We start from the raw sequence: 66,069 nt of genomic DNA, 5'->3' as shown, positions 1-66,069 counted from the left end.
ATAGGGCTCATCCGTCCTGGATTCCCTGTATTTTCAGTTCCTATCTGTACCAGTGTACCTCCTCTGGTCTAGCCAGTCTTGCAAGATAGAATTTTATGCAGAAAGTGACCAGATTATCTGTCTCCAAGTCTTTGGATAATTAAAAGAGGCATTATGTGTTGAATTATTTGTACATAGATTAGTTTGTCTTATTCTCTATTTTAAACTCAGACATTAAAATACCAAACTTAATATGGTGGAGAGGTTTAAAACATGCATCTAAGACTTTCACTAACTGGAAGTTTCCAGAAACATGCTGTTTTGTATAGCTGAGTTTTCCTGATGGTTGGGAGTTCAGCCCACATATTCACAAATGTCCAAAATTCCGACCCAACTTGGTGGAACTATTTCTAGAGCGTTGATCATGCTGCCTTGTCATCTTAGGGTACATTGAGCATAACTAAGCCTTTCTTCAGGATTCAGGATTCTCTATGTTGTCAGCAATGGTTTTCCTCTGCTGTGATATTAGAACAGCCTTAAGGCGATTATGATGTGTCCAACTCTTTGATCCAATATGAAATATTCCAAGGGTAGTGATTTTGAATTCCTTCTCTGGATTGCTCGGTTTGCTTTATCCATTTTTAAAAAAAATCATTTTATTGGGAGCTCGTACAACTCTTATCACAATCCACCGGTCCATCCATTGTGTCAAGCACATTTGTACATTTGTTGTCATCATTCTTCTTGAAACATTTTCTTTCTACTTGAGCCCTTGGTATCAGCTCCTCATTTTTCCCCTGCCTCCACACCCTCCCTTCCTCCCTCCCTCCCAAACCCTTGATAATTTATAAATTTTTTTCTTTAAAATTTTATTTTTAATTATTTTTTCATGTCTTACACTGTCTCATGTCTCCCTTCACCAACTTTTCTGTTGTCTGTCCCCAGGGAGGGGGTGATATGTAGATAATTGTGATCGGTTTTGCCTTTCTCCCCCACCTTCCCCTACCCTCCTCGTATCTCTACTCTCATTATTGGTCCTGAGGGGTTCTAACACTCTGTCTGATGTTCTTGTTTTCACCCCAACCTCTTGCAGTCCCATTTTGCTTTCCATTCTTCCTCACAGTCTCCCTACCTCATATTAACTTACTTCTGATGATCTGTGGGTTGTTAAGAAGATCACTACAATTGCTCGAGCTCTTTTTAAAACTGGGAAAGTCTAGGGTTTTGTGAGAGAAAATGGACAGACTGGAGTTGCTTAGAGGCCTCTGGGTTTTATTTACTTTGAAAAATGTGCTCCAGATAGATATTAGCCAGAGGTGAGTTAGTAAAAATAAATTTAATTAATGTATTCAAACCATAACCCTAATTCAGTTCCCCTTTGGTCTCTGGATTTTTAACTAAAAAGGCACAACATCTTTCTTCTTCTTTTTTTAAAATCATTTTATTGGGGGCTCGTACAACTCATCACAATCCATATATCCATCCATTGTGTCAAGCACATTTGTTCATTTACTGCCATCATTATTCTCAATAAATCTTTGAAAACTAGCATTGCCCTGATAATACAATGTCATTTCTAGAGCAATTAGTGGTGATAGAATTAATTGATAAGTCTACTCTCTACCGCTTGTCTGTCAGGTTGCTGCACTGTGGTGACTTGACTGTTGCTCGGATGCTGGAAGCCGTGCCACTGGTATTTAAAATACCAGCAGGGTCACCCCAGGTGAAAAGGTTTCAGCGATTCCAGACTAAGAACAGATCAGGAACAAAGACTGGCTTTCACTTCACTTCAGAGGGATTGAACCTCAGGAACAGCATCAGAACGTTTGTCAGAGCCAGAGCCAGCAGCTGAGACCCTCGGGTGGGAAGTACAATGCAACTGGGATAGGATTGTATCTGTCCCCCTTCAAAGAAATCCAATCAGTACAACTACTACTCAAATTTGTGCGCCAATCTCAAAAGCTAATGATGGAGAAATTGAAGGATTCCATAAGTGTCTTCAGTTGGAAAATGATCAAACACGCAATCAAGATGAATTGATAATTATTGGTGAATAGAATGCAAAAGTTAGAAACAAAGAGGAAGGAATAGAAGTTGGAAACTATGGTCTTGGTAGTGATAGAAATGAAGCTGGAGATCACATGATAGAATTTTGCAAGATCAATGATTTGTCCATGGCATATACCTTCTTTCAACAACACAAAAGGTGACTATACACATGGACTTCCTGAGATGGAATACACAGAAATAAAATGGACTACATTTGTAGAAAGAGACAATGAAGAAGCTCAATGTCAACAGCTAAAACCAGACCAGGGGATGACTGTGGAAGAGACCATAAATTGCCCATATGTAAATTCAGGTTAAAGCCGAAGAAAATTAAAATAAGTCCAGGAGAGCCAAAATACAACCTTGAGCCCATCCCACCTGAATTTTGTGAACATTTCAAGAACAGATTAGATGGGTTGAACACTAAAGACAGAGACCTGAGGAGCTATGAGGACATCAAGAACATAATTCGTGAAGAAAGCAAAAGGTCATTTAAAAGACAATAGAAAGAAAAGGCCAACACAGACGTCAGAAGAGACTGAAACTTGCTCTAAGTAGTAGAGTCGCTAAGGCACATGGAAGAAATGATGAGGTCAAAGAACTGAACAGAAAATTGCAAAGGGCAGCTTGTGAAAGACAAAGTCAAATATTATAATGAAATATGTAAAGACCCAGGGTTATATAACAAAAAAGAAATAGCATGCTCAGCACATCTTAAACTGAAAGAACTCAAGAAAAAATTCAAGTCTTGAGTAGTAATATTTTGATTCTATGAGCAATATATTGAATGATACAGGAAGCATCAAAAGAAGATGGAAAGGATACAAAGAGTCACTACACCTAAAAGAATTAGTCAACATTCTACCATTTATGGAGGTAGCATTTAACAGGAACCCATGGTACTGAAGGAAGAAGCCCAAGCTGCACTGAAAGAAAGAGATAAAAAGAAGGCTCCAGGAATTGATGGAAGACCAATTGAAAGGTTTCAACAAGCTGATGAAGCACTGGATGCACTTACTCAGTATGATAGGGAATTTGGAAGTCAACTACTTGCCAACAGACTAGAAGAGATCTGTGTTTGTACTCATGCCAAAGAAATGTGGCCCAATTAATGCTCAAATTAAAGAACAATACCACTGATATTATACACAAGTAAACTTTTGCTGAAGATCATCCAACAATGATTACACTACCACAGGTTCAGGCCAGAGTCAGAAGAAGACATGGAACAAGGGATAGCATTGCTGATGTCAGATGGATTGGAGAAGGTCAGAAAGATGTTTACTTGTGTCTTATTGGCTATACCAAGGCATTTGACTGTGTGGATCATAACAAATTATTGGGTAACTCTGAGAAGAATAGGAATTCCAGAACACTTCATTGTGTACCTGTGAAACTTGTACATGTAACAAGAGGCAGTTGTACAAACAGCACAAGGGGATAATGCATGGTTTTAAAATCAGAAAAGGTGTGTGTCAGGGCTGGATCCTCTCACCATACTTATTCAGTCTGTATGCTGGCAAATCATCAGAGAAGCTGGATTTGAGGAATTTGTCATCAGAATTGGAGGAAGGTTTATTAACAACCTGCAGTATGCCGATGACAAACCTTGCTTGCTGAAAATGAGGAGGACTTGAAGCACTTGCTGATAAAGATCAAAGATTGTCCTTTTAGATAGATTACAACTCAATGTAAAGAAGACCAAAATCCTCACAACTGGGCCAAAAGGTAACATCAAGTTGTTAAAGATTTTGTCTTATTTGGATCCACAATCAATGTTCATGGAAACAGCAGTCAAGAGATCAAAAGACACTGACCCATAGCCCTACATGGGACAACACTGGAGACACTGTGAGAGAACTGCGCCCAAACTGACCCCACCACAGCGAGGCAAAACACTAAGGGCGTGCAACAGAACAGCAAGGGTGAACAGAGCAATGAAATTCCCAGGGAACACCAAAAATGGGCTTTGGGGCCAGGGTGTGACAATTCATCAGACTCAGCCAGAAAACACTCCTAAAGGCCAACAAATAGTCCTTGAATTATCTACAGGCTTTTTTTTTTTTTGTCATTGGTTTTTGTTGTTGTTGTTTGTTTTCTTTTGTTGCTTTGCTTTGCTCTGTCTTGTTTTTGTGTATATTATTATCTCTGCAGGTCTGTCTAAATAAGATAGGCTGGATGAACAATCTGGAGGAGAAAACAACATGACCGATGGTTCTGGGGGACAAGGGAGATGGGGCGGTGGGGGGAAAGGAAGTGGTGTTAACAAACCCAGGGACAAGAGAACAACAAGTGATCCAAAATTGGGGGTGAGGAGGATGTAGGAGACCTGGTAGGGCTTGATCAAGGGTCATGTAACCAAGAGGAATTACTAAAACCCCAGTGAAGGCTGAGCATAATAGTGGGACAAGAGAAAAGTAAAAGGAAATAGAGGAAAGAACTAGGAGGCACAGGGCATTTATAAAGGTCTAAATAAAAGCATGTACATATGGAAATATATTTATATATGAGGATGGGGAAATAGATCTATGGGCATATATTTATAGGTTTATTTAGTATTAAGGTAACAGATGGACATTGGACCTCCACTCAAGTACTCCCTCAATGCAAGAATACTTTGTTCTATTAAACTAGCATTCCATGATGTTCACCTTCCCGACATTATCGCTGAAGACAAAGCGGGTCATAAGCAAAAGTGGTAAAGAAAGCTGATGGTGCCTGGCTATCAAAAGATATAGCATCTGGGGTCTTAAAGGCTTGAAGATAAATAAGCAACCATCTAGCTCAGAAGCAACAAAGCCCACATGGAAGAAGCACACCAGCCTGTGTGATCATGAGGTGTCAAAGGGATCAGGGATCAGAGATCAGGTATCAAGGAGCAAAAAAAATCAAATCATTGTGAATGAGGAGGAGTGCAGAGTAGAGACCCAAGACCCATCTGTAGCAACTGGACGTCCCCTTACATAAGGGCCTCAGGGAGGGGACGAGCCAGTCAAGGTGCAGTGTGGCAACAATGAAACATACAACTTTCCTCTTGCTCTTAAATGCTTCCTCCCCCCGACTATCATGATCCCAATTTTAACTTAAAAATCTGGCTATACACTGGTATACACTGGTATAGATAGGAACTGGAAACACAGGGAATGCAGGACAGATGATCCCTTCAGGACCAGTGGTGAGAGTGGCGATACCAGGAGGGTGAAGGGAGGGTGGGGTGGTAAGGGGGAACCGATTACAAGGATCTACATAGAACCTCCTCCCTGGGGGATGGACAACAGAAAAGTGGGTGAAGGGAGACATCGGACAGTGTAAGACATGTAAAAATGATAATGTATAAATTATCGAGGGTTCATGGGGAAGGGGGGAGCGGTAAGGGAGGGGAAAAATGAGGGCTCAAGTGGAAAGCAAATGTTTTGAGAATGATGATGGCAACAAATGTACAAATGTGCTTGACACAATGGATGCATGTATGGATTGTGATAAGAGTTGTATGAGCCCCCTATAAAATGATTTTAAAAAGAGAGAGAGAGATCAAAAGACAAGTTGCATTGGGTAGATCTGCACAAGACCTTAAGAGTGTTGAAAATCATGGATGTTACTTTGAGGACTGCGACGTGCCTGACCCAAGCCATGGTGTGTTCAATGGCCTCATATGCATGTGAAAATTGGACATTGAAAAAAGAACACTGAAGAAGAATCGTGTTTGAATTGTGGGATTGAAGAATACTGAACATACCATGGATTGCCAATAGGGCAAACAAGGCTGTCTTGGAAGAAGTATAGCCAGAGTGCTCCTTAGAGCAGTGGTTCTCAACCTTCCTAATGCCTCGACCTTTTAATACTCATGTTGTGGTGACCCCCAACCATAAAATTATTTTTGTTACTACTTCTTAACTGTAATTTTACTATTGTTATGAATCGAGCAACCCCTATGAAAGGGTCGTTCGACCCCCAAAGGGGTCACGACCCACACCTTGAGAACTGCTGTCTTGGATGCAAGAATGACAGGACTTTGTCTTACGTACTTTGGACATGTTGTCAGGAGAGACCAGTCCCTGGAGAAGGACCTCATCTTTGGTAAAGTAGAGGGGCAGCAACATGAGGAAGGCCCTTGACACGGTGGCTGCATCACAGTAGCTCAAACGCAGGAACAATTGTGAGGTCGGCACAGGACCAGGCGGTGTTTCATTCTGCTGTGCATAGGGTCGATCTGGGTCGGAAACAACATGATGGCACCTAACAACGACAACACCACCAGAGGAACAAACAACTCTGGCTTGGGAAAAGAGCAGTCCGAATGTCCTTTAGAAGCGAGACAAGAATGTTCGTTAGAAGCAACGACAAGACTTTTTCTCATGTACTTTGAACATATTATCAGGAGAGGCCAGTTCATGAAGCAGGGCATCATGCTTAGTAAAGCAGAGGGGCAGAGAAACAGAGGAAGCCCTTTGATAAGATGGATTGACCCAGTGGCTACCGCAGTGGGCTCAAACACAGCAAGTATAAGGATGGCACAGGACTGGGCAGTGTTTCGTTCTCGTACCGTATGTGCTGTGAGTCAGCACTGATATGAAGATACCTAACAATGAAAACAACAACAAACCCACCTTGACTGAAAATCCCGTCTTCTTGTTGTTGCTATAAAGAAGTGGTTTTTGATATTCCACACTGCCTAGCTCTCAGATGTTTTCTCTGTTCTGCACCCCCACTCCAGTGTCGTCAGCTTACTCATGTTCTTTCTCGGCAACCCTACTAATCAGAGACCTTTCTACTTCTTGACTCCAGCTCTCCTTGGTGTGTTCTGCTTCTTTCGAGCCAACAAAGAAAAGAAGGTGGAGCTTTAGCTTCCCTGCCAGCCAAACATCTTGGGTCCTCACTTCAGCCTCCACGTCGCTCTTTCCTGCCTTCATTGTTCCTGGGGCTGGAGCATCTATAAGGCATCGCTCACCAGTGTGGAACTCTCCCGCAGTCTTGTGTTTGTGGCACAGGAGGAGACCGCTCGACCATGGTCTTTTGTCATAAAGTCTGTGTTTAGCAATCCTCTTTCCTCTCCTGTGAGCACAAGCATGGTAAAATCTAAAGTGCTTGTAAGTACGAGTTAGCCACATCAAGCACATGGGTTCAGGAGTCTTACTGTTGTTTATGGAAATTGCCGGGGTGTAAAGCTCTGCTTCCTGTCCTTGCGTGGCAGTATGACATTTCTGGCTCACAGTGAGCACCTCTCATGGGCTGCCACACAAACATTGTCTGTCTGATGCTATGATTCCTGGCAGCGAGCAGTTATTCCACATTCCTTCAATATGCCCTCAAAGTGTTATTTGCTCTGGTGGCTGAGTGGGAAAATGGCATGGGGGCCACAGCTGACATCCTTGGGCTACACAGAGGAAGAGGAGAATCCAACTCCACATCTGCTTAAGCATGATTCCTCTGATGCAAAATCAGACATGCCTCCACCCTCCACGTTCCTTTACGTTATTCTAACACCAGCTACCCGTCCTGCAACACTCGACTGCTCTGCTGAGTTTAGTAATCTGCTGAAAGCGTCCTACAGAACTCATGATCGTGGAGATTTCTTGGGGAAGTTCACAGGTTACACCATGGTAGGGTCAGAAAACACTGAGGATACAGTCCTTCTGGCTGCAGAGCGTCTTCTCAACCATGCTGGCACGCACAGCTCTCTCGGGTTCTCAGCCTCTCAGCCATACTCAAGTAATCTCTGCCCTGTTCAGGCGTTACAAAGTTCATCTCGCCATGATCAACAGCCTCAGAGCTACTCTGTAGGCCAACCTGTCAGAAGGTAGCAATTTTACTCATTCTGCAGGCCAGGAAGCCGCCCACTCTGTCTCATGGTCTCTGTTGCTGCCATGGTTTCTTCGTGATGGTCTCCGCAGTTGCCACTTCTCCACACAGGGGTCCCAGGTGAACCTGGCTCCTCCTTTTGCTGTCTTGGAATTCTCTCTTCTGGCTTCTAGGATGGCTCGTTTATACCCAGAGGAATGGTGAAGCTGATCAATTCCCTCCTGAGCGTCTTCTATACTTAATTTGCATGCTCCCACACAGTCATTTGATAGGAGTTACAGAGCCGATGGATAGAAAGCTATGCCAAGTAATGTCACTTCACTGCACTGAGACATTCCTCAAAAAGCCAAGGAGATCTGGAGTCAAGGAGAAAGGTTATATGGATAACTGTAAAGAACACCAAGTCCAGTCCTCGGAACATAACTACGTGGTTTTGTCAGTGGAGGAACTGGATCCCTCACACTTCCGATTGCTGTTCGGTGCCATCTAGGTGGTTCTGAACCACAGGGACCCTGTGCATAACAGAAGGACACACTGCCCAGGCCTGTGCCAGCCTCACAATTGTTCCGGTGCCTGAGCCATTGTTACAGCCTTGGTGTCGACACAGCTCACTGAGGGCCCTCCGCCTTTGTGCTGCCCCTCTGTTTTACGAAACATCATGTCCTTCTCCAGGACTGGTCTCTCTGGACAACCTGTCTGCAGTATGTAAGATGAAGTCCCGCCATCTTTGTCTCTAAGGCGCACTACGGCCGCACTTCTGCCGAGACAGACTGGTTTGTTCTCTCAGCAGTCCGTGGTCTTTTTCCACGGTCTTCTCCAGCACCACAATTCACACGCACCAGTTTTGCCTTGCTCTTCTTGAAAACCTTACTCCTCATTCGGCTGTCGCCTCCGGTCCTTTCACTACCTGGCGCCATGGGAAGAGGAGATAGGAACAGTTGGCTCTTTTCTATTACCGCTGACCTCTCTAACCACACATGGGACACTATCACACAGTTTCAGCAACCCAGATACGCAGCTGTATTTCTAGATTTTTTCCCCCAGTGATGTGCATTTTATTAGATGTGGAAGTTCCCAAATGGAGGCACTTGACTTTTACCAGAGTCATCTGAGCCCTAGTTCCATGTTAGCTTTCACTTATTTCCCTTGGAACTGCCAAACCCTTACAGATTTATATGTATATACCTAACAAAGGAAATTTCCCCTCTGTGGTTAAACTAAACCTATGAAAAGAATGTTCCTAAGGGAGAGTCTTGACATAGATGCTTGTCAGAATTTCCCTCAGCAGTCCTCTGGAAATGTTTGAAAATAAAGCAGCTTCTGACCACCCTGTCAAGCCTCTGGTAATCACATATTTAAGCTAACCAACCCAAATAGCCCACATTCCTGTTTCCAACCTGTAGCGTCCTCGACTTCGAGTTGTCCTGCTTCTGACTTCCTCGGTTTTGCAACTTCCAATCCAAATGTTGTACCTCCATTTCTTGATTTTACTTCATAAAGATACCTCTGTTAATCCAACAGTTTAGAGCATCTGATTTTATTTTGTGAGATCAGACATGATCTCAGATCAAATTGTTTTGAACTTTTAATAAATCTCTTTGCCTTTTTTTTTTAATAGAATACACACAGTCTTGTTGATGTTTTCTGAGGTCAGAAGTGGGATCCAAAGGCTCCAGCAGTCCTTGGGACATGGAGAACCTGGAGCTTGGTACCAAACAGAAGTCTTTTGAAGTGCATCCATCTCCACAAATTTCCAGGGACTGTCCCAGGTGAAAGACCTTGTGAACTGAACTCTGCTTCCTTGTATTGAGTTTCTTTTTTTTTCTTTTCTTTCTTTCTTTTTCAGATTTAGTGCTTGCTTTCTCTTCTGCTTTCATTTCCAGCCTTGCTGTAATCCTATTAATGCTTTATTGACAAATTAAGTTTGGTGTGGCTGTTAGCCTGAGATTCCAAAATCTAGTGAGGGAGGATCAAACTTTCCGCCCATAAAGTGGGAAGTCATCTGTTTTTCTCTCGTCCGTAAGCCAGGTTTTCTAACATGTAACTCAGTGTTGTGGTAAGCTGGAGAATACCAGTCCTGGGGACTCAGCAGAGCAGCCTTTGTGTACCACAGCACTCACATGAACAAACGTCTTGTCCCCATCTCTGCCTGTTGCTGGGTTGCTGGTATAACTTTGCTAAGAACAGTTTATAACATCAATGCCCCTTGGGTGTTCTTTTTTGACCCTAGACAAAGCTAGTTTTTCTGTGTAGTCCATTAGAAAAGAAAGGGCCCTAGATTTGGCAAACATAACTATGCTAATCTTGACTGGTCCATGAAGGCTTCTAAAAGACACCCAAGAAGCAAGTTAGCGTCATGCAGGGTCCTGCTTCTAAATTGATAAAAAGGCAACAAGAGTCAGAACACGAGGTGCTTTACCCTTGTTCCCCTTTTCCTCCAGATCTTCCTTATATCCATTCTTACCTTCTTACTCCTCTGCTAACACCTCACAGGATTTTCTTTATTCCCTGGGGAATCTGTGCAGGGAGACCTCTCTCTGAAACGTCTTTTAAAACCCAACCTCCACATCCTGTAGTTGCTATTAGGAAACACTCAGAAAGCATGGCTTTGTTCCTTGGACCCATACTCCATTACACAGCATTGTTAAAGATTTTCCAGCTATTCCAAAAGGCCCTATACATTTGCAAAATAATTCAAATTCCTTATTGAAATTTTCAAAATAATTCAAATTCCTTATTGAAGCTTACCAACCTGGGTGACCTGATTTACATCAATGGGATCGTATATTAATGAATGCCCTGTAGAACTACAATTATAGTAGGAGTATGCTGATTAGAAAGCTTCTCAACTTAGTCTAGCCTAGGATACAAGTAACACAGCTGGTGATTTGCTTGGAGAGTCCTGGAAAATGAGGGATTTACCTGACAACTTTAATAAAGCCTTTCCCCAGTAACAGACTAAAGGGGGAAAAAAAAATCCATTCCTGCATACAGAAAAAAAAGATGAGAGCGTTGATGACTATGAAAATCAGCTCCTTCAGAGATTTACTGAGCACTTCTCCCAAGCTTATTGAAACATTTTGGCCTTGACCCATTTACCCAAGGGGCATTAGGAATTTTAATGCCACCTTTGTGTCTAGCCTTAACTTTGAGCTTTCAGCTTTAGTAAAAAAATGGGATTGGCTGTATCAGAAAGTTGCCTAGTGGCTAATCTTACTGATTTAGCTCACAATTTTTAAAAACTTACAAAAGAAACACACTGCCAAGAATAATAAATTGGTGATTTTACAGTCACAGCAATTATAGTCTCCTAATCAAAATACGAGCCCTGTTTGTCATAAGTAGCGAGAAACAGGGACAGGGGGGTTGTCCCACTCCATACCTGAAGGCCCCCTAAAGGAGGTTGGAAGAGAATCAGGTGAGCCTTAACCAGCCATAAAGACTCCTGGGCATGCGCCAGTTCAAGTTAAGTGGGCGGTACACCTGGGCAGCCCAAACTAGGTCCAAGTGGGCTTAATTCAGCTAATGGGGTCAACCAAGCCTCCCAGCCAGAGGCCTTAAATACCTTGACTGTGGGATTGTTGCCCCCCGCCCCCTCTCCCTCTTTGCCCTTCAGCTCCTGTTCTGTGCCCGCTGGGCCGTGCTGTGGTCTCTCCGGCCTCAGGCTACCCTGTGTGGGTGCGCAGTCCCACAAGGTTACCCGTGTTCAATGACCGTAAAACCTGAAACTTCTTCCGTCCTTTATGTAAACCCACTTGGATCACAAACCAGGCGTCTGTGTGAATTCTTTCTTGTGTGAAGCCAAGAGCCGCGGTGTTTCCCACCCCAGAAATCTGACAGTTTTACAGTGGTTCAGTTTGGGGTCAAGAGTTTGAACCCAGCCACTCCACTGAAGAGACCCGGTGTGTTAGGCTGGGTTTTCCAGAGCAACCAAACCAGTGACGCTCATGTTTATCATAAAGAAATTTATATCAAGAAAGACCTGTATCTCAGGAAAGTGGCCCACATAGCCACCAAGTGGACAAGCCTGTTCACATCTGTGGGTCAGAAGCTTTTCCTGACTCGTATGGTGGCTAGCCAACAAACTGGGAAGCAGAAAGATGAAGCAGGAGGCAGGTTGCCCACAGGCCAGTGGAGGCAGTGTTGAATGAACCAAGACAGGCCACATGGCAGGCCACCAAGAGCTCCCACGGTCAGCCGGCCACGTAGCAGGCCACCAAAATCCCCAGAAGACAGGATGCAGGCCAGCAGGGGAAGAAAGCGAGAACGTTTTCCACAGCGTCCCTTTTATGGATAGCAAATCAACCACACCCTCCAGGAGATCTCATCAGGCTGTGTCCTGAGTGAGGTTGTAATCCAACCATATCATTTTACTGGTGCAGCTAAATTGACACAAAATCTAACCACCACATCTTACCAGATGTATTTTATCTAATGCTGTTCAAACAGGGCTGCTGAAAGGGGAAGGAAGGCTTTAACAAACACAAATGTATTCTCTCACAGTTGAGGGAGCCGGAAGTGCAAAATCAGGGTTCCGGCTCCAGAAGGTGTTCGCTCTCTGAGGGGGTCTGTCGCCGAGATCCCCTGGGTCTAGGAGTTTCCGCTCTGCCTCTTCTTTCTTTGTGATAGTTGGTCTTCTGATCTCTGCTTAGATCTCCAAAGAGATTGACTCAAGATACAATCTAATCCTGTGGATTACATCCAACCTCATTATCATAATAATTACTTGTCCTGTCTCATTAACATCATAGGGTTAGGATTAAAACCCATAGGATAATTACATCAGATCCCAAAATGGAGGGTAATTCACATGATACTGAGAATCATCACCTACCCAAGTTAACTTTTGTCTAATAGTGTCAGTTGTTGACATTTAACATGTGCTATTTTTGAAATCGCCTTATTCTGCCAACTTGAATTCACTAGTAAATCAATGATATGAACATTTTCATACTTTGTTTTTAACTGCCTTTGCTTCTACTAAACCTTGGAAAGAAAATATTTTCATTAGATGAGCCCAATAAGTAGCTACCATTACCAATTTAACTGACTGTTGTATTTACTACCCTCCCTCACAGACAATCCATGAAAACACACCTACTAGTTGCTCTTGTGATGGATGATAGCTCTGTGTCCCCTGTAATAGTTGATTTTAACATCGCCTTTAACAGTACTCATGGTTGATCATAGCTTTCCCCTGGATTACTGGCTTAACACAAAATTTCCTGTTTTAAATTAACCCCTATCAAAATTAAGAATTTTTTTAATGCTGTTTGGGATTTCCTTGAAGATTGTCCCCATGAGTTTTTATTCACATATTCCAAGTTCTCTAGGTTTCAATTAAGGATCCCAATAGTTAAGATAAATAATAACTGGTTTGTCTGAGTCTGGAAAGTAAAAGAAAACAGAGTTTTGTACTCTTAAATTTGAAATCCATAATTCTAGAATTAGGATACTTACTTTTTTTAAAAAAAAACCCCATTTTTAACAACTCTTTAACAAATAATTGGCTTGAGCAAGTTTATCAAACCACTCCTTAGTCCACCATTTACTACTGTGTTAGTCTGGGTAGACTAGAGAAACAAATTCATAGACACTCATATGTGTATAGGAAAGAGGTTTATATACAAGAGCAATTGAATATTGAGAAAACAACCCAGAGCAGTCCAGATCAAGTTCATAAGTCCAATATTAGTCCATATGTCCGATATCAATCTATGAAGTCCTCTTCAGACTCACAAAACACATGCAATGACGTTGGATGCAGGAAGATTACAAGCCAATGAGTGGGAAATATTGTGGATCCAGTGGCGTTGTAAGCATCTCATCACTGGCAGGAGTCTCCACATGGTTCCTCCAGCTCAGGGCACTGGCTGCATCAGGGTAGGTCCATGGGCTTCTCCTCAGGGATTTCTCTCAAGGAGTGAGCAGAGAGAGTGTGTGTCTCTCACCTCCAAGGAGGAAATACCAGAGTTCCCAGAATCCTCAGGATAAGGCCATGCCCACCCAGAGACCTCATTGGTTATATCCTGATTGATAGGCTAGACTCCACCCCTACATTCTTAACCTTACAAATCCTACAAATCAGAGTATGTAACTACCACAACTACCATAGAAAAGGTATGACATGTTCTCTTATGGGGAGAATGAAAATATATACCTATATTGATATGCCATATTATCACCTAACTCTATAGCATTGCTCTCTTCAGATGGATGGAACATGACGAGCCAAAGTGCTCTAGGACATTTAGGCCTTCCATCCGAAACATACTCCTTTAGTGAAAATCACTGGGTTAGATCATAAGGATCAACTATAACCCCCTCCAGGGGGACAAATAATGGAAAAGTAAGTGAGGGGCCACAGAGGACAATGTAAGATATGAAAAAAATAATCTAAAAAAAAGAAAAGAATAATCTAATTTATCCAGGGCAGGGAGGAGGAAGAAATGAGGAGTTGATATCAGGGGCTCAAGTGGGAAGAGAATGCTTTGAAAGTGATGATGGCGGCATATGTGCAAATGTGCTTGACACACTGGAGGAATGTATGGATTGTGATAAGAGATGTAAGAGCCCACAATAAAAGTATGGGGGGTGGGATCACTGGGCTAGTAGTTTAAAAAATCTTGATTCAGATTGAGATCTACAGGGATAATTATGAGGATTACAACCCCATCCAACTCAGACCTGAGTTGGGATATAGATTTTTAAGACAACTGATTTCTTTTTATGGAGTAGCTGATTAGTGCCCTTATGAAACAAATCATGAATGAAATTGTTGGTGAACTGGCAGTCCAACAAGAAAGCTTTAAAAAACAATACACAAAAAAGACTCTTTTGGGGGGAGCGGGGAGGGAGGGGAAAAATGAGGACCTAATGTCGGGGGTTTAAGTGGAGAGAAAATGTTTTGAGAATGATGTACAAATGCGCTTTACACAATTGATGTGTGTATGGATTGGGATAACAGTTGTATGAGCCCCTAATAAAATGTTTAAAAAAAAAAAAGAATCTTTTAAAAACACACAAAAAACCAAACTCACTGACTTCGAGTCAATCCTGACTCATAGTGGCTCTATAGCACAGGGTAGAACTACCCCCGTGTGTTTCCATGACTAAAACTATATATGGGAGTAGAAAGCTCCATTTTCTCCTGTGGAGTAACTGGTGGTTTTGAACTGCTGACCTTGCAGCTAGCAGCTTAATGTATAACCTCTATGCTTCTTGCAAAAAAGTTCTGGATAACAGAATAGTCTTAGATTTTCTGTTGGCCTAACAAGGAAGGGAAAAAGAGGAAGGTCCTCCAAGTGATGATTGACATGGTGGTAGCTCCATGGGCTCAAGTCTAGAAACAATTGTGAGAATGGTGCAGGACTGTGCAGTTTCCATGCTGCTGTGCATAGGGTCACTGGGGTCAAAACTGACTCGATGGCACCTGACAACAAGGAAGGATTTGTGCAAACACTTCTTGCTGCAACTGAGTTAACTATACCCAGGACGCTGAAAGGAGTCCTGGTGGTGTAGTGGGTTACTAGCCACAAGGTCAGCAGTTTGAACTCACTAGCTGCTCCCCGGGAGCAAGATGAAGGAGGCTTTCTGTTCCTGGCAAGTTTTACAGCTTCAGAAACCAACAGGGGCAGTTCCACTCTCTCTAGTCACTATGAGTCAGATTTGACTTGCTGACAGTAAGTTTTTGTGTGTTGTTTGTTGTTGTTATTGTTTATGAGGTTGAAAAACATACCAAAATACTTGCCAGAAAGCTCTCTGGTTACTTACAGAAGAGGCAGAATCTGAATTCTCTTGGCATAGTATTTCCAGCTGGTTAGCTAAAGATCTGTATTGCTAACTGCAGTCAAACTGTATTGTTAACGAGATATTGTTGCAGTAATAATTATTGAAATAATCAAATTATTTCATGAAATTAAAACCAGTGTTATGACACAAAAGACTAATTTAAATTCTATGAAGATAATCATGTACATAGATTGGTCCCATTCCCAAATGTACCGAAGTGCATCCTCTGAGACAGTCTTTTGAAGGCAAACTATGCCTCTGTGGCTACTCCATGCAGACACCCTTCCCCCCACTCCCACCCACCCCCAAATTACAGCTGCTGAATGCTAAAGGGATGTGAGGAGGTTGGATGGTGTGCTTGAGTTGTTTTAGCAACTTCTCCTGGACTACAAAATATTAGTGTCAGGGGCCTTAAAAGCTTTAGTAAGCAGCCAGTTAAAGAATCATGTCATCATTACCAGGAGGCCCTTTAGAAGAAAGCATTTACATAATGGTTATCAAAAAATGTTTTAAAAAATCCTTGATCAAAAAGAGAGAATGTGAGATAGTTCCAAAACTGAGATGCTTGATTTTTGTCACTCTGTCAATTCCCATCTAGGCTCATATATGAACTTTTTTACCTCTGACTTTCTTGATCTTACAATTTCTGCTTAGAATGTTGTACCATTAGTTCTTTATTTTACCTCATAAATATGCCTCTGTTACTCCACCGTTTTGGAGCTTTTGACTTCCCTTTCTGAGATCAGAGGTGTCCTGGTTTTGAACTGTTTTAAAACCTTCATGAAATCCCTTTGTTTTTATATTAAGTGGGCATGTGTTCTTATTCATTGACAGATCTAAGCCACAGCTCTAAAAATTTGAGAGTCATTAATCCAAGTTGAATTATATGGCCTCAGAATCAAAACTATTGTATTGGTGCAAAATGTTTTTTTTTTTTTTTGGAGGCACAAGTTGGAAATAAAAAACTTGCCCTACTACTTTTGTAATAGTCAATTAATATTTAACCTCTGTTCTGAGTATGTCATGGTTCTGGGTAGTCATTGTGTAGATTTAAACAGAGATTATACATTACTCATGGAAATGTGCATCTTCTAAAAAGTTCACTGTGTTCTCTTTTGTCGCTTTGTCTTGCTATGCCTTGTTTTTTAGTGCATTTTATTATCTCTGCAGATCTATTTAGATAAGATAGGCTGGATGAACAGTCAAGGAGAAAACAAGGGGACCGATGCTTCTGGGGGATCATGGGAGAGGGGGAGGCGGGGGGAAAGGAGGTGGTGTTGACTAACCCAGGGACAAGGGAGCAACAAGTGATCCAAAATTAGTGGCAAGGAGGGTGTGAGAGGCCTGGTAGGGATTTAGCAAGGGCAATGTAACCAAGAGAAATTACTGAAACTCAAATGAAGGCTGAGCATGATAGTGGGACAAGAGTAAAGTAAAAGGAAATAGAGGAAAGAACTAGGAGGCAGAGGACATTTATAAAGGTCTAAATAAAGGCATATACATATGTAAATATATTTATATAGGATGGCGGGGAAATAGATCTACATGCATATATTTATAGGTTTAGTATTAAGGCAGCAGATGGACATTGGACCTCCACTCAAGTACTTCCTCAATGCAAGAACACTTTGTTCTATTAAATTAGCATTCCATGATGCCCACCTTCCTGACATGATTGCTGAAGACAAACGTGTGCATAAGCAAATGTGGTGAAGAAAGCTGATGGTGCCTGGCTATCAAAAGATATAGTGTCTGGGGTCTTAAAGGCTTGAAGAAAAACAAGTGGCCATCTAGCTCAGAAGCAACAAAGCCCACATGGAAGAAGCACACCAGCCTCTGTGACCATGAGGTGTGGAAGGGATCAGGTATAAGGCATCAAAGAACAAAAATTCGTATCATTGTAAATGAGGGTTACCCAATGAGTGGAGACCCCAAGCCCATCTGTAGGCAACTGGACACTCCCTTACAGAAGGGTCGTGGGGAGGAGACGAGCCAGTCAGAGCGCAGGGTATCAATGATGAAACATACAACTTTCCTCTAGTTCTTTAATGCTTCCTCCCCCCACTATCATGATCCCAATTCTACCTTACAAATCTGGCTAGACCAGAGGGTGTACATTGGTACAGATAGGAACTGGAAACACAGGGAATCCAGAACAGATGATCCCTTCAAGACCAGTGGTAACAGTGGCGATACCTGGAGGGTAGAGGGAAGGTGGGGTGGAAAGGGGGAACCAATTACAAGGATCTACATAGAACCCCCTCCCTGGGAGGATGGACAACAGAAAAGACATTGGACAGTGACAAAATAATAATTTATAAATTATCAAGGGTTCATGAGGGAGGGGGTGGTGGGGCGGGGGAAAAATGAGGAGCTGATATCAAGGGCTCAAGTAGAAAGCAAATGTTTTGAGAATGATGATGGCAACAAATGTGCTTGACACAATGGATGGATGTAAGATTGTGATAAGAATTGTATGAGCCCCCAATAAAATGATTGGAAAAAAGAGTTCACAATGCTTTATTTTTTAATAACTTATTTTATATTTTAAATGACAAATTATTATTCAGTACTAGAGATTAAATAAAAATTCCAATGCCATTAAAGGGGAAAAAATGAACAATTCCACTTAGACTTGACTTGAGGTTTGGAGAGGACTAGATCTAATGTCTTTCGTACCAATGTGTTCTTCCCTTGTTAAATCGAACCAGAAAACCAAACCCACAGTCACTGAGTTCATTCTGACTCATAGTGATCCTATATAGTTTCTTAGGCTGTCTATGCTTATGGGCAGAGAAAGCCTCATTTCCCTCCCTCAGGGTGGGTGGTGAGTTTGAACTGCCAGACTGGTGATTAGCAGTCCAACAGGTCAGTGGTTCAAGCCCATAGACTATCTGCTCTTGGAAATTCTATCCAGAGTGACTATGAGTCAGAATTGATTCCATAGCATGGGGTTTAGGAGGAAGACTTTCAGATTCTTGAAATCCACCCCCTCCCTTTTTTAATTTAAACCTTAGAAAGGGCAAACAACAATAAACAAAGGAGAAGAGGCTTAGGACTAAGCTCTCTGTTGGTTGAGTGCTCAGGAACCCTGAGGATGGAGAGGTGGGAGCAGTTTATAGGTTCTGGATCTTGGGCTGCCTAGTGCCTATTATCTGATGAGATACCCTCCTCAGTGCCCCCAATTGGGAAACACGCTCTCTAAATACATCTTTCTTATTTTCTCTGTACCATTTCTTATCTCCTGGAATCCCCACGAAGGCCCTTTCTCACACTCCCTCGGGTGCAAGTGAAGAGGGCAGTACTGAGCATCTGTTAGTTCACTTGCTTCAAATTCGAGTTTTGTTCTTACCCGAGGCTGTTAGACAGTCTCCGATGTTTGTGGCTGTGGTTGTATTCACCTCAGCAATTACTTCCAATTGACAAACACTCTAACAACATGGAATGCGATTCTGTGGACTGACATTTAGTTGGCACGGATAGCTATTAGCCCATCAACCCTGCCGATCTTCACCGTGCACGGCGAAAAGCAAATTGAGTCCATTCGGACTCACAGTGACCCTCAAGGCAGAAGAGAACGGCCCCTTTGAGAAACTGAGACTTTACATCTTTGGGGGGTGGGGCAGAAAGCCTCATCTTCGTCTTCGTGCCCCCCCCCCACCTGCCCCGTGCTTTTCAACACCTGCCCTCCCTGCACAGCCCGCTCCGCCATCAGGGCCCCTCATGGTCACATTCTCCAAAACCAAATTCACAGTAGTAATTCTTGTACATGGCTCAAGACTAGAAATATCATCTCATCTCGGTATATTAAATATTAAGGGACTCTTTCCGATTTCTTGTGCCTTAAAATTCTATGATGAAGATCTGTATGCGTGCGGAGGAAAAGTTACGGTCGGGTTTTTCGAAGCAGCCTAACTACAAACGTCACTCCTACCACTGCCGCTCACCAGGGGCTACTTGCTGTGAAATATTCCGAAAACCTTAAGTGGAAATAACAGAGGAGCAAACAGGCGGAAATAGGAATAAAAACGGAGCGTCGCAGACAGAGTCCCTGAGGTTAGCTGTGTCTGGAGAAGAAAGCTAAGTAAACCTCGGGGCGGGAAGAACGACACAAGGGGGTGGCAGTTAGAGGACTTCCCGAGGTCAGCGCCCTGGCCTGAGGAGCACCGGGAGGTGGAGAGGCTCCCCGCCCCCCCCCTCACCCCCCCCAAATCGCGTCAGGGCCTGCAGCTTCTCCCCTCTCACCCCAGGGGGAAGAGCGTCTGAGGCCACAAGTCTCACTACCCCAAAATAGCTACACAGCCGGAAGAACAAGGGCCAAAGCTGGCGGCCCTGGGCGGTGCTTAGTTACGGTGTTATCACTCACAGCCCGGACGCTCCGGGCCCGGCTCGGGCCAGCCTCTTACAGTGGGTCCCCCGAGCCCCGCCCTAGCAACGTCTCCTAGCAACGCCTCGCCCTCGGGCCCGGCAGTCTTATCGGCCTCCGCCAGGCGTTTCCTTCCCCGCCCCCCCCCGCCCCCCCATCAGCGAGCTCGGCGCCCGACTCACGTGACTGGCCCCAGAGGGAGGGACGGAACACGACTGAGACGTAAGGGGAGGGACTCTGGGAGACGCGGTGACGTCAGGAAAACGCGCCATCCTGGTCGTGGCGCCCGGTTTCAGGGCTTCTCCAGGCTCTGAGGCCGGAGGAAATGGCGGAGGCTACGGCGCTCGTGTGGATTCGCGGGCCAGGCTCCGGGTGCAAGGCAGTGCGATGTGGCTCGGCTCGGGGCTCCATCTGGAATTTCCTTCACCGTTACTTCCAAGATCAAGTGAGGATGGGGAAAGAGGCTGAGGAGAGGCAGGCCTGGGTGTGGAGAGCGGGCCCGCCGGGGAGCCCGCTCATCTCTCCGTGGGGGTTTTCAGTGTTTGAGGATTCACTCGTTTGACATGGTTCGACCTGATGGATACTGGGGCCTTCCTTTGCTTTGTGGTAGTGGTGGTTTTGCCCCCTTACAAAAGGAGAGAAAATTCCACTCACAGAGGCAGACCAGACCCAGCCCTCAGACAAGTCCGTTTGGGTCCGTTCCTTCATCGCAGTGACGCAGTTGGAGAAAGGACCTTTAAGGTTCATGTCTTTACTTTCATACCATGATTCTGTCGCTTGCATTTTGCCGACTAGCCACACAGCTGTTAGCGTCAACCTAGGGAAGTACTCTAGCCAGGTCCAAGCTAACGGATGGTCGGAGCAGGAAACGAAATCTTGTGGTCACTGATCTCGAGGCCAAGGACTCACACATATGTTCAGGGCATGAATTCTTCGGGCCGACATTTCGATGTTGTCACCAATCATTTGATTTCATTTGGCCATGCACATTTCTTTACTATCAACATTTCTCGTAATGAAGAACATGTCATTTTGGCCTCACTCTGGATCAGTAGGTTTGAAAAATTCAAAATGTAAAAACTTACCAAGAACTTACAGAGTTACCCGTGTGGTCGGTCTTACAGGATTCTCAAAACCAAACAAGTTTCTTTTTGGTTTTGTTTTGATTTTTACCATTTTGATCATATCTTTAACTCTAAATTTGGTGCTTGAGTATACTCCTGTTTCTTTATAACCACACCTCTTTGTTGCTTAGAGGCTATTTCCTTAGTTATTTATAAACTTATCAAATGTTATTACTAGTACAACCTAACCAACCTTTTGTAGGACTTGGATTGCTTAGGTGAAGAATGCTTTCTCATTTTTCTTCCTACACTGCAATCCTGTCTACAGACTGTTAGCAGAACCTGTTTGGCCATTTGAATGGGGAAATATTTTCCAAGAAAGTCAGACTTTAATATCTCTGGAAATAACTCTTAGAAGGGCATTTTTCAAACCTGACAGTTGATCCAGAGTGAGGCTCTTAATTTTGAGAAATGTTGGTTATAAGATTTGTAAAATGAATACATAGGTAAATGAGTGGATTTAGTTAGGCACCTGAGGAACATGAATAGAAATGTAAAACACTAGGGCATTTGATGAGATACTGGAGTGAAGAAAAATAGTTAAAATAGTTAAGTTCCCAACTCTGCTTTTTAGAACAGAACTGTTATGTGATAAAATTAGAGTGAGCTTCCACTGCAAAGGAAAGTTCTGCCCCCTCTGTTCAGTAGAATGATACAGTAGACACAAGGGTAATATCCGTTGCCAATGATTCCGTTAGAGGCCCTCCAGTACAGAGTAGAACTCCGTAGGATTATTGAGATTGTAAGTTGTTTTTTTTAAAACATTTTATTAGGGGCTCATACAACTGTTATCGCAAGAGATTGTAAGTTTTTATAGGCACAGACAGCTTCATCTTTTTCTCTCAGAGCAGCTGGTGGGTTGAATTGCCAGCCTTGTGATTTACAGCCTGCTGTTTAACCCCTCTGCCGCCAGAGCTTTCCCAAGAACATAGTGTGATGGTGAAATGTTAGAAGGACCTTGAGATCACACTGCCTTCTCACTGAGAACCCTTGGTCTTAGGCTATAAAAAATGTTGCTGTTTGAAATAACTGCATTAAGAATGAAATTCCCCATTCTTGCTGTGAGGAGCTAAACCTCTTGGATTCAGGGAAGCACTCATGATTTCTAGCCCGGGCTTCAAGTTTAAGAGGGTGTCTGATGAACAGAACGATTCTACTTGGTAGTTTCCAAGGCAACACAAGCCTGGATCCACTTCACAGTGTCTAGGCCTGATTGCGCCCCCTGTACACATGGCCTTCTGGTTGATCCTAACACACTGCTTTGTTTACATTTTACCCAGACTTCATTCTTGCCCCTATCTTGCAGTAACTTTATTGTGTTGGTGAGACACCTTGTTATTCGTCTGGTATAGAGCACTCCTTCGTTGCAGTGTGCCAATACATTTATCTTTATTGGTCCTCATGGCTTAATGATTACCAGTTGAGCTACTAACAGCAAGGTCAGCAGTTTCAAACCTCCAGCTGCTCTGAGGGAGAGAGACGAGGCTTTCTACTGTAAAGAGTTAGTCTGCTTCACTCACAGGGCTAGTTCTACCCTGTCCTATAGGATTGCTATGCGTTCGCATCAAATCGATAGTGAGCTAATAAATTTGACTTGATTAGACTATGGCCTGTCTGCAGTCTTGGGTTAGTTGGCCTGGGACATGTCTCAAGTGCTTTATAATTCACAAATGGTTAAAGCAGTTAAATTGCTTTTCATTGATCTTTTTCCCCCCCCTAATAATGATTATTAATGGAACCCTGATGGTTTAGTGGTTAGGCCTCGGGCTGTGATCCTCATGGTTGGCAGTTCAAAACCACTTCTTGGGAGAAAGACTGAACTTTCTCTATTCCTGTAAACTGTTGATTCTCAACCTTCCTAATGCCATGAACCTTTAATGCAGTTCATCGTGTTGTGACCCCCAACCATAAAATTATTTTTGTTGCTATTTCATCACTGTAATTTTGCTACTGTTATGAATCGGGCAACCACTGTGAAAGGGTCGTTCGACCCCTCAAAGGGGTCGCAATCCGCAGGTTGAGAACCACTGCTATAAACAGTTAACAGTCTTGGAAACCCACAGGGAATCACCATGAGTCAGCATTGAATTGACAGTCAGTGAGCTTGGTTTGATACTAAGTTATTATGTCGTTATTGAATGGTTAGATAGATGATAATCATTTAGGAGACCTGGTGGCACCATCAGGGCAGTGTTGGACAGTTAACCTCAGTGTCAGCAGTTCAAACCCACCGGCTACTCTGCAGGAGAGAGGTTAGGTTATCTGCTCCTATAAGTATTTACAGCCTCTGAAAATCACTATGAGTAGGAATTGATAGCACTGGGTGGGTAGTCACTATTAATTGACAAGAGTCTTAATCAGAAAAGAAAAAACACCTGTTGCCCTTGAGTCGATTCCAACTCAAAGACGCTGTGGGGCACAGTAGAACTGTTGCTTAGGGTTTCCATGGCTGTAAATCCTTTTGAATCCTCATTGCCACATCTGTCTTCTACAGAATAGTTGATGGGCTCAAACCACTGGTCTTTTGGCGAGCAGCCAAGAACCACCAGGGCTCTCTAAATCTGGCACCTGCCTCCCTACTACTGCTATCGAGTGGATTCTGACTCATAGCAACCCTGGAGGGCAGAACAGAATTGTTCTGTAACGTTTCTAAAACAGTAAATCTTCAAGGGAGCAGATCTCCTTGTCTTTCTCCCAGGGAACAGCTGGTGAGTTTGAACCCATGGTCTTCTGGTTAGCCGTTCAATGCTTAACTGTTGTGTTCCTTTAACCTGGCACGGTAGTTGGTGCTAATTAGTATTTGTAATACTAGTAAATGAATAGATGATTCCCTTTCAAATAGTTGTGTGGTATAGTTCAGGACTTATTTTTCATACTTTGGCTTCAAAAAGATACCAGTAACACATTTTTCCTTCTCTCTTTGATTTTGATATTGTAGGTTAAATTGTGTACTTCCTGAGTTCTCTATAACTTTGAAGAATACTCCTGTGTTGTGTTATTTCACAACAGCATGATCTTGTTTAGAAAGAATCATACTTTTTTTCTTTTTATCATTGGATAAATATATTCAGAGTGGGTTTTGGGGTGCTATAGCTTCTGCAGTGATTGGCTGTAAGCTTGGGGAAGGTAGTAGAAAAGACAGGTGCTGGCTGCTAGATGGTCCTGAAAATATTAAAGCTTTTATAGAGTTGCTATGAATTGAAATTGGCTAGTTGACAACGGGTCTGGTTTGATATTGGGGTGTTAAAAATTCTACCATTGTCTCCTCTTTTCCCCCCATTGTTGTCTCCTCTTCAAGATTTATATCATCAGGGTTTTTTAAAATCATTTTATTGGGGGCTCTTATAACAATCCATACATCAGTTGTATCAAATATATTTGTACATATGTTGCCATCATCATTTTCAAAACATTTTCTTTCTACTTGAGCCCTTGATATCAGCTCCTCTTTTTTCTTTCCCTCCCTTCCCCTCCCACCCTTTGTGAACCCCCCCAATATATTATAAATTATTATTATTTTCATATCTTATACCGCCTGTTGTCTCCCTTTGCCCATGTTTCTGTTGTTTGTCCCCTTGGGGGGGTGGTTATACGGCAATCATTGCAGTCAGTTCCCTGTTTCTCCCCCTTCTACCCTCACCTCCCCCTACTCTCATGATGTCACTACTCCCATTACTGTACTTGAAGGGTTTATCTGTCCTGTTTCGGTCTAGCCAGATTTGTAAGGTAGAACTGGGGTCATGATAGTGGGGTGAGGAGGAAGCAGTAAAGAGCTAGAGGAATGTTGTTTGTTTTGTCGGTGCTATGCTGCACTCTGGCTGACTCGTTCCTTCCTTGTGACCCTTCTGTGAGGGGATATTCAGTTGTCTACAAGTTGTCTACAAATGGGGTTTCGGTTTCCAACCCCGTTTGCATAGATGTATTTGCTTGTTTGGGGTCTTCTGATGCCTGATATCTGATGCCATTGATACATCATGATCACACAGGCTGGTGTGCTTTTTCCATGTGGGTTTTGTTGCTTCCCAGCTAGATGGCTGCTTGTTTAACTTCAAGTCTTTAAGACCCCGGACGCTATATCTTGTAATAGCTGGGCACCATCTGCTTCCCTCACCACATTTGCTTATGCACCCATTTTGTCTTCAGTGATCATGTTGGAAAGGTTAGCATTACAGAATCCCAAGTTATTAGAACAAAATGTTCTTGCATTGAGGGAGTACTTGAGAGACCTAATGCCTTAATATTTAATGTTAGAATAAATGTACATAGACCTATATCCCTATTGCTATATATTAATTACATGTGTACGTGCCTGTATTTACGCCTCTATAAATGTCTTTTGTTTCCTAATTCATTCCTCTATTTCTTTTTACTTTACTCCTGTCCCACTATCATGTTTGACCTTCATTCGGCTTTCAGTACTGTCTCTCGGCTACATTGCACTTGATCAAACCCCACCAGGCATCCTACGCCCTCCTCGAAATTGATTTTAGATCTCTTGTTCTCTTGTCCCTGAATGTGTTGGCTACTCCCACCTCCTCCTCTCCCATGTCCCCCCAGAGCCTTTGACCCCGTTATTTTCTCCTCTGGATTGTTTATCCTGCCTATCTTATATGGATAGACAAGAAAAAAAGGAGGGGGGGGGGACCTATAAATAGTTCCAGATCTGTCTGCTGACCCTTATGAATGTTTTCTAATTGGGTCTGGTGAAGTGCCACGCCCTGTCCACCGATTCCGAACTGTTTTTGGGATTTCTCAGGGGACTTAATTGCTTTGCTCCCCTTGCTGCTCTGTTGCACTCCCTTCGCGTTTTGCTCCAGTAAGGGGGGGGGGGGGGGGGGGCTAGTCAGCCTGAGCACAATTCCCGCAATGTCTCCAGCGCTGTCCCTGGCAGCGCTGTCTTCTTAGTTTTAAACTTGAAGCTCACTCATGATACTCGGCTTCATTCTGCCTGTTTGAAAAAGAGAAAGTGGGACCTGCAGTTAACCAGATCTGAGCCCTGAGCAGTTTTCTCCCTTGATTCCTACCCCAGAGACGGAAGGTTTTTATATACATCCTGACTAGATGACTGACACCCAGAACATAGCATATGAGGTGACTTTCCTTTAAGTAGTTCTTATCTTCAAATCAACCAAGTATTAATTGAATACACGGTATCTGTTCATAGCTGGTGGTGACAATAAAAATAAACTAAGTCCCATCCTACCGGAAATTTGTTTTTGTCTCATAAAAAACTCTTTAAAAAATTTTTTATTAAAAGATCATTTTATTGGGGAATCTTACACTTGTTACAATCCATACATTGATTGCAACAGGTACATATGTTTGTACATATGTTGCCTTCATTCATTTTTAGACATTTACTTTCTATTGAGTCCTTGGTATTAGCTCCTCTTTTTTTTTTAAATCATTTTATTGGGGGGCTCATACAACTCTTATCACAATCCATTCATCCATCCATTGTGTTGAGCACATTTGTACATTTGTTGCCATCATTATTCTCAAAACATTTGCTTTCTACTTGAGCCCTTGACATCAGCACCTCTTTTTTTTCCCTCCCTCTGCCCCACCCTCATAACCCCTTGATAGATTATAAATTATAATATCTTAACACTGACCGCTGTCTCCTTCCGCCATGTTTTCTGTTGTTCTTCCCCCTGGAGGGGGGTATATGGTTATGTGTCGACCATTGCAATTGGCTCCCCTTTTCCTCCTTCCTCTCCCCTCTTTCCCCTACCCTTCTGGTACCACCATTCCCACTCCTGTTCCTGGATTCTCTGTGTAGTGAGTCCCCATCTCTTCTATACCTGTGTACGTATTCCGGTCTAGTTTGAATTGAGAAGCAGCACGATGTCATGATAATGGGGATGAGGAAGCCTCAAGGAACCAGAGGAATATTGTGTTTCATCGGTGCTTTATTGCACCCTGGTTGACTCATCTCTTCCCTGTGGCCCCTCTCTGTGGGGATTGTTAACTTGTCTACAGATGGGCTTTGGGTTTCTGCTTCACCCCCCTCGTTCTGAACTATATGTTTTTGTTTGTGAAAAAAAAATTTTTTTAATCAAATTCGTTTCTAGGTTGTTCCAGTGGAATACTTCTTTGTGAAATGCAATGGAGCACTTGTTGACATCAATGATGCCGTGCAGGATGGAGCTGTTTATAGTCTGGAACCCAGACTTTGTGGTGGAAAAGGAGGTAGGAAAGAATCCAGACTGCTTAGTTATAACACATCTGTAAACTTTCACCATAGGTTGTTTTTTGTTTTGTTTTTTCACCATAGGTATTTAACTAGCCCCTTTGTCTCGGTAGTATGCCGACCTGATTTGCCCGGTGAAACCCTTTACTTACTCAGTTCATGAGGAGGTGCTACTATACGAGACAGTTTGCATGCTCTCTAGGCACATAGTTCCTAGGTAACCCAGGCTCTAAACCTTAGGGGAAGCTTACATGAGAGCTGGCATTATTTTCTCCAGTTTGATGAAGGGAGAGTTTATAACAGTACTGAAGATGTTGTTTAGTTATTATGTTCCAAAGATGGTCTAAAGTCACCCAGGAAATAGAATAATTTTTAGGTTGGGGCAGATTAAGGTCCTATTGCGTGCATCTAAAAGAGGAAAGAAACCAAAGCTTAAAACTAGAATATGAACATTTCCTTTGATTTCTTCATAGGCAGTAGATCACACACACACCCCTGCACCCTACCCCCCCCCAAGCTTTCCAGATCTGCGGTGATTTATTGGGTTTTCAGAAAGCTGACATCTCAGAATGTAATTGTCCTGCTCTTTGAAATTATCAGTAAAAAGGAAGCATGTTATATCAGCCAGTGACGGCTTGAAAATTGCCTTTCCTTTTAACTTATTGTAAAAATCTTATCGTTTTTCAAGTTCTTAATGGGAATCCTGGTATCTTTGGCTATGAGAATCCATCTTTCCAGTTATAGTATTCAAGAAAGATAAAATGAAGGATAAAAGACATTAGATTTGAACCAAGTTTATCAGTCCTTTTATCTTGGTTTCCTGCATTAGAGCCTTGAACCCCACCTCCTTTTTTTAAAAGTACACGGGAGAGAATTTACCTTTACTCGTGTGCTATAGTACTGTTTTCACAAATTTAGCTTTTACCCGCCTGTGAACACGTCATGGATGGTAGTCTTTAAATGTATTTGCCCAGGTTTTGGTTCTATGCTCCGAGCACTTGGTGCTCAGATTGAGAAGACAACCAATCGAGAAGCTTGCCGGGATCTCAGTGGAAGGCGACTACGGGATGTCAATCATGAAAAAGCGTAAGATCACTCCTTTAGAAGTTTTTTTACAGTAAGTTTTCTATCCATAGTAATCATACACATGATATCCATATCTGAAGTGTAAGTGTTAAATATTCATCCTCTTAATTTATTATTATTGGATTTAATCTTTTCCATAATTTAATAATTATCTTTGGATTTCCATTAATTCTCGTACAACATGCCAGTAATATGGCATGCATTACATTTCTGAGAACCACCACTATATAAGCAAAAGTGCACCGATTCGAATGGGGCTGGATGTTATAAGTGTATAAATCTATGTCTCTTTGGTTATACCTCTTTCCCCCACCCCTAGAATGGCTGAGTGGGTAAAACAACAGGCTGAGCGAGAGGCTGAGAAAGAGCAGAGACGTCTGGAGCGCCTGCAGCGGAAGCTTGTGGAACCCAAGCACTGCTTCTCCAGCCCTGACTACCAACAGCAGTGCCATGAGATGGCCGAGCGCCTGGAGGATTCTGTCCTCAAAGGTGAGAATAAGGGTTCCTTAGTGTTGAGGGAAGCCCTGGTGACATAATGGTTCTACATTGGACTGCTAATTGTAAGACCCCCAGTGTGAAACCACCAGTTGGTCTGTGGGAGAAAGATGGGGTTTCTACTCCTGTGAAGTTAGTCGTGGAAACCCACTGGGATGGTGCTACCCTATCCTATAAGGCCACTATGAGTCAGAATGGACTTACGGACAGTGGAAGTTGGACACCTCTGAGGCCCTTCTGCACTGCACCCAGGAGCACAGTTTGCATGGGTTATAGACATGGTTGAGGTCTTTGAATCAGGTGAACCCTGTGGATCCTGTCCTCATACAGGCACTCTAGACCCACAGAGCACTTGGCATTCATAACCTCTGTATTCTGTGGGCCTGAGCAGCCCGTGTATTTGCTTCCACTTTTAGGGCCTTATTTTAGTGGTTTTTAATGAGAACGATGCACACTAACTTCTTTTTTTTTTTTTTTTTTAGTTTCCAGTGCTTTGTGCTAGGGTATAGTGGGTATAATTGAGAAGGAATCGTTTCCATCAAAAGATTATGATATAACAGAAACAATAAATATATGCAAATGACTAGCACAGATAATGAATTCATTTGGTGAAGGCTCTGTAATGAATCTGTCAGCCTCACCATTACAGATTGAACATTAGTGCTATAATGTCTTCTGCTTTTAAAGTCTGATTTCGACCACTAGGATGGCTAAGATGGAAAAACAACAAAACTACCAAAATAGCAAATGTTGGAGAAGATAAAGGGGAAATTGGACACCTTCTCCATTGCTGTTGGGAACACAAAATAGTACAGCCATTTCCAAAAACAATTGGGTGGTTTCTCATGAAACTAAAAAAAACAAACAACTCAAACTCGAAATACTGTATGACCCAGCACTTCCACTCCTAGTTAGACTAGGTAAGGCAAAAGGTATCCCAGGTCATACATGCACGGGTTTATTCCAAACAAGATATGTTAGGATATTTCTATGAGAAGTGCATGGCTGCAGACTAGTTCCCTCAACACACCGTCTCAGTCTTATTAGGGTATCTTAAATCCAATCAGAACAGTAGTTTCAGAGAGGATCTGTCTGATCCTCTCTGGAGAGGTTAGCTCAGAACATTAGAGTGACAGTCATCTTACAGATTTTCTCCAAGGACACAGGACAATCATGAGGGCTTATTTTGAAGAAATTTTAAAAAAACTGCATTGATGAGGGGAAGGCCAGGAATCGTATTCCAAGGAAGGGATTAGTTTTCACCACTACAGTGTGCCTATTCATTCTTTGTGAGTAACAAGGCTACTCTACAGATATTTTCTTACACCCCTGATATTTGTTCCTACGACGCAAAGAAGATGGAAAGGAACACAATTTGAGTTCATCAAGGATGCTAAAATAGAGGAGGTTTGGGAATGTGTGACTAATTTTTTCCACAAATAATCACCTCCTTTGTTAGGGGATTAAAAGAGCTGTGTGGTGCTCAACTACTGTTACTGAACATTTTGATAAAAGATTCTATAGAAGCCTGGGGGGCAGACAACAGAAAAGTGGGTGAAGGGAGATGTCGGACAGTGTAAAATATGACAAAATAATAGTTTATGAATTATCAAGGGTTCATGAGGGAGGGGGGAACGAGGAGGGAGGGGGGGAAATGAGCTGATGCCAGGGGCTTATGTGGCGAGCAAATGTTTTGAGAATGATAGAGTAACGAAAGTATAAATGTTTTATAAAATTGATGTATGTATGGATTGTGTTGAGTTGTATGAGCCCCCAATAAAATGATTTTAAAAAATTCTATAGAAGAATCCTGATCAAAATGGGGAAATGCAGAACAGAATCCCAAATTCTCATGGATTCCAGACTTTCTGAATCTACGAGAGGTAGAGGAATCCACAAAACTTGCCCTGAGTTCTTTTTTTTTTTTTTTTAATCATTTTATTGGGGGCTTGTACAACTCTTACCAAAATCCATACACACATCCGTTGTGTCAAGCACATTTGTACATTTGTTGCCATCATCATCCTCAAAACATTTGCTTTCTGCTTGACCCCTTGGTATCAGCTCCTCATTTTTTCCCTTCTCTCCCTGCCTCCCCCCATGAAGCTTTGATAATTATAAGTTATTATTATTTTTTTGTGTCTTATACTGTCCGATGTCTCCCTTCACCCACTTTTCTTTTGTCTGTCCCCTAGAGACGGGGTTATATGTAGATCCTTGTAATCGGTTCCCAACCCTGAGTTAATCTTTAAACCTTAAAAATATCCCTTGAAGTCATCTAAATCTGAGTAGTTCGTTAGCTTAACTAGTTTTTGTTGGTTTCTTTGTTTGTAAAGGGTCTGCCTTGAGCATTATTCATTTAAGAATATGAAATCAAATCGACAACAGCAACTGGAAGAAATAGGTAGAAACCTTAAGTGGCAATGAGTTTATTTAATGAGAGAGGTGCAACTCAGAAAAGGAGGGTGGGAATTGTTATACAACAGAAAGAATGTAATCAGTGTCACTAAGTTATGGAAGCAGAAGTGAAAGGTGTTCCTGTAAAATCATAGAAATCCTCACGAACTCAAATAGTAAATTTGAAGCTACTGTTCTTGACATATCCTCCATCCAGGTCTGTACACTTCTGAAGGCATGTTTCTCTTTCTAACCCATCCCCAAAGAATTAGGCGCTCTTCAGTTTGCTCCATCCTCAAATGACAGTTTTAGCACCCTTGAATTTGATAAATCATTTTCCTTTTAAATGTTCTTTTGAGCTTTAGGAAGTGTGAAGGGGTAAGATCAGAGGTCTAGGGTGGATGGGAGAGATTCTCATTTAGTTAAATGTTTTCCTAATCCCTGTGCCCTTCAGGAACATGTGTCAAGTTTACTCTTTTGGAATCCACCAAAACAGTTGCTATAGTCTTTTAAGCTGACCTACCTGCCTTAACCTGGCCCAGTAGATCCTCTTGAAAGCCTCTTTTTTAAAAAAAATTAAGGCCTTTATGAATTACAATTGGACTCCACAACAATGGGATTGCATTAAGAAGGTGTAAGAGTGATTTAACAAGGATTGGGACTACTACTATATTATATCTTGGATAGATACAGAAGCCTACAGATATAGGAACATAGCGTTTAAAAATGGCTATATTACATTATTTTTAGTGATAGGTGTGAAGTATAAAGAGAAACAAATTGTTCTGTGATTGTATTTTGTCTGAATCATATCCTTTTTGTTCTTGGAATGCTGCTGAGCAAAATATTATATCTGTTTATGGAATTGATAAAAACTTAAGTAAATGCAGGACTTTTTTTTTTCTTTTTCTTTTTAATGCAGGACTTTATTTGACACAATCACTCAAAGATGAAGTCAATCTGTGTACGCTATGCTACGAAAGCCACTTTTTGATTGGAACTTATTTTTTTTAAGACAGTCTAACAAGACTGACACATATAATTTATTACTGACAGAATTTGGGAAACACATGCATATATGACCTAGAGCCCTAGTAGAAATGGTTGAATTGGTATAAGTTGTGCTAGATATATTCTGAATGACAATAACAACAACAAAAAAAGAATACTTTAAATCTGTATGCATAGAGATCTATCTTGTATTTTGATACATTAATATCTAGAGCTATTTTATTCCTTTGCAGCTCTGTTTTGCTATCTGTATTGTTTAGTGGTTTTCTTAAATTTAGTCCTGAGAATAGAAACTGAGTTATTAAAATTAAATTTTTGTTAGGTATGCAGGCTGCCTCCAGCAAGATGGTATCAGCTGAAATCTGTGAGAAGCGGAAACGGCCTAACAAATCCACAACAAGCAGGGAAGCCAGTGCACAGAAAAAAAAATGCTTTTGGTAAGTGTGTTTCATTGTCACCCTAATTGACATCAGAGGACTGATAATGAGTTATTTCCTTCTTGTCTATCTGTGCTACAAACCCAATTTTAAGTAGCTTTTAATGGGAACTCAGAAGTGTTCCGGGGGTTGTAGTCTTCCGGTCTCAGGGATGATCAAACTGTACATTGCCATTCATATGTAAAGGTAGAAGGAATGCCTCCCCCTTCAGGTGAAAGAGGCCAGGCTAGTGAATTGCCTCCATGAGTTCCTTTTTGGTGTTGAGCCAACTTTCAAGGACTGCAGGTGGGGACCGGGATGAGGTTGGCTGTGCAGGGTCTTCTCTGGTCTTTCTGCAGGGTGAAGTCATTGAGTCTTGGGTCATTTTGCCAGAACTCTCTTTACCGGTCTGTTCTCTGGTGGCTGTAGCACTTAGCACTTGTGAATGATGAGCATAGCAGACCATGCTTTGTCTTACCCGTTCTGCTAGTTTTCCTCTCCTTCCAGAGTGGTCTTCTGGTAGCCAGCTCAGTTCTCTGCGCCAGGTTCTAGAAAAGTGACAAGTGCAATTAGAGCTTGTTTGCTTGTTGGGAACGTAATTATTGACCAAAGACTCTGTTACTCTGTATGTCCAGCATAGAATTTTGTTTGTTCTTTCTGAAATGGAAGTTAAGTTTTCTTGAGAGATAAGATAATGGTATTTTCAGCTTTTGTTTTTAGGCCAGGTTTATTTAAATACTGAGGTTTACAATAAAATGTGTCCTCTTTGGTTGAACAGTTCTGTGAATTTTGAAAATGTATCATATAGTCATGTGACTAGCACACACTCAAAATACAGAATATTTCCTTAAGTCCCTTGGCCAATCAGACCACCCCCATCTCCTAATCACCACAGATTACTAATGTGATTTTTGTTCCTGTAGCTCAGTATTTGCCAGAATGTCATAGAGCTTTTAGTAGCTTATTCTTTTTTACCAAGTATTTTTGCATGTGTAGATCATAGGTTCCCAAGCTAATTATGTCTACCACCTCTTTTCAGCGGGGACACACACACACACACACACACACACACACTATTCAGCATTCCCTTTGCAATTAAAAATTTGTTCTATAGCCCACTATCTGGGATAAAATGTGGGTGTCTGCCTTTGCAACCCCCCCTGGATTGTTCCAGAGACCTCCAGCAGGGCCGGATTGCTCACTTTGGGAACACTGGTATAGATGTCTTAGTAGTCAGCAGTTCAAAACCACCCGTCGCTCCACAGAGTAAAGAAGGGGCTTCCTTCTCCTGTAAACAGTTACAGTCTTGGAACCTCTCAGGAGGGGTTCTACGCTGTCCTATAGGGTCTCTGAGTCAGAATTGACTTTGTTGGCAGTGAATTTTTTTTTTAAGTAAAATCAGTTTAGTAAATTTAGTCATAACTTTAAAAAAAAGATCCTTCTTGGGTGTTTGGGATGGTTGATTTGTCTCCCTGGTTGTTGTTTTTTTAAACCTTTGTGTATATCTCTGGAATATATTTTTTCAAGCTTTTCCATCTCAAGCTAGCAGATACTTTTAGTCAGTGCGTTTCCTGGACAAACTGTAGCTCTTTCTTCAGTAGACCCTGAACATGGTGTTAAACCTCTCTGTTGTTTCTGTCAGGTTGGGCGTGGACGGACTAGAGAATGTAGAGGGTGCCAGTTCTGAGAGCTCAGATGATGACGGTGATGGAGCACCTGGTACTTCAGGAATGAGCTGTCAGGCTCCCCAGATTGGCCGTGGTGGTGGTGTGGTGGCAGCCGAATTCCCCAGCGGTTGTCAGAGACCTGGAGTATTGAGTCTAGACCCTGGATCACTAGAACAACTGCAGAAAAACTCCATCAGTGACTCTGAGGAAGATACATCTGGAGATTCATGTGCTACACTGGGGGAAACCTCTCCAGAGGAGCAGGCCAAAAGGAAGGTGGCTGGGCACACCACGGTGATCCAGGGGGACTACGAAGATACATCTGGAGATTCATGTGCTACACTGGGGGAAACCTCTCCAGAGGAGCAGGCCAAAAGGAAGGTGGCTGGGCACACCACGGTGATCCAGGGGGACGAGGAGGCCGAGAGTGAAGAACCCAGAGAGAAGGAAGCAGCTGGGGTGAGACTGCCCGAAGAGGCAAAGACAGAAGAAAGGACTGATGGAGAAAGAGCTGCCGTGGTAGCATCTGGGCACAAAAATGAAGGCCTTCCTTGTGCCAGGCTAGAGGAAGGCCAGCCAGGACACACAGTAAGTCGCTCTGCAGTAGGTGTGTAGAGCCATTAAGTCATTCAAATGAAAATGTGCTTTTTCCCATCAGCTGGTTAGTGGACCGGCTTTAAGGAGTACAGATGATGGGCAGCTTGTCCACGCCCCTCCCCCATCCTTAGATTTTAAAATATTTTATTAGCTCCAAATCTTACTGTTTTGCCAGTAGCTGCTAGTGCCTTTGGTTCCGAAGTTCATCCATTTCAAGACACGTGTTTTCACATATCAGTGTCTAGAATTGGGTGTGCTTCAATGTCACGTGATAGCTAATTGACATTGTTTTGTAAACCTAGTGCCAGTGAGATGCAATTTGAGCAGTGGTTAGCAGCACATAAATTGCTTTTCAGCATAGATAAAACCTGAATTACTTGATGTCTTTTGAACAGAAAGCCTATCATTTAACTCCGACCTTCTCTGCCTCTAGTGCAAAAACAGGAATGAAGAGGGTTGCCTTACTTAGGGAGGCTTGAGACTTGGGTTTTCTTCATACCATTTCTGAAGTTCTAAATGTGTTATGTAATTTAAAGAACCTTCTCTACAGTCTGTTCATATATTAGGGTAAGTCAAAAAGTATGGCTACTTGGGTTCCAATTCATATATGCATGGGACTTTTCTAAACACTTGTCATGGTCTCATTAGGGTGCTTTCCCAAAGTCCGTTCAAACAGTGGCTTTCAAGAGGACCAGTTAAATTCAAGGCAGAGGTCAGCCTAGCTTAAGGTTACTGTTTTTAGGGTACCAAGGGAGTCACCTTGGTAGATTTTTTTGTGTTTGTAATCTTGATAGATTTTTTTTTTCAAAAAGACATGGGATGATGATGATGGTGGTATATTATGGGAAAGTTTCGAGAAAATGGCAAGCTTCATTGGTGAGAAAAAGGCCAGGAAACTTGAGCCAAGAATTTTTTTTTCCTGTCATGACAATCGCTGTCTCATAAAAATTTTGTTAGGGAACCTTCCCCATCCATTCTGCAGTCCTGCTATTGCCCCTTCAGACTTCTTTTTGTTCCCATTCAAAGAAACATGATTTGAGTCCCTTTAGGATGCTCAGACTCCCATTCTGACAAAGAGCACAAAATTATTTGGGAAGAATTAGAGCACTGAAAGCATCTTCCGAAGGTCCAGACCTTACTGAAGGATGTACCGAGAAACCATAGCTTCACATTTTGACATTTGAGTTAATAAAGAGGTCTGTGATTTTGTGGCAGTACTTTTTGACGTACTCTGTAGATGAAAGGTTAGTGTTTACTTATATATATTGAGAAGGCATGAGGTGTAAGAGATGACACATTTTTAAAGTCCTTTAAAGGTAGAATATAGCTAGCAGCTAAAGCCTGCAAGGTGGATTGACGCAGTGACTGCGATAAGGGGCTCACAGAGCAGTGATTGTGAAGATGGTGGCAGGACCAGGCAGTGTTTCCTTTTATGTGAATCGGAACTGATTCAATGGTACTAAATGCCACCTTCGTTGGAAAAGTACGTGCTAATTATTTTCTTTGTCCCCCTCAGGGTATTGGGCAGCGCGCTGTAGATTTACTGGCATTCGACTCTGTTGCGGAATTCGAGTTGCTAGGTTTGGATCAGCTCAAGTCTGAACTTACGGCTCTGGGACTGAAATGCGGGGGCACTTTGCAGGAACGGGCTGCAAGGCTCTTCTCTGTCAGGGGACTGGCGAGGGAGCAGATTGACCCAGCTTTATTTGCCAAGCCTTTGAAAGGAAAGAAGAAATGAATTTCATCAGAGTTGAATTCCTATTTCTTGTCATGTGTAGCACTTTATACCTGCATAATGCTGACTCTTGGACATTTTTTCTGTTGATATTAAAAGTTAACTTTTAATCAATTTTAGTTATCCTTTTTCTTTATTACATTTATAGACTCGATCTGTGAGACCATTGGGATCTGAAGCTTTCTTTGTGGAAAATGTTTTGATAATACATTCAATTCAATAAATAATACTTTATATCCATAATTTTTGTTTCTTCTATCATTAAACAAGCTTTGATTTTTTTTTAAGACATTGCTCCTTGTCTTGGTTATCTAGTGCTGCTAAAATAAAAATACCACAAGTAAATGGCTGTAACAAACAAATATATTCTTCCATGGTTAGGAGACTAAAAGTCCAAATTCAGAGCACCACGTGTAGAGGAGGCTTTCTTCTTATCTAGGTTCTAGGGAAAGGTCCTTGTCTGTTCACATGTTGTCTGGCAAGTCTTGGAGGTCTGTGTGTGTGGGCATTAATCTTCCTCTGGTCTAGGAGAGTCTCAGTTCAGGGACTCGATCCAAAATACGTACTTTGCTCCCCAGTCTAGTGGTAATGAAGTCCCTCTGCTTGCTTCTCCTTTTATCTCTTGTAAGTTCGAAGGTGATGTAGGCAGGGCTGTGACCTGAGTAAGGATGTTGTATCCCAACCTACTCTCCTTAGAACTGATGAATTGACCACATCATGAGCATGATCGCATCATCACATAACTACCCAATTACATCATCATATAACTGCCAAATCTCTGCGAATCATGGACCAGACAAGTTTTGACACATGTTTGGGGAGACAATTCAGTCATTACAAGCCTTTTTTCTTAGTTATCAGATTACTCAAAGGAATCCCTTATCCTTTTAATGTCTGTAGGATCTGTCACGATAACCACCTTTTTATTCTATATAAGACATTTTTGTTCTCCATCAATCTAGCTAGGGAGGTTATCAGTAAAAAAAACTCCCTCAGTTGCCAAGACTTCACATGTCATACAAATAGTTCAATTATATCAAGAAAAATTTAGAAAAAATTATACAATCGCAATCCTAGAACATTTTGCTCTTGTACTCGTAATTTTTTTTTAATTGTGGCAAAAACACACATATTCTTCAACTTTTACATGTATAATTTAGTGTCCTTGGTTATATTCTTTGTGTTGTACAACCATTGTTGATAGACTTTTTTTTTAATCATGCTCCCACCATTAACATAAACTCAATACCCCCCCCTAAGCATAAACAACTCCTCCACCCATGGGAACCATCGATCCGGTTTGGTTTCTTCTTTTTTTTTTTTAGTGGTTTTCATGATACATTCACAGATTCTACGCCAATATTTAAATTGCTTTGAAAAAGTTGTTTGCTCCCCAAATCGCCCCCTCTCCACTGCCCCACGTCCCTGTAGACCATTGCGTGAGTTAGTGTCTGCATCCGTGCCTGTGCTTTGCCAATTGGGAAACCCAATAGAAACGAAAAACAGCAAGAAGAAAATAATACAAAAATTAGCAGAGACCACCAATATTTAAAAAGCCAGAGAAGTTTCTGTCATGGAACAAGAAAAATAATAGCCTATAGAGCAAATTTTAGATTTGGGTCAGGAGGGAGATAAACTGACCAAGTATATTAAGCCATGGTTCGATCCACCATAACCAAGTTTACAATAATCTGTCTGATAATAAAGCTTTTGAAATCCCTCGCCTGTGATAGAGCTCTGCCAGGGGCTTATTCTGACTAGATACCCTGCAGATGGTCTTTGGGGCTCCCACTGTCCTCCATTGCCTCCTACAAATTGGGTGTTCACAGTTTAAGCTCTGATACTTTCCCTTCCTCATATCTGGATTTGTCATCGTTGGATCACCCAGGTTGGTGTGCTTCTTCCATGTGGACTTAGTTGACTCCTCACTTAGATGGCTGCTTGTTTGAATACAAGCCTTGAAGACCCCAGCCACTATTCCAATTGATGGCTGGGCACCATCTGCTTTCTTAACTACCCTTTGCCATAGCACCCGTATCTTCAGTGATCTCTTCATGAAGGCCAGTATCAAGCAGGGCCATGTTTAAGAACTGTTTGGGGGTTGGGGCTAGAATTAAGTGGGAACTCAGTCCACCTGCGTGTCAATGGATTAGGAATGACTGGTTTACTTTGGCGGTGATAAGACAAAAACAAAAGCCACCAACAAAGGCAGAAAAACGTCATAGAAACGAAATAGAAAAGCTCAATCCTCCTGGGGTCTAAGACGATTATGTTGATATCAATAATTTATCCAGTAACAATTTAAGATACTATTGATATGAGGAGTTTATATAACTATAGTCCAACTACAAACTGCAATCCATGAGTTACTGCTTTAAGCAGATTGATTTCTTAATTGTTCGAGCTCTGTTTACACTGAGCATGAGGATTGGTGCTAGGGGAAAATTTCCTGTATCATTTCTTACAGTGCACATCCCTATCAGATGATTACCTGTCACATTAATGCAAAGGGAGCATTGAGGTACTAAATATATGGTGATTATGGGTCACCTTTCATTAGATACCCACTAAGCCAGGAGTCCCACCCACAGCCTTGGGGTGGCCACCCTTTGCTTCCTCTCCCATCAGAGTATTTCAGTTCTAAATCCAAGGGTACAGATAGTTTCGAGGTAGGGACAAGTTAGCTCAGTGGGGTTTCCACATTGAGTCCTATGTAGCCCTTGGGGAATGAATGCTATGTTACCTGTATGGTTAGTGTCTAAGGTCATATTGCTGAATCCATGGTGTGATCCACCGAGGGTTAGGTAGAAATATATTCATAGTGTCTACCCAGGAACATAAAATCGGGTTTATTCTCCCCTTAGGGTCCCTGAAATTATTGTTGTTCAGCATCTCTTCCCAATGTGAGGTTGCTCCTCCCCATTTACTCACCAGACTCACCAACAGAAACATCAGTGCTTCCTCTGAAATGTAGCTGCTCCCCGCCCCTGGCCTGAACTTGCTTCTCCAGTAAGGCTCTCCTCTCATTGCGTGGAGGGCGGGTGGTCTGTCACAGCCGTGTCTCAGTGTCGCACAGCATCAAGGGGATGGTCATCTCCCTTTCCCCCCTTCTCGAAGGAGTGACCTCAGCCCATGTGAGGTCTCCTCTTTCAGGATGATTCTGATGAAGTGCACATAAGGGTGGTGCTGTATGGTCCGTGGCCAGGAGGTAGCCTTTCTACATTATTCTTTAGGAGTCTCTAAGATTTGATTGGTTGGTGTTTCTCCTTATAGTAGTGGGCTCACACAATATTTGTCCTTTTGTGATCGACTAACTTCACTCAGCATAATGGTCCTTCATGTCATACGGTGTTTCATGCTTTCACCGCTATTTTTTAGGAATGTATAGTATTCCGTTGTGTATATGTTAGTTACATAATTTCATGTCAACTTGATAAAAAAATGAAGGGGTGGAGTCTACCCTGTTCCCCATTGTGGGGGCGGCCTTCTCATGAGGATTTTGGGAACTTCCTGTCTCTGGATTCTGCCATCAGAAAAGTAAGGTCTCTCTCTCTCTCCTCTCTCCTCACCCCCCACCCCACCCCCAACCCGCCCCCACGGAGAGTGAGTCTGAAGAGGAATTCATGGACCAATCTCGAACTTGTGGCCATGATCTGAACTGGGCTGGGACGTTTTATTGTTGCATAATTACTTCTTGATATAAAGTTCTGTCTTACACATATATGAGTGTCAGTGAATTTAGTTATCTAGTCAACCCGGCCTAACACAGTGTATGTGTTAGGTAGCTAGAGACAGGGGGTTGTCCCTCCCATGCCTGGGAAGGCCCCTAGAGGAGGTTGGAAGGGAATCAGGGGATCATTAAACACCTATGAAGACCCCTGAACTGGGCATGCTCCAATTCAGGCCCCCGAGCCAGGTGGGCGGTACACTTGATCGGCCCAAACTAGGCCCAGGCCCAGCACATCACCCAGGTGGGCTTAATACAGCCAATGGGGTCAACCAATACCCTCAACCACGCCTCCCCAGCCAGAATTAACCTGGCCTGGGAAGGCTGGGCTCTTTTGGCCCTGCTCCTGTGCCGCTGGTGCTGTGCCGCTTCTCTGGCCTCGGTTCTGCACGTGTGGGTGCGCTGTACCACGAGGTTGCTCGTGTTTAGTTGTGAACTTCCGTGTGGCTACTGCGCAGTTTGGCACACTTCCCTGAAATAGCGTGTACTCTTTTGAGCCTGTAAAACCTGAAACTTCTCCCGACCTTCATAAAAACTCTCTTGGATTACAGAACAGGCTTCGGCGTGAATTCTTTCTCATGTGAAGCCAAGAACCGAGGCATTACCCACGAGAGAAACCACCTATGTACGTACCATAGTTTCATTATCCATTCTTACCCTGTTGGGTATTTGGCCTGCTTCCAGTTTCTTGCTATTATGAACTGTGCTGCAATCAGCATGGGAGAGCCTACAAGACTCATTCTTTATGGGATTAGAAAGCTCTGGCGTTCTTCCATGGAGCGGCTGGCGGTCTTGAACTGCTGATGCATAACCACTACACCACCAGAGCTCCTCACAAAAACCGTAGAAACTTTTACTAAACAACATCAAAATGTGAAGCCCTTTCTACTTTGGACATAGGCAGTTGATTTGGTTATATTATTAAACATTTATCCTCCATACCAGTATATGGGAGATAGACCCCTAATATATGGTAGATAGACCCCTTAGGGTAGAGTGTGTAGAAAGCGTTCATTTTTTAAAAAGTAATATATACAGGGTGTTGGTAAGGATGCTTCAATCAATAAATATTTGTTGAATGGATTAATGCATTACTGAACGATTGGACTGTACTTTTCTTTGTTTTTGTCATTGTTGTGTTTTCTTTTGTCGCTTTGCCTTACTATGCCTTGTTTTTTTGTGCATGTTATTATCTCTGCAGGTCTATCTAGATAAGATAGGCTGGATGAACAGTCTGGAGGAGAAAACAATGGGACCCATGGTTCCAGGGGAACATGGGAGAGGGGGAGATGGGAGAAAGGAGGTGGTATTGACCAACCCAGGGACAGGGGAACAAGTGATCCAAAATTAATGGCAAAGAGGGTGTCAGAGGCCTGGTAAGGAATGATCAAGGGCAATGAAACTGAGAAAAATTACTGAAACCCAAATGAAGGCTGAGCATGATAGTGGGACAAGAGGAAAGTAAAAGGAAATCGAGGAAAGAACTAGGAGGTGTGTAGTCTGGGTACTTTAAAGAAACAAATCCACAGAAACTTATTTATAAGAGAGTTTTATATAAAGGGTAAGTGCACACCAAGAAAACATCCCAACCCAGTGCTGCCCAAGTCCACAAGTCCAACATTAACCCATATGTCCGACACCAATCCACAAAGTCCTCCTCCATCTCACAAAACACACACTATGATGCTGACTGCAGGAGGAAAGCTGAATCAGTGAATGTGTAAGCATCTCAGCGCTGGGAGGGGTCCCCACACTTCTGCTCCAGCACCCAGGGCTGCATCAGGGTAGGTTGGACTGTACTTTTAAAGTCAATAGACAAATAGGATTCTTAGTAAGTTCTCCAGCCCTCAATGGATCATACGGGGTTCATAGGCTTGCGATCTCATTCACGCAATTCATCCAATTTGAAAACTACTTGTAGACAGAGTGCCTTTGAAGGCGGTTGAGGAAAAAAACCAAAATCCCAGAACAATTGAAGCGCCTGCACTAACAGCATTCAGAGAAAGGGATTCCTTATCTGAGTTGCTTCTCACCTGCCAACCATGAAAAATGTTTCTGTGAAGAAGAGCCTTCGTGTGGCCAGCAGAGGGTGCCATGCACTAACAGATGCAAGCAGTAGCAGTGGCCGGAGGCCAGCCAGTTCGGGAGAAAGGTTGGGGAGTGGAAAGCTGAGGGTAGTGGGAGGGGGCTGGGGAGTGGCCATAAGAACCTTGTGTGGCCCACCGCTCCACACGGTAGAATGGCAACCAGCTGGGGAGGGCAGCTGACCTGGATTTCACTAAGCTCTGGCCTTTCTGAATCTTGACTTCTCAGATTTCAAGTTCTTGCTGTCTTTCTGTGCCTTTCTCCAAGGGGCTCATCGCAAGCCCCTGTCGGTTTCCTGGACCGTAGCTGTTTGCTGGAGCAGCAAGTCTTTCTGCTGTGGAGCTGCTTGTAGTTTTGAACTGCCAGCCACGAGGCTCGGAGCCCAACAAGTAACCATTGCAGCCCCAGCGCTCCTTTTCTATGTCTTGACATCCTGGGAATGATGTGTTCGCGCAGCAAAAACCGTTTTCCTCATCGTTTTGCTACTGTTTTCTACTGGAAGAATTTGGGTAATATTTACATAACATTTAGTGTTTAATATAATGTAATATATTTAGCGTGTACTATACCTTTAGTATTCAGTATAATCATATTTGAACAGTATTTGTATATTGTATACCACTCTGACATGTTGATTTCTGTCTAATGCCCTCGCGTCATTTTAGTGGGAGAGAGATGCTTTAGTTCGACTTGATTGTTACTCCTGACCTGTACTGCCCTTTACATAAACAACAACAACAGTAGTTGAGGCCACCCTGACTCAGGTCTTGGAGTCGGGCCCCACTGCTTAGAGCACCTGGAGCCGAGAGCGTGCAAGGGGGCCAAGATTAGGGGATATGGAGGGCAAAAGGCCAGCCTCTGCCCTGGAAAGTCAGATAAAAAGTGGCTGGCTTTTTACAGTTGATTCCCCAACTTACCCAAAGAGATCGTCTAGGTAGGTGGGGCTCCTCAGAAATACCTCTTCCCTCCATGCATTTGCCGATTTTCAAGGTTCCTGAGACAACTGGAAAATCCTCCTGGGTACAGTGGGGGATGGGGAGTGGGCAGTTGGGTCCCCAGCCATCCTTTATAAGATGTGAAGGAAGTCCTTTCTACCCTTCCAATGTAGAAGGCTCATCTTTCAGCACCATATTGGACAATATTGTGACCCCTGGGGCTCTAATTGGCTGAGTTTAAGAAGTAGCTCTCTAGATCTTTCTTCCTGGTGTGTCCACCGCAAGGGACCCTGCTAGTCTTTGAAATACCAGTGGCATAACTTCCAGCATCACAGCCACAGACAAGCCACCACCTTAGGACAAACTGACAGCTGGGTGATGGAATGAAGTAGACACATAGGGGGATGTTTATTTGGGGCCCAATTATCACCTGACACCCCACTCCAGTAACACAAAGCTATAAAATGAGGAGATTTTAAGTAATAAAGAGCATTTACACGCTGCCGATCTATTTGTAAAAATCCCTTCAAATAAATGATAGTGACCAGGGCTCCTGCCCTTTGCCCAAGATTGCCACAACCCTCCCCCCACCTCCCTAGATAACAAACACCTGAGTAGAAGCACTGTTCCCAGACCTCACCCAATTTGCTTCTTCGAACAACCTTCAAAATAGACCCTGTTATCATCTCATTTTATAGACAAGGAAATAAATGTCCAAGGAAAAGTACAAATATTAAGGAACCCAAGGGCCACAGCTCAGAGAGGGTAAAGCGGGGCCAAGCAACCCCCTGACTCGGGGTCCATGCCACCTGGCTGCAGGTGCCCTGGCCTCGGCTGACCGTCCCTGAGGCGGGTGGTGGATAAGATGAGTTCCCCACCGGCGAGATGGCCCTGGAGTCCCCTGAAGTGGAGCTGGGCACGGCTTCTCCACATGTCGCTTGCAGAGGAGCACAGTTTCAAGCAGCCAGACCTGCTCCAATCCGGAAGTGAGGTGACAGAAAGCACCTCTGCTCTCCTCTCTGCCTCGGTGGGCCCCCAGAGGTTCTCTGGAAGAGGTGCCCTCCCCAGACCCTCCTTTCACCCCAGAGCTGACTCCCTTGCGGCCTGGGAGTCTCTCTTGGTTGTGAGGTGGCCGTGGGTTCCCCCACCCTTGACCTGGGAACCAGGATGGTGCCACTCTGGCCCTGAAAGACAAGCCTGCCAGACGAACAAGGGCAGGAGGCAGCACCGGCTGATTGGCAGGGCCCACCTGGCCAGCTCCAAAGGGCAGCTCTCCAGCCGTGCTGTCCTTGCTCATAAAACAAACCAGTTGCCATGGTTCCTCTCCAGAGCAACCCCTCGAGTGTCGAGGTAACACATAGCCCCACAGGGTTTTCAATGGCTGGTTTTCCCAAGTCGATCACCGGGCCTTGGTTCAGCGGCACCTCTGGACAGACTAGAATTCTCTGAGGAAAGGCTAGCGAGGGCTCAGCACCTGCGGGAGTGCCTGCCCCTGGGCGGAGGGAGGACGTCCCGAGAAGCAGTAGGTTCTCACGTGGCTGTTGCTGTTCAGGGACGGTTTCTATGATTTCATGGCCTTATGTCACGCTGTGTTCATGGCTTGATCTGACTGGCAGTCGGACACTGGGCTTGCTCCCCACCGGCGGCACCGTCACAAAACTGATCTTTCAGACTTACAAATCTAGCCCGTTTCCTTGTGTGCATGGCCACCCAAAACCACACGCTTAAACACGTCTATAAATCAGATTGTGCCGTTCTCTTGCATAAGAGCGGCTCTTTCCAGCCCGCGCCCCGACTTAATCCACAGGGCTGGCTTCGGGATCCAGGACGCCCCGGCACGGGCTCTGGGGTGGGGGTGGGGGGCTCGGGGCCCCCAAAGCTCCTCCGCAGTGCGCGGACCGGGCGTTCGCAGCCCACCTGCGGCCCCTGTGGGGAGGCCCCCTAGCCACACACGCAGCACGGCTCGGTTCCTTCAGTCGCTTGTTGTCCGTCCGTCCGTCTGTCCGGTGGAATGTGACCCTGACAAGGTCACAGGCCCGCGGTCCTGTGCAGGGCTCGGGAATGGTGGGCGAGCACCTGGCCAGGGGGCGGTCTGCTCCGTGTGGCACCTTGCCCCGTGGCCCTCGTGGCTCACCGACAAGCCTGCAACCACGAGGAGAGGGTGGGCAGCCTGGGAAGGGGCTGACTCCATCGTTAGGAGTCTCGGCCTCCCACTTCTCTTCCTCAGGCCTGTGCCCTCCGGGACAAGAGCTGAACTCCAGGTCTCTTTCATGGGGAGCAGCCGCCCCCCTTCTTCCGATTGCCACTGCGGGGACGCTGCCTGGGTGGGCGCAGCGCGGTGGCCACAGGGGGTCGAGGGATGACTGTTCAGAGGTGCATCGCCAGGCCTTTCCGCTGAGAGGTCTTTGGGCGGACTTGAACCTCCAGCCGGTCAGCAGCCGAGCAAGTTCACTGCTGGCACCACCTGAGCAGGATGTCCACTCTCTCCTGACTGCCTGCTCCCATTGTGCAGGTGGAAGGAGACAGAGATAGGAAAGGATGGGTAGGTGGGTGGGTGGGTGGGTGGTGATAAAGAGCTCTAAAAATAGACAGCAAATCCTTTACCCGCTAAGAAAAGAAGCCAAGGACAACATATATATTTTTTTATGAGTTTAGCTTTGGAGTTTATTTTTATTTTTTTTTAAATCATTTTATTGGGGGCTCATACAACTCTTATCACAATCCATCCATACATCCATTGTGTCAAGTACATTTGTACATTTGTTGCCATCATCATTCTCAAAACATTTGCTTTCTACTTGAGCCCTTGGTAGCAGCTCCTTATTTTTGCCCCTCCCTCCTGTGCCCCTCCCTCAGGAAACCTTGATAATTTATAAATTATTGTTATTTTGTTATGTCTTACACTGTCCAACGTCACCCACTTTTCTGTTGTCCATCCCCCAGGGAGGGGACAACCTATTTTTTTTAATGCTCTCATTTTTTTTTAGAGTAATCGCAAGCATTCCATTGTTTTACATTTAAAAGTTTGTAACTCAGGGGAATCTAATTAGTAAATACCAAAAGCTTTTCTTGTTCCAATTACACATTTTTATAGAAATAGGAAACTGTCATAAAGTAAAGACCTCTAACACCTCTAATGACTCCCAGCACAAGCCAAGATGGAAGTCCTACGTTCTTCCGTGGTGCTTTTTAATATGTGCTGCCATGGTCTCATCTGACCCTTGGCTTGCGTTTTCATTCACGTATCCTAAAATAATCACCTCATTGAAATGCAATTGACATATGGAAGAGTGGATGAATCATAATGTCCAATACAAATATGTCATCCAAATGAACTGTGTCGTCTATATCCCGATCTAGCCACCGATGTCACCAGTATCCCCCCAGCCCATCCGTGCCCCTTTCAAGTCTTCATGATCGTGATTTCAGTTGTTATCAACCATTTTAACCTGTCCTGGGCATCTTACACCAATAGAATGAATACAAAGTAAGTAATTTTGTGTGTGTGTGTGTGTGTGTGTGTGTGTGTAGGAAGTTCATGATATTACATTGGAGAGCTGTCGTTCACTGATGCTAGGTTGTTCTACGTTGCTGTCAGGTGCCATCAAGTCAGTGTTGACTCGGAGTGATCCTATGTCCCGCCGCACAAAGCACGACCCAGGCCTGTGCCAGCCTCACACTCCTTGCTGTTGAGTCTGTTGTTGCAGCCCCTGTGTCAATCCATCTCTTTGTACGTCTTCCTCTTTTCCACTGGCCCGCCACCAAGCACGATGTTCTAATCCGGCGTCTAGACTGTCCTGATAGCATGTGTAAAGCACGTGTGACAAAGCGACAGCCTCACTTGTACGGAGCATTCTAGCTGTACTGCTGAGACAGATCTTTTCCATTCTTCTGGCAGCCCAGGGCATATTCAGTGTCCCGTGCCAACAGCATAATTCAGTGAGACCGATTCTTCTTACTCTTCTAACAGTATCCAGCTTTTGGACAGCTCTGAGGTGACTGAAAATACCATGGCTTGAGTGAGCCTTCCAAGCGACATCTTTGTTTTTTAACGCTTCACAGAGCTCTTTTAAAGAAGATTTGTCCAGTGCAATACAGTCCTCACTCAGTATCGATGGAGGATTGATTCTAGGACTTCCAAAGAGAGCAAAATCTGCTCAAGCCCCTTATATTCATGTGAAATGCTACATATGCACATCATCGTGTGAGCCAGGCACATCCTCCTACATACTTTAAATCATCTCTAGATGACGTATAATACCTTATTCAATGTGAGTGCTATGTCAAAACCCACTTGACCTTCCTCTTAACTTGGGAGGAATTGCTTTGACCACTGACTTTCTCCTCCTTGCCACAGGTCACTTTCCTCCCCTGGTTGGTTGAATGTGTGGATGTGGGGCCCACGGCTACGGAGGGCCAGTTGCATGCTCTTTGATTTCACAGTGCTGCTCTTGACTGATGCTTTATAGTATTCCCTTTTGTGATAACTTACCTATTTCATTAGCGATGGACAGCTGGGTAGTTTCCTATTTGGGGTGGAATGTACTAGAATGGTCCTAGCAGCACCTTCTTTTCATGGACAGACGGAATCCTGTGGGATGTACACCTGTGCTGGGCATGTTGTTGTGGGTTGCCTTGGCTTGGGCTCTCACTCATGGGGACCGCATGTGACGGAGCAGAACTGCCTCAGGCAGGTTTGCTTGGCTGTAATCTTTATAGGAGGCACATCGGTTAAGCGTTTGGCTAGTAACTGAGAGATGGGCTGTTCAAACCCACCTATTGGCACCTCGGGAGAAAGACCCTGGTGATCTGTCCCCGTTACAACCTAGGAAACCCAACGGGGTCATTCTTTTCTGCCCTACAGGGTCATTATGGGTGGTACTGGACTCCATAGCAAACACCAACGACCTTTCCAGCGGTCACCTACCATGCTTTTGCCCGGAAGAGCCCCTGGGTGGGTTCCAAGCTCCAACTTCTCAGTCAAACTCCTAACCATCGAGCCACCGGGGCATGGGACTGGAGACATCGTTGCTGGGGTCAGATGGATATGGGCTGAGCGGAGAGAACATCAGAATGATGCTTGCTTGTGTTTTGTTGAGCATGCAAAGACACTTGACTGCATGGATCGTGATCAATTGTGAATGGCATTGTGAAGAACTGGAATTCCAGAACAATTCATTGTGCTTTGATAGAACCTGGACATCGACCAAGGGGCAGTTGTTCAAATAGGACAAGGAGGCGCTGCATGGTTTATAATCATGAAGGGGGGGGCGGTTTGTCAGAGTTGTATCCTTTGACTGTATTTCTCTAGTCTGTTTGGAGCATGAACCCCACTCTAAGAAACTGGACAGTGTCTGAATTGGAGGAGGACGCCTGAACAAGCTGTGATACGCAGATGACACAACTTTTACTGGTGAAAGCAATGAGCACTTGAAGCACTTACTGATGAAAACCAAAGACTATAGGATGCAGTATAAACTACACCTCAACATAAAGAAAAAATAAAAATCCTCACAACTGAACCAAAAAGCAGCTTCATGATAAATGGGCTGGGAACCTACGTGGACTTGCACTTACCTGCTTCTACAACTGTGTGAACCATCTTCTTGATCTAAATTTCTCTATGTATATATACATATATCAGCATCACTAGTTTTTGCTTTTCTTTTTTTTAAAGCACTTTTTTTTAGCACTTCATCTATGTCATATAATTCAACCATATCAAGAAGCGGTATACAATTATCACCACAAACAATTCTAGAATATTTTCTTCTTCCTTATATTCATTGTTGTTCATGTAGTTTTTTTTTCTGATTGTGGCAAAAATATATGCAAGAAAACATTCTCCAATTCCACCACTTCTACACGTATAACTCAGGGCCACTGATTTTACTTTTTGTGGTGCACAACCATGATTGATATGTCCTTTTCCAAATGATTCCACCATTAACATAAACTCACTGCCCACTAAGCAACAACTCTTTCTCCTTCACCCGTGGGAACCATTGGTCAAGTTTAGTTGTTTTCTCTCTTTTTAAAAGTAGTTTTCTTGATACAGTATTCACATATACTTCCATGTACAAATCACTTTTATTTTTTAATCATTTTATTTGGGGATCATACAACTCTTATCACAATCCATGCATGCATCAATTGTGTAAAGCACATTTGTACATTCATTGCCCTCATCATTCTCAAAACATTTGCTCTCTACTTAAGCCCCTGGCATCAGTTCCTCATTTTTCCCTTCCCTTCCCACTCCCCCCTCCCTCATGAACACTTGATAATTGATAAATTATTATTTTGTCAGATCTTACACTGTCTGACATCTCCCTTCACCTACTTTTCTGTTGTCTGTCCCCCAGGGAGGAGGCTATATGTAAATCCTTGTAATCTGTTTCCCCTTTCCACCCCACTCTCCCTCAACCTTCCCAGTATCGCCTCTCTCACCACTGGTCCTGAAGGGATCATCCGTCGTGGAATTCTTGTGTTTCCATTTCCTAACTGTACCAGTGTACATCCTCTGGTCTAGCCAGATTTGTAAGGTAGACTTGAGGTCATGATAGTGGGGGAGGAGGAAGCATTTAGGAACTAGAGGAAAGTTGTATGTTTCATCGGTGCTATACTGCACCCTGACTGGCTCGTCTCCTCCCTGTGATCCTTCCGTAAGGGAATGTCCAGTTGCTTACAGATGGGCTTTGGGTCCTCACTCTACACTCACCCTCATTCACAATGATATGATTTTTTTGTTCTTTGATGCCTGAAACCTCATCCCTTCAACACCTTGTGATCACACAGGCTGGTGTGCTTCTTCAATGTGGGCTTTGTTGCTTTTGAGCAAGATAGCCGCTTGTATAAATCACTTTTAAAATGAGTTGTATCGACATCATCACAATCAGTTCTAGTGCTCCCTCCCTGCTCCTGCATTCATGGCTTTCTCCCCAAATCCCCACCCCTCTCCACATCAACCATTGCATCAGTTATTGTCTCTAGGCATCTGTTTTTGCTTTTCTAGAGAACTCATTCTAAGACAGTGTGCCTAACCCAAGCGATGGTATTTTCAATAGCCTCATAGGCATGGGGAAACAGGCAGTGTTTAAGGAATGTCAAAGAATTGATGCATTTGTATGATGATGTTGGCAAAGAATTCTGCTCTGTCAGCATTAATCTTACTCACCTTCCAGGCAGGTACACAACAACTAGCTTACTCTAACTTTCCCTCTTCATCACACACACACACACACACACACACACACACACACACACACGCCCCGCCCCTCATTCAGGCCCAATGGTCAGCACCTGGAATCCCTTCTCCTTCTCTCTGTAGCCAGCCCTGAACTTCCTCCACGGACGCCCACAGGCTGCTGAGCTCACTCACCTTCTGACGCCAGCCCATCTGGAATGGGTCTGCACGAAGGGACCTTGGGGCACCACTCCCAGATCCCTCTTGGGTTTGAGAGAGAACTGGGGCTCCCAGAGAGCTGCTGCCTGCCTCTCAGCTGTGCTCCCACGTGTACGTGCAAGATGGAGACCCAGCCGGCAGCTGAAGGAAGGTCTTATCCTTCCAGGGCTCAGTCTCACCATCCATTTTTAAATGAATGTTTTCAATTATGAGAGAACCATTCTCATCTAACAAGGACCCCAGCAATGCTGCTGGTGTAGTGGGCTGCTAACTGCAAGGTCAGCAGTTCGAAACCACCAGGTGGTCTGAGGGAAAATGACAGGAATTTCTACTCCTATAAAGGGTTACAATCTTGGAAACTCACTGGGTCAGACCTACCCTGTCCTATCAGGGTTGCTATGAGTCGACTCTGTGGCAGTAAGAATGGTAGGGAGTGACAAAACATTTGAAAACACAGAGGAGATCAATTTTTACAAATCCACCTGTAATCTCATCTATCACCACAAAGTCTAAGGGAAGACTCGGAGAGTGAAATTTCACTTTGAGAGTGAAATTGGGAAGACAGGGTGAGCTAAGTCTGGTCTAGAACTAGAGTCTCAGGACATTTTCTGAAATAAATTCATGGGCACATTTCAGCTTACTCATCTGTAAAACAGCAATAAAACCAATTTTCTCTTTCTTTCAGAATTGTGAGACTAAAATGAAATAGGAAAAGCCATCTCCCAGGTCATGGTTATCCAGTTCATTTAAATGGCACAGACATGCAAATCACGTGATTATTCCAGATTGAAAAACTCACTTGGACCTCAATTATTTGCCTGTCTAATCTTCAGGACATTCAGCAATGCTCTTGTTAAAACATCATTTGTGGTGTGTGTGTGTGAATGTGTACTGGATTTGGGGGAATTAATTCCAATTTCAAAGCCTCTCAGGCCATGTGGCCAAGTGATATTAGTTCTGAAAATTCTCATCATAATGGCATATGGTTCAAGTTGTACTGCATAGGGCTTTTATTTAATTAAAAATATTTCTATTATTAAAAAAAAATTATATTATAAAAGTCATATAATTGTGTGGTTAAAATGTTGGAAAATTAGCAAGAAAAACATATCCACATAATAGCACCATCCTAGCACAAGGGTAGATAGAGGTGAAAATTTTCTAGCATATTACATATGTAAATATATATAATCTTGTATTCTATATTTTGCAATCAACATTACATTTTTTAAAACATGTAAAACCTTTAAAAATATTTTTAGTGTAGTAGCTCATTTTTTAATTGTAGTATCAGGATATTATTTCACTCAGGACATTCTTGGAGTATACCTCATTATGTTTCTATTCACTTTTAATTTTTTACTGTTAATAAGTCTATAATAAATGCCATCATACAGACAACATTTTAATTGTTTCTCAGGGTAGATTATAGCAACTGAGTATGAACATTGCAATGACTCTTGATACGGATTAGAAACTCCTCTCCAAACAGGTTGTAGCCATTCCTGCAACCTTCCTTCGACAGTGTAGGAGAGTGGCCACTTACTGTCTTTGCTAACAAACCAACCTGTTGAGATGAAGTCTGAAAGTGTTTCTCAGGACACTTTCTTTAAACAAGGTGCCCAGCTCTAGTGAATAAAGTTCAGGCCCAAAACAGAAAATAGACGTAGCAGCTGTCACACTGGGCTCAAACACCGGGAAGATGGTGAGGATGGGGCGATGTTTCCTTCTGTTCTCCCCTGGGTCATGGCGAGTCAGATTAGGCTCTATGGGACTTAACAACAACACAGAAGACAGAGTTCCTGGTGAGGTTAGCAATGTGCTGCTAACTGCAAGGTCAGAAGTTCACACTCACCAACCGCTCTATGGGAGAAGGATGCTGTAGTCTGTTTCTATCAAGATTACAGCTTTGGAACAACTCTGAGTCAGGGCTACTCTATCCTATAGGCTTACTATGAGTCAGAATCAATTGTACAATAACGGGCTTTTGTTTTGTTTTGTTTTGAATAAAGAAAATGCTAAACTGAGAAAAGGTATCATTTAAGCCAGGTGAGTCAGGGGACATAGGAGAGGGTGAGTGAAAACAAGAAAGGCTCTCAGTGGCTGGACTGGCAATGGTTCATTCTTTTGTCCATGGGTTTGATGTGAACATGAACCAACCGGGATCTATGCACGGTTCCCAGTCATGTTCGGTGGATTGCTATGAGCCTAAGCAATGCGGCCAGAAAAACCATAGCAAGCCCGCAGGGTTGCTTTTTCATAAGAAAAGGTTTTCAGTGAATATGAATCTGAGGCCAGACTCCAAACAGCTCTTGGTGCACTGCTGCAGACCAAAGACGTACTTTCTAGAATCTGGATGGATAGCCTGCACAGCATTGTGTCCGCACACCTGTCTTCTCCACTGACTCATGGATACAATGGCCACATGTGTATGGGATGATGGCACTCTTGTCTCAGATTGGGGTGTGTAGTGACAGAAGTCTCATTTTCCATTCAGGAGACTCGGTTTGATTCCTGATCAATGCAACTGATATCTGTCAGTAGAGGCTTAGGTACTGCCATGACGCCGTACAGGTGTGTGCCGAGCTTCCAGACTACAGCAAACTAGGCAGAAAGGCCTGGTGATCGACTGGCACAGCTGAGCTCATGAAAACCCTATGGGTGGCAGGTCCTGTCATGTTGTGCATGGGTCACTATGAGGAGCAACTTATTTTCTAATACAACTATAAACAGTAACTAGACAAACTCCAAACAGCTGTTCTCTGACTAAGGGAAGGAGAAAAATCGCACTGACAGGGCACTGACAAGAGCCAGCGCGTGTTATGCCGGTTTTGTGTGTTGAATAGGCTTGGGTCAAGTGTGCTGGCCCTTCAGTCTCACTCCGCAAGTCTGGAATCCACGATCCAGGGCAGACAGTGACTGCACGTAGGGTCTCTCTGGCTGGGGCCCCTCACACCCTGAGTCGCAGTCCAATGACTGCTTCTCTTTGGAGGCCGTGTAAGTAGCACTTCCACACCCAGAGGAAGTGAGCAGGAGAGAAAGACAAGTAGTTACCAAGTGCCACTAATAAGCTAACTGCTGATCTGTAGCAAGTGGAACGCTGCTCACCCTCCTGACCTAAAGTCTGTGCACTCTGATTTCCATTCCCTGTAACGATGTATGTGTTTGGATTTTAGCAACATTAGCTCTCAGCACAGCACTCCACCACTTGTCTGTCAGTGGTGGCTTGGGTGCTGCTGCCATGCTGGGAGCTGTGTCACCAGCCTTTCAAATACCAGCAGTCACCAGGGTGGACAAGTTTCAGCAGAGCTTCCTGATTAAGACAGAGGAGGAAGAAAGGCCTGCAAAGCTACCTGTGAAAATCAACCAATGAAAACTGTAGGCAGAACAACAGACACTGTCCCAGCCCTGGTCTCTTCCATCACTTCACATACGTGCCCCAGCTGGACAATGAACAGGAAGCCAGAACACAACGGGTGCATTGGAAGCACCGTGTTGGAAAACAATATTGACGGCCAGCACGGTCAGAAGAGCAAGTCAGTGTTATGAGCAGTACGAGAAAGCTCCTTAAATGTTAAGGGTGGGGAGACTCTGCTTCTCTTACTTTGGACACGTCATCAGAAAGGACTTGACACAATTAAAGTTGATTATGCCCACCTGGCTGATAAACACCTGTGGGGTTAATTGAAGTGTAGAGAGATAAATGGCTTGGTGAGCCTCGCCTTTCTAGTTCTTGGGTCTCTTGCTTTGTGATGGTCAGACCAGGGTGCAGCTGCCTTAGCCAGTTCCTTGCTTCAGCTGGCAAGGGTCACTTCCTGCAAGACATCCCCAAGGAGAAGCCACGTGGACCTACCCCGATGCAGCCCTGGGTGCTGGAGCAGCCGTGTGGAGACCCCTGCCAGCACTGAGATGCTTACACATTCACTGATTCGGCTTTCCTCCTGCAGTCGGCGTCATTGCTTGTCTTTTGTGAGATGGAGGACTTTGTGGATTGGTGTTGGACATATGGGTTAATTGGTAAATGTTAGACACGGGGACTTGGACAGAACTGGCATGTGATGTTTCCTTGATGTGTACCTACCCTTTATATAAAACTCTCTCTTATACCTGAGTTTCTATGGATTTGTTTCTCTAATGTACCCAGACTAACACAGGACTGATCGCTACAGAAGGACCCTGTGTTTGGCACAGTGGAGGTGGACAAGGGAAGGAACCCTTCATGAGATGGACGAACACAATAACCACAGCCAAGGACTCAGCCCCCCGATGATGCTCGTGAGCATGGCTCCGGCCTGGCAGCGTTTCATCCTGGGAGAAGCAAGGTCGCAACTGACAACAGGACACACTAGAAAGACGGACCGATTCTTGACAGGTAACAACAATAGTATCGACTGCAGACACTCTTCGAATGTCTAAGGTACATTTCTGGTAACTTTTGGGGACTGTGGGCCCTGTGGGCCACAGAGCATGGGGAGTCCCAGCCTTCTAGGGATCAGCGTGAGCTGTCACCTGGCCTTCCTTAGCCCGATTCCCCGTCTGTGAGTGCAGCAGAGCAACGTGTATGGGGTTAAAATGTACAGGATACACATACAGTGCCTGGCACACCGTACGTGCTCAATTACTATTAGTGATGCTTGTTATTATGGCATTTTTACTATGATGATAAGGGAGCCCCTCAGATTGGTGACAAAAACCCAGGGCTGTTTACACCTCCTGAAGTTTGATATTATCAGTTTATTAGTCTACCATTCTTGAAGAGCTATATTCCTTTCTTTTTTTTTAATTTCTTTTTTTTCCTTTCTTTTTTAAAAACAGTTTTATTGGCACACAATTCATACATCAATACAATTCAATAATTTAATCACATTAAGAAGAGTTGTATAATCACCACCACAATCCATTTTAGAACATTTTCTTCTTTCTTGTCTGCACTGTTAATAGCTCCCCGTTTCCCCTCAGCCTTCCCTGCTGTACCTTCATGAAACCACTAGTCCAGTTACTGTGCCTGTAGGTTTACCTGTCCTGGATTTCATATGCAGAAAACACCAAAAAAACTAACAACCGTAACAAAGTAAGACAGAGAAAACATGAGCTGGTGTTCAAAGAGCACTTGCTGAAAGAAAAGAAGAGAGCAAAGAAGGAAACTGAAGGGAGAGGAAGGAGAAGAAAAAGCAAGGGGACAAAGGAAGGAGAGAGAAAGAGAAGGAGAGGCAGGAGGCTGGGAAGAAAGACAGAAAGACAGACAGACAGACAGAAAGAGAAAGGAAGAAAGAAAGGAAGAGAAAAAGAATGGATGGATGAGCCTCTTTTGCTAAGAAATTTGAAGGGGAAAATTAAAGACATGAGATTTTAGCCCAGATTAAAGTTCAAACAAAAACATTCACTGCCATTCAGTCAATCCCAACTCATAGAGGCCCTGCAAGGACAGGTAGACCGAACTGCCCCCGTGGCTTCCGAGACTGTACATCTTTACAGGAGTGGAAAGCCTCATCTTTTTCCTAATCATGGATTGCTGGTTTGCGGCTGCTGACCCTTCTGCTAGCAGCCCAATTCGTAACTCACTACGCCACCAGGGCCCAGATTAAGGTTAGTATTTACCAGTCAGGGAGCTCGTAACCAACACACAGCCTTAAAGTGGAAAATTACATGGATGCCCTTGGTGACTGGACAAGCAGTGGCACCTAACCTCTGGCCAGCTTTCCCAAAGCAAGACCCTATGCGTCCCCGCTGAGTGTTGACCAACCTCAAGGCTAGGGGTCCCGGCCCCCTGCATCATCAAGAATCCCCATGAAACTTTTGACTTGTCCCCGCCAAATTGCACTCTTAGCCTGCTGCTGGCCAGAAGGCTTACTGATAGCAATCACAGTCAAGTAACCCGTAAATAGATATAGACAATCTACTGCGCCCTCAGGAGAGCTGCATTTTCACTCTGAGAGAAAAACGGAATTTCATTAAAAGTGCAAGGTGTTTGTGCATGCTGGGCACAGCTGCAGTAACGGTTTTCACTCATTTCCTTTCTTGTCTTTTTTCTTAACAGTTTTATTAGCACTTCATCCACATGTCATACAATTCAATAATTCAAGTCTACCAAGAAGAGTTGTACAGTGATCACCACATTCAATTCTGGAGCATTTTCTCCGTCTCTCTTTACACAGGCTCCGTGTGTCTTGAAATGCTGGGTAGCCACAGCGCCGGGCCTCTGCTCACAGCGCCTGTCTAACAAGTCAGCCGTTTCTTTGTCGTGTCAGGGCTTCTCTCTGCTCCTGGGGAGCACTTCCAGCATCACTAGCAGCACTTCGGGCCAGTCTCCTGGTGCTATCTGAGTTGGTGACAATATTGCACGGCTAAACAAGAAGAAAAATGCACTCAAACCGCAAGAAATCACATTTTACTTTGACACACAATTTATTGGAGTGACAAGTGCTCATGCTGAGATGAGTAGCGTCACACAGGTTTTTTTGTCACGGTTGGTTTTTGTTGTAAGTTTACACGAAAGTGGACCCGCAGCATTCAAACCCATGTCCAAGGGTGTTGCAGCGGTCTCCACCCACATAAGGTCAGGTGTGTGATGAGTTCTTGTCTTTGATTGCCCTGCTCTCCAGCACCCTGTTTTCACCTGACATCCTAGCCGAAGCCACCTCCCTGCCCTGGGAGACACACCTGGGAGTTGTCAGGACTTAGTGGGCCTCGGTTCTACTGACCTCACTTTGGCCTTTCGTTAGGATCAGCCTGTTCTGGATGGAGATTCTTGAAGGCTTGAAGGGGCCATGTTTTCTAGGCGGTGGACATTGCATTCATCCGTGCAGGGGACTTCTGACCACTCAGGGGACAATCCCTCGGAGGGGGTGGTGAAGATGATAAGAGTCATTACCCTCCTTTCTAATCCTTCGGATTGATAAGGCAGGGAGGATTTGCACATTCTGACGGGTAATTGGAAAGGTGATTTGTGTAAACAAAATACAAAATAATGAGCACCGAGTCACTGGAGGGCCACTAGGCTAAGCTCCTTCCCGCTGTGAGAGTCCTTTGCTCCGAAGCTTCAGCGTGTTATCGCTCGCTCAGCCTTGCATCTGTTGTGGAAAGGAAACAAGCTTTAGCCGTCCACTCTGGTGAGAAGCTGCCGGCACGTTTTACCCCCTTCCTGCATGTTCATTAGGGATGTGACACCCAGCCACCAAGGGGCTCAACACCTCCTGGAAACACGTTTTGCTTCCTCTGCAAGGCAAGTCTAAGCCGTCCTTTGGACATTTGGCTTACCTCTTGGTCTTGGGCTTTGAGAGGCTCCCAGGGGGAGCCCATGGGTGGTTTCCTCCAAGAGCCTTTTGGGAATGTGCGTGTGACCTCAGATATGTCTGGGGTGCAAAATCCGATGGGAAGAAGGATTTGTAATGAAAACCAGTGATCTCCCTCCATTCTTCCCCTCCCCAAAGAGCATGCCTTCTTCTTGAATTACTAGTTTGATTGGCATATACTGCATATATCATATGCTTAATCGTCGAATCATATTAAGAAGAGTTGTACAATTTCACACTTGATTGTAGCCAAAAGGCTGAAAAGCGATACACAATTTCAGAACATTTTCTTCTCATACTCATTGTAAGCTCCTCCATTTCCCTCATACTCCCCTGCTATGTACCTTAGTAATTATTGATCCAGTTACTGACTCTAGATTTGCTTATCCTGGATTTCATATACAGAAAATCATATAAAACACAGACAGGAAGTAAACAAACCAGCCACAAAAATCTCAACAATAACTAGACAAAACAGAGGAATCTCCATTGAAAAGAAGGCAGAAAATATTTTAAAAATATCAAAAGGGAGATCAAGTGATAAGGTTTTAAGGTAACTAACATCTGTCAAAATTGACTTTGCAATGCTCGCTGTCTGTCAGCAAAGCTAGTCACATCCCTCAACTATGGTCAGAGGAGATTCACCAGAGGCTCACTCTACGTGGGGCCTCTACAAATGGATTTTGAGCTTCTGCTGTCATCTGTATTCTTCTGCAAGCCAGGTGTTCACAATTTAAGCTCTAATGCCATTCCCTCCTTCAGATTTGGATTTTATTATTTTCAATCCTTGGATCACACAGGCTGGTGTGCTTCTTCCATGTGGACTTAGTTGATGCCTCACTTACATGTCTACTTGTTTGAAGACAAGCTTTGAAGACCCAAGATTCTAGTCTTATATCTGGTCACCATCTGGTTTCTTCACTACACTTTGCTATAGCACCCATATCTCCAGTAGAATCTCTTTATGAGGATGAGTATTCAGCAGGGCCATATCATAAGAATGAATCGTTCTTAGATTGGGGCTAGAATTAAGTGCAAGCCCCAAATCACTCATATATCTATGGTTTATATATGTCTCTGGTTCACTCTGTCATCATTTTATTTGTTCTTTTTCAACAGTTTGATTGGCATATAATTCACATATCAGAGTCCAATAGTTCATTCACATCAAGAATAGTTGTACAATCATCACCACAATCTGCTTCAGAACATTTTCTTCTAGTACTCATAGTTATTAGTTCCCCATCCCCCTACCACCCCCCCACCCCGCCCCCAGTCCAATCATCATCATTTTACAAAAGAGAACATTATAAATCAACTCCTGGGGCATAAGGTATAATAACACTATTGATGGTGCTATTAATTTAGCCAGTGATGTAGAATTTAAAACACTATTGAGAAAAGGAAATCATGCAAGTATAGGCTGGCTTCAAACCATAGTATATGAATTGTTGACTTCTACAGATTAAGCCTTTAAGTGACTGGATACTGTTTATACAAGCAATGGGGGTTGGTGATAGGGGAAGCTTTCCATACCAGTCAATTACCCAGGTAGAACCAGGCCTAGCAGATTCATATATGCCATGATACGGTAGTCTCAGGCCGCCATTCATTGGGCACCCTCAAGCAAGGTTGCTCATCTCCAAAAACATAAACAATATGCTTGTGCCTCGTTGATTTCTTAACACTATTTGTTCCCTGCTCAAAATAGCAAAAATTTAGCTTGTTTCTCCCTTGCTTAGCATTCCAAGCCATCTCCAAAATTTTCGATAAACACATTATTTCCCATTCTTTTTGTTGCTTTTGCAAATTTGAGCAAGGCACTTAGTCCTTAACAGCTTTAGCCAGTGTCTCATCAGGTGCAACGGACTCTGAAATGTCGTCAGTCCTCTCCCACCTCTCCCCTCCGTCTTCCCAGCCCCCAACCTCGACTTCCTGAAGGCCTCGGCCAGCTGCCTCTTGACTTTTGCATGTTCAAGTTTGGTGACTTTCACATCCTGTGCCTAAAAATGGAAAACTGATAAATAACACATTTTTATTAGTATGCTAATACCACTTATTTATTGTAGAGCCAAGACAGATGCTATTCAAAAAAACCCACTCCTATCCAGTCAATTCTAACTCATAGACAGATGTTAAGATTACACTTGCTGGTGGGGAAGTCAAATAAATATCAAGATAGAATAGATTGTTTAAGCTTCAAGAGCAGTTATGAAATTAAAGGCTAATTTCAAAGAAAATTAATAAACCTTTTCATCAAAGTAAAAAGAAGGAAAATATGAAGATTTAGTGAATTTTAAGTAACAATGAAGAAAATGATAAGAAAACCCACAAACAAAATGAGCTCAACACAGAAAATTATGTGAAACAAAGAAACCAGCCGCAAACTCCCCCTATACACACACACACACACACACACACACATACGCATACACCCCACAAAGCAAAGTGACAGTCATAAATGTATCCCTACTGGTATTGAAGTGAACATGCATAGATGATATGCACTAGTCAGGAGACAGCACAGCAGAATGGCTTAGAAAATAGGACTCAGTTAATACGCTGTCTACAAGAGACAAACCCTTCACAAAAGACAAAAATAAGCTAAAAAATCAAAGAGTGAAAAAAAGATATCAAACAAATGATAAAAAAGAGCATGTGTGGCAATATTAATTTATGATAAGCTAGATTTTAAAAGTAAAAACCATATGAGACGAGTAAGGATATTATATAATGATAAAGGGTCAATTGAACACATGGACATCATCATAATACCTATACACCCAATCAATGACTCTCAACATACATCAAACTCTAAGAGAATTGAAGAGAGAAACAGACAACTCTACAACAATAGTAGGAGACGTTTATACACCACTTTTGGTAGAAAGCATTCTCATTGATTTGCGTCTTCACAGTATGTACTCTGACAGCCACTTCACGCAGGCTTCACTGTTACTCCACACTCACAGCCGTCGAGTCCAGCCCACCTCACAGGGACCCCACAGAACAGGGTGGAACTGCCCTGTGGGTTCCCAGGGAGTTGGACTCATGGTGACCCCCTGTGTGCAGAGTAGAACAATAGGGTTTTAAGGTTGTGACCTTTAAGAAGCAGATCACCAGGCCCGTTTTCCAAGATGTGGGTTCAAACTGCCAAGCTTTCAACTGGAGGTTGAGTGTCCAACTACTGGTGCGGCCCATGATGAGCTGGCCTAAGGGGTGAGTAGAGGAATTTAAACATAAAAATACAATATCACTCACCCTGCAAGAGAGACTGGTCTAATTCTAGGCCCCATCCAACAAACCCTTTAGGTCCTCAGTTGGCCATCTCTGCCCCATCTCACCACATCCCAGCTGATCCCATTACATCCAGGTTTATCATCTGGAGAATCCCAATCAGTGCCCCTAAGTTTTAAATCCCGGTGCTAACTTGGTTCAGCCATTCTGGTTCAGACGTGCCCTTGGGACTGAGGCTACAGTCCATGGGGCCGATTGGGACAAGAAAGAGGGGATCACTGAGGGGCAGCAGGCCTGGGGATCTAGACGTCTTGGGTCATTCTAGGTACCCCAGCATAGAAGGCCAGGAGCAGGAAAGGTCAGGAGGTCAGGGTCAGACCCAACCCATTGTCATCAAGTCAATTCCTATTCATAGGGGTACCGCATAGGGTGTTGGAGACGGTCTATCATTACAGGCGCAGACAGCCTCGTCGTCCTCCTGATGAGTGGGTGGAAGTCCAATATTTAAGCCACATCACCACAGGGCTCCTTGAGCTAGTGTAAAGCTCCCTGCCGTTGAGTCTCGGTCAATTCATAGTAGCCCCATAGGACTGGGTAACCCCCTATGCATTTCAGAGACGAGCTCTTCACGGGAGTAGAAAGCCTGCTCTTGCTCCCGTGGAGCAGCTGGTGGTTTCAAACTGCTGACCGGGCAGGGTCAGTCAGGGGCTAAACTCAAGGAGAACAGAGTCATGGTGAGACTGGTGTGGCCAGGATGGAGTTCAGGGCTAGATGAGGGAATTGGCCTGGAGGGCCAACTCCTAGAATGTACACCTAGAGGTGGGAGTGGCTCTCCTGGGTAAACAGTCTCCTAATCCGAGTGGATGTGCTGCTCTGGCAGCCGGTTAATCTCATCCCCAGTTCGTTGATTCAATCAACATTTAGTGCGTGCCTGTCAATCACCAGACACCTTACAGCAGGGCAAACAAAGACGATCTCCATCCTTAAGGAGCTCGTCGTGTAGTAAGCACACAACTAGAAGGGCTGATAACCGTGGCTGGGCCAAGATAATGCTAATGTGGATTCCCCTGAGCTCCCCAATGGGGAATGTTAGCTGCATCATCCAGGCGACTTTCATTGGCTGATTTTCAGGCCTCCCTAGTCTGTCTTACTCTGGCAGGTCCACTGAAACCACTTCAACAAGAAAGCCTCCACGGACAGGAGGTGGTTAGTGTCTGTGAATGAGGGGTGTGGGCTGGAAATAGAAGCAGGTCTCTCGTGGAGGGTGAGAATTGGACCACTGAACCGAGTTGATTCTGACCCTGAGAACTTCTATAGGACAGAATACAACGGCCTGCTCCTGAGGGTTTCTGAAACCATATTATCTTCAGGGATGTAGACAGACTCATCCTTCTCCCAAGGAGCAGCTGGTAGATTTGAACCAGCAACCTTTTGTTAGCAGCTCCATGCATAGCCCACAGCACCACCAGGTCTCCTGAAGACGGTGACAACAGAGCACTAACTCAAATTCCCATGAAGAAAAAAGTTACAAACATACAGCCCTTGAGCCCATTTGGATTCGTAGTGGTCCCAGGGTCCCAGGGAATGTGCCCACGGGTGGTAACAGTGTCAGTCACCCTGTCCTCGGGGCACCGAAAAGACAACGTGGTGAGACAGGACGTGTGTGACTGAGCCCCAAGTCAGAAGTCCCCTGGCTTCAGAGGGGCCCTGGTGCCGGCACTCAGGCCATGCTGCGGGGGAGCTGGTCAAGCCCACAGAGGCTGGAGAGGTGCTGCCTACCCCGCAGGCCGGAGCCCAGCTCCACAGCTCGCCCGGTCCGCTGACCTCGGCTGCCTTCATCTCTCACATCTACAGACTGCAGGTGATGGTAAGAGAGCCTTCCTGGATGGCTTGTTTAAATCAACATGTATGAAGCTCTTGGTTCCAAGGACTTACTAAGCACTGGATGCACACACAAACCCCATGGCTGGCTAGCTGATTCTGGCTCATGGTGACCCCGTAGGACAGAGGAGAACCGCCCCACTGGACGTCCCACGGTGTCATCATTATGGAAGGAGCCCTACTGGCCCCGTGGTTTAAGCTCTCAGGAGTCAACCAAAAGGTTGGCAGTGTGAACCCGCCAACGTCTCCTCTGGAGAAAGCTGAGGCCGTCTTCTATTCAAACTTAAAGCTGGGAAACCCCACGGGCCGGTCTACTCTGTCCTACAGGGTCGCTGTGAGTCGGAACCCGCTCAACAGCAAATTAAAAAGCACAAAAGCCCATCAATCTTTACAGACACAGATTGTCCGTTCTTTTTCCCAAGGAGCTGCTGGTGGGGCTCAAATGGCGAGCCTTTCCCTCAGCAGCCAAGCCCTCCCCATGGTGTCACCGGGCTCAACGAAACAGTGCAGACAGACGCCAAGTCGGACAGACAGACGAAAGCTGTCCAAAAACTGCACAGGGATTGTTATTCGTTGCTGCCCAGTCGATTCTGGCTCGTGGTGACTCCAGGGGTTCAGGGTACAACTGCCCCAGAGGCTGCTGGCCAGGGCTGTCTTCTGAGGCACCTCTGGGTAGGTGGGTACTGCCAACCTTTCAGCTAAGAGTGGAGCACGTCATGTGTGCCACCCAAGGACACCTGTTCAAGGAGAGGGGATGGCACCTGGTAAGAACTGTGTGAGAGCTCTTGTGTCCCTCCTTGGCCCCGGGTGCAACGTGGAAGGAGCTAAGGAGAGGAAGCGGATGGAAGGAGAGACACTCAAGGGCTGGGTACTAGAGAGAGGACCCCACACCTGTTCCTGCGCAGGCTCTCAGCAGTGTCTGCCTGGGCCCAGAAAGGTGTGGGGAGCAGGGGTGTGCTTTTGGCTGGCCCTGAGTCTTGGCAGCCAGCTGGGGCAGGGGGCACTGCAGACTTGGGGGTCACCGTGCTAACCCCTTACATGGGCAGCACTTTCAGGATGCATTTGCTCAATGGTCATCGTCTTTTCTCCAAACACCTGGTAGGAGCCCAGAGCCCTCCCAGACGAAGGAACCGAGGCCAGAGGGGGCTGGCACTTGCCCATGGTTACCACCGCCTCTTCTCACTCCAGGTCCTTCGGGGAAGGGTTCAGGCCATGGCTGTGAGCTCTGCCCCTTTCTCCTCCCTACTCACCCCACCCCGCCCCTACAACCTCAGGGGGGTGGCAGTAACCTTCTGAGTGGACTCTCAGCTGACAAGGGCTAGAACATGAGCTTGTCAAAGCCTTTTAAAAATGGTTTTATCAAAATACACTGCTTTTTCCCATCTTTCTATTGCTCACATAGAAGAATTTGAAATGACCGAATAGTAGCCAGAAGAAATTTTGGATTATCCAGAGATCTATTGAGAGCTCTGGTGGCAGAGTGGGTTACAATTTGGATGGCAAACTACAAGGTCGGTGGTTCAAACCGACCGGCAACCTCAGGAGCAAGAAGAGACTTTTGTTCTCGTAAAGATTCAGAGCCTTGGAAACCCGCAGCGGCACTCTCCTCGGTCTGACAGGGTTGCTGAGTCAGAATCAACCCAATGGCGGCGAGTTTGGTTTGATAAGTATACCACGCAGGTGCAAACTGGGTCATCACAAAGGACTGCTCCGACGTGGAAACCTTTACTAAACAAAAATTGGTTCAAAATGTGAGCCAATTGTTTCTCCACATATCCTCCATTTAAGTCTGTGTGCTGAAAGTAGTTTCCTTCTTTCGAACCGTTTCCTGAATTCTGGGCTTTTTGACTCACACCGTGTCAAAAGGGTGCAGATCCTATTCCTTCAAAAAGCTCTGTGAGTTTGGAGAACAAGAAGTCTGGCGGAACAGGGTCAGGGCTGGGGTGTGGAAACTCCTCTAGGACAGCCTACACTCTGTCCTTGAGGAACGAGCAGGTGCCTTGTCGCGATGGAAGACCATTCCTCCGGGCAACTTTCCTTGACTTCCCTCCCCAATATGGCTTTCTATTGTCTTCATAATATGTGGAATAGCTTTCGAATAGGAGTAGAACCTTATGATGGTTTCTATCCTTCGAGAAAATCTATCCCCATGAGCCCCTTTGAAATGAACACAACTTTCTGAGCTGACCTCTCATTTACCTGTCTGGTACAGGGGTCGGCAAACTTCTGAGACAAAAGAGCCAATCCTGTCCCTCACAACAATGTAAAAAATCATTCAAGACCCATAAGTATACATTTTTACAAACAAATGAAATCACCATTATCTGAATAAAAGCTTTTAAAATGTTTCAAGTTTGCTTCAGTGCCACACGTATGTACAGAAGAGCCGCATATGACTGAAGAAGTGGAGTTTGTCAGCTCCTGGGCTAGCAGATCCTCCGGACCGATGGTTTCGACTGGATCTTTTGTGTTTGTTTTTGAAGGCACCTTAATGAGAATAAGACAAGCATATTTCTGAGGCAACTTGTCTGCAACCATCCACTGATCACAGAGACATGTGGAAATACATCGCTTGCAATAAACCTATGGATGCACGAACTGGAAGTCTACTAGCAATACTTTTTGACTTACTCTCATATATTGGGATCTTTTCCTCTAATCTGTTCAAAGTTAGGAGTTCCTGGGTGGTGCAAACAGTAATGTGGTTGTTTGTATGTCCATCTCTCTATTCATTGTCCCATGAATTAGCATGCGTTTATATATATGCACACACACGTCCCTAAGTGGCACAAATGATTTAAC

The 66,069-nt window shown here is 44.1% G+C and overlaps 1 protein-coding gene across 2 annotated transcripts; it reads left to right on the top strand.

Annotated features, from left to right (window-relative positions):
• Positions 1–20,268: 20,268 nt before the first annotated feature.
• Positions 20,269–36,948, top strand: SDE2 (SDE2 telomere maintenance homolog). Of its 2 annotated transcripts, XM_045298245.1 has the most exons (8): positions 20,269–20,429; positions 27,183–27,300; positions 28,276–28,387; positions 28,707–28,876; positions 32,613–32,727; positions 34,349–34,588; positions 34,694–34,961; positions 36,487–36,948. In XM_045298245.1, the coding sequence occupies exons 1-8, from the start codon at positions 20,310–20,312 to the stop codon at positions 36,706–36,708; spliced, it is 1,365 nt and encodes a 454-aa protein (XP_045154180.1). In that variant the 5' UTR covers positions 20,269–20,309; the 3' UTR covers positions 36,709–36,948. The 2 variants fall into 2 exon arrangements, with proteins under 2 accessions (XP_045154180.1, XP_045154179.1); XM_045298244.1 differs by having other exon boundaries at positions 34,349–34,961.
• The last annotated feature ends 29,121 nt before the right edge of the window (positions 36,949–66,069 follow it).

Source organism: Echinops telfairi, unplaced genomic scaffold, assembly GCF_000313985.2.
Source record: "Echinops telfairi isolate 266 unplaced genomic scaffold, ASM31398v2 ScPeMD7_7424;HRSCAF=8462, whole genome shotgun sequence".
In the NCBI taxonomy this organism is placed as follows: Eukaryota; Metazoa; Chordata; class Mammalia; order Afrosoricida; family Tenrecidae; genus Echinops; species Echinops telfairi.
This window is presented reverse-complemented; position numbering and strand designations above follow the sequence as displayed.

Bases quoted from the DNA above. Each gene is read 5' to 3' on its own strand.
- SDE2 (XM_045298244.1), top strand. From the start codon at position 20,310: ATGGCGGAGGCTACGGCGCTCGTGTGGATTCGCGGGCCAGGCTCCGGG. The intron at 27,301-28,275 runs GTAGGAAAGAAT...GTATTTGCCCAG, and splicing joins ACTTTGTGGTGGAAAAGGAG to GTTTTGGTTCTATGCTCCGA. The intron at 34,962-36,486 runs GTAAGTCGCTCT...TGTCCCCCTCAG, and splicing joins AAGGCCAGCCAGGACACACA to GGTATTGGGCAGCGCGCTGT.